The following is a 72,089-nucleotide window of genomic DNA, read 5'->3' on the forward strand; positions in this document are numbered from 1 at the left end:
CTATGTATCTACAAAAATTCTTGGCACAAGTTTATGCTGTCCATACTGTATAAATGGATGACTGACTGACTACCTAAAAAATAAACTAATGAGATTCTTCTCTAACAATTTGCATTGGGCTTATGCTCTTCCATTTATATTATTTATTCAGTTTTGGCATAAAATTTAATTTTAAATTCTTTAAACATATATGTCTGCTGAAAGCCATGATATAAAAATAAGTACTATATTATTTTTTCATTCTAAAAATGAACACATGTATTAATCATTCTGAATTTCATGAATGTTTAATAGATAATGTTTATTTGAATACTTGCACACTCCTGGAATATTTTTTCAAACAGGAAGATAAAAATTGCCAGATATAAAGCTTGAAAAAACTATCATAAAAATGTAACCTAGAATAAAAATATGTGAAGGTAAGAGAAAACCATTGTTGACTTCCAGAAACCATATAATCAATCATCCCTTTCCAGTATTCATTTATTTGTTCAACTGCATTGTCTTCCAGTGTTCTTTGGGGGGTAATTAGGTGAATACTTAGCAGTCTCATAATAATAATAATAAAGGTATTCTGCTCAGAGAAAATAAACAATCCAACAAAGGAGAGAATGGTAAAGAAAAGAATAGTCATTGCAGATCTAAGTGGAGAACAAGCCTAAAAAAGCAAATAACTAAGCAAATAACTAATAAACTAATATGTCAGAATGTAAATCAGTGGAAAATATAACTGTACTTTCTATAAATAAGACGATAGTCTAAGCTAATTTGTACTGTCTCTCCATGATCCCTGTTATTATTTGCACTGAAAATAATGCTATATGAAATATTGTTGTTTATATATGAGGACAGTGCTATGGCACATCAATAAAATCTAGAGAATTGCTTTGTTTCGGGAGTAGGAAAGGATTGTCAATAAATTCATTCACACTCTCTTCTCTGGTCCTCTGTGAGCAATGGTGTTCATTGGCAAGTTGAAGTTACAGCTGCAGCTGGAGAGTCTAGAACCAGTGAGTGAAAAATCAATCAGATTGTAATTAGTACATAAGGGAGATTGAATACCCTAACCTGACATACTAGGACCAAATTCTGACCGACTAAGCTTGAATATCCATATGCAGTCAAATAATACAGATACAGCTAGTCCAGTTTTAAAAATAAACTGATATTGGTATACCCTGATGCATTTCAAAAAGCATCCCCAGTTCCTTTTTATTGTATGGGCTTCAGCCTGTGCATTCAAAATAGAATGTCAGCAACAATCAACACCATAAGAAAGCAAAAAAGAAATGCTTTGTATGTCTCAACATTTTTGGTGGTGAAACAACCCAAGAAATATTTTGAGTGGTCGGTTCCTATAGGCTGGGCCAATCACTGACAGGTAAGTTTGATGTCCCCACAAAATAAATGAATAGGGATAATTACATTATTGGACTAACTATTTTCATTAAAATATTGTAAGAAGGTGTGTTTAAGTGATATAAGTATTATCCAGCACAGGTTTTATAGCTAAGCAAACAAAAAAATCTATCACTGACCCAGAAATTACCCTATGCCATGTGCTATACAGTTCCCTTGAATTGTACATGATCTTGAGACTAGACTTATGTGATAAGTATCAACTTCATTTTCTAAGCAAGAAACTAAATCTTAGAGTAAAAAACTTGTCCAGAGTCAAAGATAGTGAAAGTTTCAGAATTTGGCCACAAAAAACTTCAAAATACCATGATCATTTTATTTAAAATAAAAATAATATAAATATAACCATAAACTTGATAGAATTCAGATAATTTGTATTATTTACACTAACCAATGAATATGACTCTTTGACCTAAAAATCCAAGTGGAGAACATGGATTTTTAATAACTATAATTTGTGGCCAAGGGTTTTCTGGCTACAGGACATATTGAAAGAAATATCCTATTTTCTCAGTTATTCTAGCTTTATCTTAAAGACTTTGCTAGATTGGCAGAATTCCTGGGTAGTTTCAGCATTCCAGTGATTGTAATGTTTTAAGAGATGGTTATAAGCCAGAAACTAAACATCTGTTAGGCTAAAAATAAAAGCATTTCTTTTGTTAATTTATCCAAGACTTTTTAGAATGCTACTATCAGCATGGCTTATCAAGACCCCTATAAATATAGATAGCCCAATATTTATTGTATTAACCACATGTTCCAAGTCTAATCAAAGCAATTTTAATTTACCATTCTCTATGAAGTTTTTCTGTTTGAACATACTAGGATCATTATTTTATTTATAGGTTAGGTAGCAACTGAGGAAAAGTAAAGTTATATACTGTATATGTATACACATAATGTGCAAACTTTCAAATAATTGATATGCATGTATGTTAGTGAATCACAGCAAAACAATAATTTCAAAACTAATTAGAAGGTTGGCTTAAAATCTCTCCCTCTGCATTTCCAGGACTGCCTATGAATTCTGCTATATTACTGAACATGCTGTACTGTCCGTGCCATTCTTCATAACCAGAGTATGATCTTTGTAAGGTCAGAGACTGTGTCTTTTTTTCTAGGATCACAATGTTTAATGCAGTTCTGGTATTCAGTATTTACTTATTGAATAAATAAATGCATAATATAAAGTAAAACATCAAGTTACATAATGGCAGCATAGGTTAATCCATATTTGCATCTATGGAAAGATCTGATTTCTTCTTGAATGCTTGGGAATACGTCTCTAGTTCACCCAGGCACAAATTTTATAGAAGAAAGTTGTATTTAATCATGTATAGATGAAATAGAATTATTACTCAAAAGCAACAGAAGCCACCTATAGTGCCCGTGACAGAAACTGAAAGGAGTTGACTTTCCTTGAATTCTAAGCAATTGTTGCATGCTGGTCCCTGGACAATAGCATAAAGCTGGTAAAGTTTGTATCTGAGGTGACCTTCACCCTGCACTGTTTGAACTTCTTTGACCTTTTGCCCCTGTTCCCAAGCATCCAGAGTCTTGGGATGTGCTCTGACTGTCAAGACTCTGATGTTGGGGAAAGAACATAAGCTCTGCCTCGACTCAAACTAAGTAACCAGCTTGGGTGTGAGTTACTGTCTCTGACCCTTAGTCCCCTTAGTGTAAATTTAGAATAACAATGATGTTATCATGGAGAAAAGGTTTGGGCCTTATGAGAGGATGCAAGTGAGAATACTCTGTGAATTATTTGACATTGAGTAGACATTTAATATTATTTAAAATAAACTTAAAACAGGAGAATTTTTGATGTCCACTCTGCTCTGAAGTATCTATGACCTAAATAACTTCATTCTCTCCACTCTCCAAATTCTCATCTACCAGTGCAATTCCTGGGACAAAAGCAATCTGATTATTGTCTAAATTTATTCACTTTAACCTAGATACCTGATAAACCTAAAACCACCCCAGCTTGTTGATAGTATTAAATAGGAGACTGAATCCAGTTATTCTAGAGACTGCTGGGGACAAGTGCCACTTCGGTCTAATCTGATTGTTAATCCCTACCCTAAGACATACAGGGGTCAGAAAGGTGACATCCTAGAAAGAAAGGCTATTCATCTCAATTTAAGGCTCCAATACATAAAGGATGGTAATTTAATTTCCTGAAATGTACTTGTCTGAAAGTATAATTAAGACAAACCAAATCACTAAATAGTTTTTATCAAATATATAGGATAGTGGTATTAACTACTAGATGACTTATGTTTCTATAGTGATTGTTAAAATTATATTTGTAAAAGAAGCCAAGTGTAACCATTTTAACAATTCTAAAAAGGCATACTCTAAGAGGTAAAATTAAAATTAGGGAAAATGAGGCCATTTATAATGGGTCGTTATGACTCTGAATAACGATGATTATTGGTTCTGGTTAATAAAACTGTCATCTGACACAAAATAGATATTAAGCTAAATTACATTACATTATCATTCTATGATGCTACAAAATTCACTGCAAAGCTTTTTCAGAAAATAAATCCTCAAGAAAAAAGACTCAATATTAACCTTTTTTACCTATTTTCAAATGGTTTTAATTAATGAAGGAATCCATGTAAAGAATATTATTAAATGTATGCTGTAAAATGCCCACTCTTTACTAGAGCAAATGATCAAACATTTATTATTTATGTATTTTTTAATGGATGGAGCTTTGGTATAATATTTGATGAGAGTGGGATCAACCATTCTCAAATTTTTCTTCTGTTATTCGGCTTTATTGCAAAAGTCTTCTCTCCACCATCCTTTCTGCTAACTAATTCATGTACAGGAATCTTTGGTCTAGTCAAAGCTATGATTTTTCTAGTAGTCATGTATGGATGTGAGACTTGGACTATAAGAAAGCTGAACATCGAAGAATTGATGCTTTTGAAATGTGGTGTTGGAAAAGACTCTTGAGAGTCCCTTGGACTGCAAGGAGATCCAGCCAGTCCATCCTAAAGGAAATCAGTCCTGAATATTCACTAGAAGGACTGATACTGAAGCTGAAACTCCAATACTTTAGCCACCTGATGGGAAGAACTGACTCATTTGAAAAGACCCTGATGCTGGGAAAGATTGAAGGCAGGAGGAGAAAGGGATGAGGGTGAGATGGTTGGATGGCATTACCAACTCAATGGACATGAGTTTGGGTAAGTGAGCATTGGCAATGGACAGGGAGGCCTGGCATGCTGCAGTCCATGGGGTCGCAAAGATTTGGACACAAATGAGCGACTAAACTGAACTGATATGAACCTATAGCACCATATCTAAATCTAATTGCACTCAGGTAATATGTCTCTAAATACTTTCTGTATTCCCAGAATCAAAATTAAATATGTGAAAATACAGACTTTTAGATATTTTCCAAACTTACCGATTCAGAAACTCTGTTGAGAGGCCTGTAAATCTGCATTTTAACTTTCCCCAAGGTATTTAAATATACATATACGTATCTCTGGTTTGAGAATTGTACTTGAACCAGGTTTCCCAAGTGGTGCTAGTGGTAAAGATCCTGCCTGCCAGTGCAGGAGATGCAAGAGACTCAGTTTGGATCCCTCGATGGGGAAGATCCCCAGGAGAAGAGAATGGCTACCCAGTCCAGTATTCTTGCCCGGAGACTTCCATGGACAGAGGAGCCTAATGAGTTATGGTCCACAGGTTCACAGAGAGTTGGACATGCATGAAGCGACTTAACATGCATGCATGTACTTGAACAAGGGACAATTAGAAAAGAGAACCTATCAGTGCTAGAATACGTTATTGCTGAGTTTAACACTTCCATTCAGTTCAGTTCATTCGCTCAGTCGTGTCCGACTCTGCGACCCCATGAAGTGCAGCACCCCAGGGCTCCCTGTCCATCACCAACTCCCAGATTTACCCAAATTCATGTCCATCGAGTCGGTGATGCCATCCAACCATCTCATCCTCTGTTGTCCCCTTTTCCTCCTGCCACCAATGCCTTCCAGCATCAGGGTTTTTTCAAGTGAGTCAACTCTTTGCATGAGGTGGCCAAAGTATCAGAGTTTCAGCCTCAGCATCAGTCCTTTCAATGAACACCCAGGACTGATTTCCTTTAGGATGGACTGGTTGGATCTCCTTGCAGTCCAAGGGACTCTCAAGAGTCTTCTCCAACACCACAGTTCAAAAGCATCAATTCTTTGATGCTCAGCTTTCTTCACAGTCCAACTCTCACATCCATACATGACCACTGGAAAAACCATAGCCTTGACTAGATGGACCTTTGTTGGCAAAGTAATGTCTTTGCCTTTGAATATGCTATCTAGTTTGGTCATAACTTTTCTTCCAAGGAGTAAGCGTCTTTTAATTTCATGGCTGCAATCACCATCTGCAGTGATTTTGGAGCCCCCCAAAATAAAGTCTGACACTGTTTCCACAGTTTCCCCATCTATTTGCCATGAAGTGATGGGACCAGATGCCATGATCTTCGTTTTCTGAATGTTGAGCTTTAAGCCAACTTTTTCACTCTCCTCTCTCACTTTCATCAAGAGGCTTTCTAGTTCCTCTTCACTTTATGCCACAAGAGTGGTGTCATCTGCATCTGAGGTTATTGATATTTCTCCAGGCAGTCTTGATTCCAGCTTGTGCTTCTTCCAGCCTAGCGTTTCTCATGATGTACTCTGCATATAAGTTAAATAAGCAGTTTAACACTTAGCTACATTTAACCTACACTGTAAACATTTATCAATTGTATCCACTTTGTCAGGCTGTTTATTAGATACTAGGGCTACTAAAATAAAGATATATCCTTTCTCTCATGCATCTTGTAGCTTAATCATAAGATTTTCCTCTCTGGAATTACTATCTCAATATCTTGGCATTTATTTATTTGAGAAGTAAAGTTTAAAATTCAGAGTTCTCAGCTTCCACAAGTAGAAACCAAAAAACATTTCAATCAAATAAAACAAAGTCATTGGAATAAAAGAATAATAGAAAGTATGTAAAGTAGACTAGTCATAGATGGAGAGAAAATGAGTGAATAGGAAGACTGAAGTATGCAAAATGCAGCAGAGAGAGATAGAAAGAAAAAAAGACATTAAAGAGAATTGAAAGAAAAGGAGACAAAAAACAAGAAGCTCTGACATATGTCTAATAATAATTTAAGTAAGAAATAATAGTGTTCATAGGGATGGGGAAATAGTTGAAATGCTGGTTGAAAAAATACTTTGAATTCAAGACAGAGATGAGTCCTCATATCTAAAGGTAGATACAAATATACTTTCTTAGTTTGTAGGGGATTGTAGAACATCAGGGACAAAGAGAAAAATCTTGGAATCAAATAGAGATAAAGGAGAAATAAGTTCTTTATTTAGAAAGATATAATCAGACTGATAGCAGACTTCATCATCATTAGAGGCTAGAAGAGGATGGGGTAATATCTTCAAAGTGCTGAGGAAATAATATGCAAAGTATAGTTAACATTTTCAAGGCAGAGTAGAATGAAAAAGGTTAAAAGCATACAATGACACGCAAAGTGTGTCAATGCAAAGAAATACTAAATAAAGAATATATGTCATTAATAAACAAATCCATAAAGATTTAGGGAGCCACTGTGCAAATAAGTGGGTAAAGCATATTGTTAAGTCTACGTTTTAGGTAGAAATGACAATAAAATTACAAACACTAAATTTTATTCTTTAAATAAAAACTGAAACTAACTGATGGATAATGCAAATCTTTCTTAACAAGGGATTTATAAAAATAGATTTTCAATAGCAAGTATAGCTTAAGTAATAGCTTAAGTATAGCTTAAAGTGACATCATGAAGCACTTGAATTAACATTAAATGTGTAATCAAACATCAGTTTATTTTCCTTTAAAGCATCAATTCAAGAGCAACTTCAACTCTATGGATTTCAAAATAGATTTTGTTTCTACTAGTTAAACAAAAGGATTGTTTTGTTTTTACTAGTTAAACAAAAGGATTGTTTTGACTTAAGCAACAATCAGTTCTGTTACATAGTTTTAAACATGTAAAATATGTTACATATGTAATTGCTGAATGATTAGCTCCTTGCAAAGAATGAAGACTCTTGTCTTAAAAACTGTTCTACTTATCAGAGACAGTCTAGTTTTTAAGCTCATAGATATTATTAGCTAATATCTAATAACTTACTATTTAAAGTAAATTTTATCAACAAAAAGAGGGTTCCCTGGTGGCTCAGTGGTAAAGAATCTGCCTACAGTACAGAAGACACAGGAGACGTGGGTTCAATCCTTGAGTCAGGAAGATCCCTGAGAGGAGAGCATGGCAATGCACTCCAATATTCTTACCTGGCAAGTCTCATGGAAAGAGGAGCCTGGCAGGCTGCGGTTAAAGAATCGGGTACGAGTGAAGTGACTAAGAACAGCATAGCAGCACACCAACAAAAAGAAGTGGCCTATGTGGTGGGAAAAGAGCAACTTACATAATGCAGAAGATTTCTTATGGAGTTGGAATGTACTGCGTATCAATAACTCTCATTTATATAGTAGCTATATTTTTAAAAATCATTTGTTCTTTCATTTTTTCACTCTTAATATAGTGTTTTTATGAGAATTAACCACCACAACAACAAATTTTTAGTAACAGTTCTTGGTAAAGTCAAGGAGGTAAGTTTCTTTTTTTCTAAGAGATATCTGTAAGAGTTTTTTCAAGAGTACAAGAAGGAAATAATATGAACTTTCATATTTAATGAAAAATTCAAAAGAGAGTCTCAGTTCAGGATTTAATCACAAAAATTGTGGGCATGACTGACATCAATACACTGTCTACGTTCACTAAAAGTTATCAAACATTGTTTGGTTCACTCAATCAGGAAAATTAGTTATTCAATTCACTGAAAAAATTAACTGCATCATTTTGGTGTGGATAATGCTTTTTGAATTTTTTGTGTAGAGAGTGTGAAAATACATTGATTAAAGTTTTCTTTCCTCTACTAATTGTTACAGAAATACAGTTTTCAGTCTTTTTTTCTTAGGTTTTCTTCCTACTACATTTCCATGTAATTGAGAAAATGATCCGTTTATTTCTCTCTCCACAATTAATGGGTGCGTTCTTCTTTGAGACTTCTTAATCTTATGTCCCTGATAAGCAGCCCTCCAGTTGCGCCTCCACGACTTTCATTCCTGACTGCAGGTTGTAATTATGAAGCTCGAAGAGAGAAGTGTCCCTTTTATTTCTCATGCTGCAGCTCTGGGGGATTTTTTCTCTACAATTAAAAGGCTAGAAATACATGAAAAGCATGAACACAATTAGCAGAAAAACTACTATGGAAAATACAAACATTCTACACATAAAATTCTCCAAAGAATCCCAAAAAAGCTGCTATTAGTTGGGTTGCATAAAACGGAAGAAAACAGGTCAGTATAGCTTTGGGGGTCATATGCAGCCCTTCTTGCAGTAATCCAAACATGTTAAGTATTATAATGTATCTACAGTAATCTGTGATTTCAAGCATCTAAGGAAAGAAAGAAAAGAAATTGTGGGAAATTTGAACATGCTGTATCATTTTATGTGGAAGTAAGAAGCTGAATGGAAAAAGAATTGAGAAGTGCTGGGAAAAGTTAGAGAATGTGAGGAAATAAGAAAAAGAGAACAAGTAAAGGGACTCCACAGTGATGAAAAGGCATCGCTCAGTTTTGTTTATTTAGTTAGTTACACATTATCTCAATTTATCAAACCAGAGCACTCCCAATTTTTAAAAACCTGTGTTTGGTATAAATCTTAAAAAGCTATTTTCTTCAAATGTGAAATAATGTTTACACTGTTAGCATCTTCTGGTTAAATTTTATGTGAGCATATGTTCTAATATGAGCCTAAGATCACACACTGCCAAATCCATATTGTATAAAGAAAATTTCAGAAATATAATCAACTAGCTTGTTATTCGTTTATATTTGCTTACAGGAAGATAATATTGTAACTTGCCATAGTATAGGAAACCTGAATAGTGCATTAATAAGAAGGATTTTATTACCTACATAGTACCTACTATATCTAGGTAGTAACCATTTGTTGTATCGTTTATGTTCATATCTAGAGAACATGAGAAAAGAGATTAAATTTTAAGCACTATAGGGAAGTTTTCTCATAACATGTATTGTTAGTTGTTTATAAAATGATAGATATTTATTTTAGGTGGTTTAAGGATTTTTTTCTCCTGGAAACAGAATTTTAAACATGTGGACTTATTTAGGTTAATTTAAACCCAATAATTGTGCATTTGACAGATTTTCAACTGCTTTTTACTAAAAAAAAAGTTTTCTAAGTAATGATCAAAGTCAAAAATTCATCACCGTTTATAGTATGATTTCAGTTTCACAGTAAGCATAGCATTTTGTCAAATTGAAACCATATGTGAAACTCATTACATATCAAGATGATCTTTCATTGCAATAATTTTGTAATAAATTGTTGACATATAAAACTTCTGATTTAGTGTATTATTAAAGCATTTATTTTTTTCATCAAACATAAAATTCTTTTTTGAGGACAAGGATAGACTAAACTGGACCACAGTGAATGGCTGTGCAGGTTGCCCACTGTACAACCCTAAAGGAGCCATTCACATTGTACGCTTTGCAGGTTTAAGTGTTTATTGCAAAATTTTTCTGCAGATGGCAGTATGATGGCTTTTTAAAATGGACACAAAGTGTTTTGAGTAAGAATGTCTTTTTCAAACTGTACAATAATGCTGTATGAATTAGTGACTGTCAGCCCTGTTAGATTGCTTAATGCTCAGCACACAGGAAACACTGGAAAAGTACTCATATTACAAAGATAATTTGTTAATTTATTGAAGTATAGTTGACATGTTAGTTTCAGGAGTACAGCATAGTGATTTGATATTTTTGTGGATTACATTTCATTTAAAGTTATTATAAAGTATTTGTTATATTCCCCATGCTGTACATTGCATCCTTATATCTTATTTATTTTATACCTAGTAGTTTGTAGCTTGTGTCTCTTAATCCCATTCCCCTCCCTCACCTGTTCCCCTAGTAGTAACCACTAGTTTGTTCTCTTACGTTGGAGTCTGTTTCTGTTTTACAATGTTCAGTAGCTTGCTCTAGTTTTTAGATGCCACATATAACTGAAAACATGCAGTATTTATCTTTCTCTGTTTGATATATTTCACTAAGCATAATACCTCCAGGTCCATATATACTGTTGCAAATGGCAAAATTTCATCCCTTTTATTGCTAACATTCCCTTGTATATATATTTATACACAACCTCTTCTTTATCCATTCATCTGTTGATAGATACTTAGGTTGTTTCTGTATCTTGGCTATCAATAAAGATAATTTGCATACAAGGCTTTAACAATAATAAACTTGACTGAGTTCTTAATAGTATTTTATATAATATGTAGGTATGACATTGTGACTAATATTTATATAAATAAATAAATCCACTGAATGTAAACACATTTTAAGTGTAATCTGACTGCCATAATGATAAAATTAAAGCTTGAAGATATTTACACCCATTTATACTATTTGTATTAATGAACACATTGGATAAATGTAAACTATCCTTAACTCTCATTTTTCATTGTGGTAAATTTCTTAAGTCACCAAGTACAGTTTGCTATTAGCTGGGTAGAGCATTTGATAATCGGACGGATTATTATAAGAAAATGAAGTTTTTTATGTTGGCAAACTCCCCATCTATTGAGATGCCTCGCTCAATAATAAGTTGGGAGAAATACTACTATGCAAAATAAGTTACATTTGCTCTCACAGAGGAATGGCCAAGGAGAGGTAAAAGACTGAGGTTATAGTGAGGAGAGTGGGGCGAAGTGGACACTGTGGACCAAACTCACTTGGAAGGAAGCCACGGTCAGCCTCAAACTGAAGACAACACCTGAAGTGAGCCTTGAAAATAAGTTTTTTCAGTAAGATAAGACAAGAGGTGTCAGATAAAGCAGAGGCAGTGCTGTGAACAATCATTAAAGATCCTGACATTTCTAAAATGTCTTATTCTTATACTGCAGACCTCAATTATGCTTCCAGAAATCACTGTCTCCCTCTGTCTAAGCATTTGCTATTTTCATTGAAATAAATATTTATAGCTTCTTCCATGGAGTATGGTATTCTGCAGATCAGAAAAAATGCCCCCAATAGCTAGCACATCACCAGGTATCAGTGGCTGTTGAATGGGACTGACCTTTGCTATTGCCTCCTTCACCACACCCTCCATAGTCCCATTTCTGCCTTCCCTTAATATCTAACACATTCCTTGTAGAGCACCCACCACTTGGTGTTAAATTATTAATATGCTCTTTTCCTAATTAGACTGTGAGATCCTTGAGGGAAGAGATTATTCAATTTATGATTGTCATTGACTGCCTGGCATGTAGCAGGATTCCTGTTTGTTTGTTTAATAGTGAACTCTCCTTGGTGATGGACAGGGAGGCCTGGCGTGCTGTGATTCATGGGGTCACAAAGAGTCAGACACGACTGAGCGACTGAACTGAACTGAACTGATCCTTAAGTATTTCTTTTTTTTGCCCACACATGTGGCATGTGGCATTTTAGATCCAAAAACAGGGACTGAACTCATGGCCCCTGCGTTGGAAGTGTGGAGTTTAAACCGCTGGACTACCAGGGAAGTCCCTATCATTAAGTATTTCACTATTACTAGAAATGACACTCCTATAGGTAGGAGTCAGAGGAGGGAAGATGAAAAAACTTAAAGTCTGTCAAAATAGGGGGATATTAATTTTGGGGATTAACTGATTAATAACGAGAAACCCAGGATGATTCCTATATTTCACATGAAGATAACATTTGCTCAGATAAGCAACATTAGAATAACAAGTTGGGGAGATAATAACGAGCTGAGATATCTACAGAACATCCAGGCATCTACTAGATGTATCTAATAGATACATGTGTCAGTGCTCAAAATATTGGGAACAAAGACAGATTTAGGCATCATGAAGAGGCAATAAAGAGTAATAACAATCAGTTCAGTTCAGTCACTAATCATGCCCGACTCTTTTGCAACCTCATGGACTGCAGCACACCAGACCTCCTTGTCCATCACCAACCAGGAGTTTACTGAAACTGACGTCCACTGAATCGGTGATGCCATCCAACCATCTCATCCTCTGTCGTCCCTTTTTCCTCCTGCCTTCAATCTTTCCCAGCATCAGGGTCTTTTCCAAAGACTTAGTTCTACCCATCAGGTGGCCAAAGTATTGGAGTTTCAGCCTCAACATTAGTCCTTTCAATGAATATTCAGGACCGATTTCTTTAGGATGGACCGGTTGGATCTCCTTGCAGTCCAAGGGACTCTCAACAGTCTTCTCCAACACCACAGTTCAAAAGCATCAAATCTTCAATGCTCAGCTTTCTTTAGAGTCCAGCTCTCACATCCAGACATGACTCCTGGAAGAACCATAGCTTTGACTAGACAGACCTTTGTTGGTAAAGTAATGTCTCTGCTTTTTAACATGTTGTCTAGGTTGGGCATAACTTTTCTTCCAAGGAGCAAGTGTCTTTTAACTTCATGGCTGAAGTCACCATCTGCAGTGATTTGGGAGCCCCCAAAAATAAAGTCAGGCACTGTATCCACTGTTTCCCATCTATTTCCCATGAAGTGGTGGGACCAGATGCCATGATCTTAGTTTTCTGAATGTTGAGCTTTAAGCCAATTTTTTCACTCTCATCTTTCACTTTCATCAAGAGGCTCTTTAGTTCTTCTTTGCTTTCTGCCATAAGGGTGGTGTTATCTGCATATCTGAAGTGATTGATATTTCCCCCAGTAATCTTGATTCCAGCTTGTGTTTCACCCATCCTGGGCATTACTCATGATGTACTCTGCATATAAGTTAAATAAGCAGGGTGACAATAGACAGCCTTGATGTAATCCTTTCCTGATTTAGAACCAGTCTGTTGTTTCATTTCCAGTTCTAACTGTTGCTTCTTGGCCTGCATATAGATTTCTCAGGAGGCAGGTCAGGTGGTCTGGTATTCCCGTATTTTGAAGAATTTTCCACAGTTTGTTGTGATCCACACAGTCAAAGGCTTTGGTGTAGTCAATAAGGCAGAAGTAGATGTTTTTCTGGAACTTTCTTGCATTTTTGATGATCCAATGGATGTTGGCAATTTGATCTTTGGTTCCTCTGCCTTTTCTAAATCCATGCCTTTTCTTGAACATCTGGAAGTTCACAATTCACGTACTGTTGAAGCCTGGCATGGAGAATTTTGAGCATCACTTTGCTAGTGTGAAATGAGTACAATTGTGCAGTATTTGAGCATTTTTTGGCATTGCCTTTCTTTGGAAGTGGAATGAAAATGGACCTTTTCCAGTCCTGTGGCCTTTGCTGAGTTTTCCGAATTTGCTGACATATTGAATGCAGCACTTTCACAGCATCATCTTTTAGGATTTGAAATAGCTCAATTGGAATTCCATCACCTCCACTAGCTTTGTTCATAGTGATGCTTCCTAAGGCCCACTTGACTTCGCATTCCAGGATGTCTGGCTCTAGGTGAGTGATCACACCATCATGATTATCTGGGTCATGAAGATCTTTTTTATATAGTCCTGTGTATTTTTGCCACCTTTTCTTATCTTCTGCTTCTGTTAGGTCCCTACAATTTCTGTCCTTTATTGAGCTCATCTTTGCATGAAATGTTCCCCTGGTATCTCTAAGTTTCTTGAAGAGATCTCCAGTCTTTCCCATTCTATTGTTTCCCTCTATTTCTTTGCATTGATCACTGAGGAAGGCTTTCTTATCCTTCCTTGCTATTCTTTGGAACTCTGCATTCAGATGTCTATATCTTTCCTTTTCTCCTTTGCCTTTTGCTTCTCTTCTTCTCACCGCTATTTGTAAGCCCTCCTCAGACAACCATTTTGCCTTTTTACATTTATTTTTCTTGGGGATGGTCTTGATCACTGCCTCCTGTACAATGTCACGAACCTCCATCCATAGTTCTTCAGGCTCTCTGACCATCAGATCTAATCCCTTGAATCTATTTGTCACTTCTACTGTATAATCATAAGGAATTTGATTTAGGTTACATCTAAATGGTCTAGTGGTTTTCCCTAGTTTCTTCAATTTAAGTCTGAATTTGGCAATAAGGAGTTCATGATCTGAGCCACAGTCAGCTCCAGATCTTATTTTTGCTGACTGTATAGAGCTTCCCCATCTTTGGCACAAAAGAATACAATCAATCTGACTTTGGCGTTGACCATCTGGTGATGTCCAAGTGTAGAGTCTTCTCTTGTGTTGTTGGAAGAGGGTGTTTGATATGACCAGTTCGTTCCCTAAGCAAAAACTCTGTTAGCCTTTGCCCTGCTTCATTTTGTACTCCAAGGCCAAATCTGCCTGTTACTCCAGGTGTTTCTTGACCTCCTACTTTTGCATTCCAGTCCCCTATAATGAAAAGGACATCTTTTGGGGGTTTTAGTTCTAGAAGGTCTTGTAGGTCTTCATAGAACAATTCAGCTTCAGCTTCTTCAGTATTACTGGCTGGGGCATAGACTTGGATTACTGTGATACTGACTGGTTGGCCTTGGAAAGAAACAGAGATCATTCTATCGTTTTTGTGACTGCATCCAAGTACTGCATTTTGGACTCTTGTTGACTCTGATGGCTTCTCCATTCCTTCTAAGGGGTTCTTGCCCACAGTAGCAGATGTAATAATGGTTATCTGAGTTAAATTTACCCATTTCAGTCCATTTTAGTTCACTGATTCCTAAAATGTCAATGTTCACTCTTGCCATCTCTTGTTTGACCACTTCCAATTTGCCTTAAATCATGGACCTAACATTCCAGGCTCCTATGCAATATTGCTGTTTACAGCATTGGACTTCACCTCCATTACCAGTCACATCCAAAACTGGGTGTTGTTTTTGCTTTGGCTCCATCTCTTCAGTCTTTCTGGAGTTATTTCTCTACTGATCTACAGTAGCATATTGGGCATCTACTGACCTGGGGAGTTCATCTTTCAGTGTCCTATCTGTTTGCCTTTTCATACTGTTCATGGGGTTCTCAAGGCAAGAATGCTGAAGTGGTTTGCCATTCCCTTCTCCAGTGGACCACATTCTGTCAGACCTCTCCACCACGACCCCTCTGTCTTGGGTGGCCCTACATGGCATGGTTCATAGTTTCATTGTAGTAGACAAAGCTATGGTCCGTGTGATCAGATTGGTTCATCTTCTGTGATTGTGGTTTTCAGTCTTTCTGCCCTCCGATGGAGAAGGATAAGAGGCTTATGGAAGCTTCCTGATGGGAGAGACTGACTGAGGGGGAAACTGGGTCTTGATAGCTAGCTTGGTAATAACAATAAGTAACCATTAAAGCACTTAGAGCTGGTATTGTTCTAAATGCCTTACATATGTTATCCCACTTCAATATTCACATAAACCCTGGGAGACAGGCATATCTATCTCAGTTTTATAAATTGGAACCTGAGGCACAGACCTATTAAATGGTTTACCATGGGTCACACAACTCCCAGCCAAGTAGGATTCAACCCAGGTAGTCTGGTTCTAAAAACCACACTCAATACAAATCCGGGGTGGAGATTCAGATTTCCAGCTTTTCCTTTCCCACCTACTGGCTATGCAACCTTAATAATGCTGTCTACTCATTCTGTGCCTCAGTCTTTTTTTTTTTTTTTTTGCAAAATGAAGGTAAAACTTCCATCTCCAAACAGTGTCTGGCATAGTATGTGTGTGTGTGTATGTGTGTGTGTGTGTGTGTGTGTGTGGTGTGTACTCAGTCGCTCACTCTTTGTGACTCCATGGATTGTAGCCCGTCACAGCCCTTGTCCATGGAATTTCCAGGAAAGAATACTGGAGTGGGTTGCCATTTCCTCCTCCAGGAGATCTTCCCAATGCAGGGACCTGCGTCTCCTGCATCTCCTGCATTGGCAGGCAGATTCTTTACCACTGCGCCACATGGTCAGCCCATGTCTGGTAGCACTCAATTAAGTCATTATTTTCATTAGCCTGTCAATAGATGTTGGAATCACAGAAGAAAGAGAGACTGGGTTGATGTGGGGAATGAGCAAAGGAGAGGGTCCTTGATAGTTTAAGGTGTTGTTGGATAGATAGAAGTCTACTGTGAAAGCTGTGTGATCATTCCAAGAAGAAATATGAAGCTTCTGGACCAGGAGCCAGGGGAGAATCTCAGAAACCCGGTCCAGTGCGGCGGCAGTGTGCGCGCTCCACTCATTAGAAGCAGTTAGGTACTGAGAAGATGAAACAGGAGGATGCCAAATTAAAACCCTGCTATGCCATCCAAGAGTATGCTCCATGTAAAGGGATTGAGCAAAGAAAGCTAAAGAGATCAGGTTAGAAGGTAGGAGGTAAAGAAGTGTCTTAAGTAGGTGGCAGAATCTTTCTAGGAGGCCTGTGACCTGAAGTGTTGGTCAGAAGAGAGCTCTTAAACACAGTGGTGTCACATGAGCCGAGTTTTGAGAGAATAGTCAAGATGGTAGGAAGGAATGAGGATGAAGCAGCCTCACAGAGCCAAGGGAGGGAAAAGATGTGATGTAAACAGGTGGGGAGCTGGGAGGTTAGAGCAAGACCACAACCTCTCCAACTCAGTTAATTCCAGCCACATTTTTATGAGGTAGGTACTTTAATTAGGCAACACAATCATCAATATCTAGCCTGGGGTCACACAGTCAATGAGTGGAGCTGGGACTTGAGTACAGGCAGTCTGGCTCAAGTCCACGTTATTTCACACTCCTTATTCTTGTCTGCTGCACTGTTTCAGGCGGCCCACTGAATTTCATCTTTCCTAAATGTCTAATGAGAGAAAATCTCTTTATGTCATTTCTCCTCCCCTTCCTTCATGCCAAACAAGCCTGGAAGTGGGTAGGGGGCACAATTTTAGTTTTCAAGGAATTTCCCTTTCAAATATGTACCTATATTCTGAGTCCTCTCCATACCTCCTCCAAAGGCTTTGATTTCTTTGTAATCAATTTCAAAATAAAAGAAAACCAAACTAAATATTCGTATGCATTTACCTCTGTATTATTCTGAAATAGTAACAGTTTCAGAGCAGAGTTAGGGTAGAGAAGGGAGAAAAATGACACAGGAGAAAATTATTAAGGAAAAAATTGGTTAGCATTTTAGAACTAGTTAGTGAATTACTGAGTCATCAATGATGGTGTTAAAAACAACTAATTTCTAAAACAGTAAAGGTTAGATAAACAATACTGCTTAGCTGCTTGGTGGTATCTAAAATGTAAAACATAGTGCCAAATATGTGTTATATCTGTATTTAAAGAGAGCAAGGCAAAATAAGGGGATAATAACTCAGAAATGATTACATACTCTTGTCCTCTTTAAAGCTTAAAGGATTCAAAACACCCAATGAGCTTGAAGATCTTACCAGGGTCCCAGTAATTCCAAAGAGAATCAATACTGTTATTGATTACATATGATATTAGGCTTCCCTCATTGTTCAGGTGGTAAAGAATCTGCCAGCAATTCAGGAGACCCAGGTTCAACCCCTGGAATGGGACAACCCCCTGGAGGAGGGAATGATTACCCCCTCCAGTATTCTTGCCTGGAGAATTCCACGGACAGAGGAGCCTGGCAGGCTACAGTCCATGAGGTCTCAAATTGTCAGACATTAGTGAGCAACTAACATTTTCTCTCCTCTTTTAATGATGTATTAAGGATCAATAAACTCTAGAATTTAAAATAGTCTGATATGAAATTACTTCTGTACAAATGAAAATTGCAATTATAAACAACCAAAACAGCTGAATTTTAATGTTGGTTGAATAAACAGATCACTACATGAATAGAAGAAAAGGCCCAGGCATAAGTTATGACGGTTTACTTTCAGGTCTTGTAACATACTCTTTATGAATAGTTTAATCTCAGGTAATTACCTATAGATTTTAAAAGTCTAATTTTCTATTAAAATGAATTCCTTTTTCTATGTACATTTTCCATTAGCTGTAGATTTATTAAGTATAAAAGACAGTGAAAGGATTCATTTGGGTGGATTTTATTGTCGGGGTAAATATAGTATGTGAAAATTAACCTTAAACTAAATTCAAAATTCCAGTTTCCCCAGCCTACAGTTACTCTCAAACTCAACGGTTTTCATCTCTGAGCATACTTCAGATTGCCTGGGGAATGTTTAAAAAATACCATATTACTGAATCCCATCCAGGACGATTAAATGAGTGTCTGGAGGTAGAGCATTACTGTTTCTTACATCTTCCCAGTGATTACAGGGTATACCCAGGGCTGTGACCCCCCCACTCTGGCCTTTTTATTAGGTTTGATCTTAAGAGAATTCTATTGCTCATCTAGAATGTTAGAATTTCCATGATGAAGAGGTGGAGGGTAAAAGCTACTTCATTCATTTATTCATTCACAATGTATATTGAGATCCTAGAATACAATGTTGTTTGAAGGTTTAGGGGACATATAGTCAAATAACAAATAACCAAGCCCTAATTCTGAAGAAACAGTCTATTGCAATGGAAAAAAGACAAGGGAGAAGTATCATCTTAAAAGATACAGAATTTTCAAAAAAAAGCTAGGCAAGTATATTTGGCCAAATAGTCGAAGTTACTGAAATTTAAAAACAAGCAGTTTAGAACTCTCATAAAAATCATTGGAGGTTTCTGAACATGATCCGAGTTATGTTTTACAAGAAGGAAGTGAACATAGAAAGTCTAGTTGTATAATTAATATTTTAGATCAAAGTTAGATGAGAGACTAATAGCAAAAATGAAAGTCCCGAGGGGGAAGCAGATGTTAGGAATATTGTGAAGGCAAAATCTACACAATTTCTAAACTTAAGACATTTGGTGAGGGTAATGGGGTGGGGAGCCAGACCCGAGTGCAATATCCCCGTCTGGTTTTCTAAGGTTATGGTCCTGCTACCCAAGAAATAGGAAAGTGTGTGGAGAGAGGAGAGAGATGTTTTTGGGTTTGAGGTGCTGGTGGTACAAAAAGCCTCACAAAGATTAAAGTAAGGAGAGACAAGAGCTACAGTCCACAGAAGATTAGAAAAGTAAAGGGGAAAAAAGTCTATCTTTAGGAAAAACTTGCATTCCAGGACAAAAAAAAAAAAAACAGAAGAAGGTAAATTGCTAGCATTAAAAGAAGTCAAGGAAGCCAAGAGAAATACATTTTAAGATGAGAGTGATCAATAATATAAAAAAGCCAAAGGTGATTCATAATTAGTTCTGAGGAAAGGAGTCTTGCTGTCTTTAACAGAAAAGTTGGGATACAGGATGCCAGGCTGAAAAGTGTGATGCGAAATATGTAGTAAAAATCATAACAGTGAACACTGGGCATTCTCTGAATCATAATTTTTAAAGACAAAGGTAAATTTTTATATTATATGTTATATGAATATAATATTTTTAAATTATAAGAGTAAGTCTAATTGCTTCTTTGAAGAGAAGTTTATGGAAAGGAGAAATTAGAATAAATGGAAAGAAAATAAAAGACATTAGCTGACTGACTCAAAATCATTCGAAAACCATGATCTCACTACATCTTTTCCTTAGAAGAGGCCTCAGGTGAGGCTTAATTAATACTGAACTTCAATCGGGCTTCTCTGATGGCTCAGACGGTAAAGAATCTGCCTGCACTGCAGAAGACCTGGGTTCAGCTCCTGAATAAGGATGATCCCCTGGAGAAGAGAATGGCTACCCACTCCAGTCTTCTTCCCCGGAGAATCCCTTAGTCAGAGGAGCGGGGTGGGCTAAAGTCCATGCGGTCAAAAAGAGTCGGACACTGAGCAACTAACATTTTCACTTCAGTTGGGCAGGCAATTAATAGTAAGACAAAATGATGAGGCTGATGCTGGATAATTTATTTGAACATTGTTAAAAAGTAATAAAAAAGCGTAAGTAAGTAGTTCATGGTGGCTCAGAGGGTAAAGAGTCTGCCTACAATGCGGGAGACCTGGGTTCGATCCCTGGGACGGGAAGATCCTCTGGAGAAGGAAATCGCAACCTACTCCAGTATTCTTGCCTGGAAAATCCCCGGACGGAGGAGCCTGGTAGGCTACAGTCCATGGGGTCGCAAAGAGTCGGACACGACTGAGCAACTTCATTTTCACTTTAAAACGTAATAAAAAAGCGAAAGTAAGTAGTTCATACAATTCAAAGATAAACATTTACAAATACATTACAAGGCAAAATCAAGAAGAAAATATTGTTAATTTTTAACACATGGATATTAAACATAATTGTAATATAAATTTTTCAGTCACTTAGTAAAAACATTATTAAAACACTTAAAAATGAAGAAAATTTAAGACAAATTGAAAGCAAATAAAATTCTTTGGCTTTATAAATTAGTGATCTTCAGTGGCAAAACTTCATTCTACCCATTTTGTATTTTTCTAACTGATCAATAATCTCTTGCCTTATCTGTGGGGTCTGGGAAATGCTGCAGAAGAAGTTATAAGCTATTTCTGCATATTTTCCTCTAATTTTTCATTTTCAAATAATTCTACCTATTATTTGATAAGTTTAAGATCTTTTAAAATTGCCTTTCTTTCTTTCCAGGAACAGCAGTTTTAAAATAAAGATAGAACTGCAGTTTCATTTTCTTTTGTTTAAACATTTTCAGTTTGTCTTTACCATCTATAATTTTATTTTATGTACTCGGAAATTCCTACACAGAGTTTCTCTCTCACTTTCAATAGTGTCTTATATGCCACCAGAGCAGGATAATGCTTACAATACATGTTTGCAGCAGCTTGATGTTTTTGCTTATTGTATTATGCTGTGATCACTTTAGGACTGCAGATTACATTTCAGTTTGTCATTTTTGTATAAATTTAACAAACAAATTGTTCACTTTAATCTTATAATGTAAAAATTTCAGAGTAAAAATAAAACAATATTATACAAATGAAGTTACTGTTATCTTGGTACTTCAAATTGGTGTCATACAGTTGAATGTGAAATACCAAAAGCCTGTATTGGAATCACTACATTGCTAATAATACATTAGTTCTTATGTTTTCAAATGCTGATATTCATACTTGATGGATTTTGTAAGTGAGACAGTATATGTTCAGTGGTTCAAATTTACATGATGCTCTGTAATATTCTGTAACTTAATTATCATGACCCTATTGTAAAGTAATACAATTGCTAAGGTAATAAAGTTGCTTATTAGGGGAAGCAATTCTGCCATTCAGTTTTTTTGTTCTTTATTTTAGACTGATGCGAGATGTCCACAGGAAATTTTACTAATATTTTAATAATTTTTGTATTCTTTGTATGGTTATGGGTTTTAAAAAATTATTTAAAGTATTCTGTTTCACTTGAAGATTATTTGTTAAATTATTTTGCATTTTTAATGTTTGCATTTAACGTGTTATAAATGACATGAATGTAAAAGCAATTCTATTCAAGCATTCCCATTTTCATAATTTAATATCATGTTTCATGTGGGGAAAACTACAAAAAATTGATTGCCTTTGCAATTTAATGTTTAGAGTTTTGAGTTTTATTTATTTTCTGTTTCTAATTTCACTTATTTTCTGACATTTATCAATCTATTTACCCACTGGAACACCCATACATATTTACATACATATACATAAATGTTCTGGCTCTATAGTTATGTTTGAAAGTTTTGTTATATCTAGAATAATCTAGTTTGCCCTTCCCAGGTTTTCACATCTCATTATTCTTTAAGATACTGTACAAATCCTGTCTGCTCTATACATTTTCCTTAATCACAATAGCACAAAATCCTCTCTTCTCCCTTTGAATATTGTTAGTCTTTAATATTTATGCCACTAATTTGTTAAATATGTACCACTCTCTCATAGTTCTTAAAATGTTACACTGCTTAAATAGTTTTGCTTTATATTCATAATTCACTAAATTGTGCAATTATTGAGAACAGGATGTTTCCTGTAAATCTTTACCAATTTGATCTCTGATTGTTTTCTTCAAAAACTAGCAAATACAAGATAAACAAGCAATGAAATCTCCACTGTTTCCATATTTTATACTTATATGGGAAAGTTACTATATATATATATATATAGAGAGAGAGATGTATGTAGAAACTTTAATAACAATAAAGTATAATAACAATTCTGATTAATCTATTGGAACTTTTCAAATTTATTCTCACATATTACCTTAAATGTCTGGAAGGTCAGTTTCCTTACAGAGGAGGCTTATATTTGGATGACTATAATATGACTGCAAAGATTTGATCATCATTACTCAGTGAGGGGAAAGCCATATTTAGAACCTAGGAGTCTTCTAATCCAGTGCCTTTCAAAATATCTGCAGTGATACATGAATTTATCACCCACTCTCAATCTGTCACCATTATTTTTTAATAATATAAGTGAATTATTGGAAAAACAAACAAAATGTATACACAAATCTAAATTTTTTATTATTGGATTCAACAGCCATCAGACGACTTTGGGAAATAGCTATAAAAGTTCTAACATGGTTATCCTCAATGTGCTTGTCATTGGCGAAACAAATATCACAAGAACTAGCCCCGTCTCTGGACCACGCTTTGATTACTGTCTGTGTCAGTCATGATATATTCCTTCTAAGAGAATCATTTTCATCCAGAACATCTGCCACCTAAGTGAAGATGTTTACTCACAAGTGATCTCTGTTTCCCATCATTTACAGATGATTGACTTGGGATCAAAGGCTAGACTGGCCAGCAATCTATGAACAGTGGCCCGGCTTGAAAAGACGAGCTGGACCTTTTTTTTTTTTTTCCCCCTGGATTATATCTAATAAGTGAAAAAAGGATGTTCTATGATAGTCCGTGATTTTGTACATGCTTGTAAGAGAGGCAGGCTCAGTCCCTGGGTAGGGAAGATCCCCTAGAGGAGGCAATGGCAACCCATTCCAGTATGGTTGCCTGGAGAATTCCATGGACAGAGGAGCCTAGCAGGTTACAGTCCATAGGGTCGCACAGAGTCGAACATGACTGAAGCCACTTAGCATGCACACACAAACTATGAGCTACTAGAAACTCTTAGTAAACTGTAAAAGTTGAATTAGGGTAGAGAAGAAAGAGGAAGAAGTCAAATACAGCTGAGTCATATTAATAGCAGCTCACTAAACGTTCAAAAACCACTGATGTCAAGGTACAAAAAATTGCCATAACTCTAGAATTGCCTTTAACTCTAATATCCCTCAGCCCCAGGCATGAAACAGCATTTTCTCTTGAATGTCCTAAGATTCAGATCCCATACTTTTTGCGATTTACATGTATAATCTAGCTGGCATAAATGGGTCTAAATTATACAGGAAACTTAGCTTATCGAAGACAAGTCCAAGGTTGTTTCCTTTATTTCAAATAAGCTCATTTCAAAAACAATAGATGCCATATTTGGAAGACAGGTTGTTAGTGTACGTGTCTCTAACTGGCTTTCAGTCTGCAATGAGATTGTAAGCCAAACTGGATTGGTCTGATGAAGCTTTTATGTTTGCTCTCTAATATCTATCTCCTACCTACATACTTTTCAAATTCTTTGTTTCCAACATATTCCCTTCAAAAGATTGCTTACAACATTTTCCATAGTTAATTATAGTCTGATTTTTCTCAAGGAGGGAATCCTTTAAAGTTAATATTAAACTGTTTTAGTAATAGAAGAGCCTCCATAGCTTACTTGTCTTCTGTAGGCCCTCTGATTTGCAGAGCTCTCAGAACCAGACCTCTGTCTAACGGACCAGGCACGTGCTTTTAGTTTATATGAATCCAGACACATATCATTTGGAAAAGGAAATAGCAACCCACTCCAGTATTCTTGCCTGGAGAATCCCAGGGACAGAGGAGCCTGGTGGGCTGCCGTCTGTGGGGTCGCACAGAGCTGGACACAACTGAAGAGACGCAGCAGCAGCAGCAGCAGCCACTTATGTGCTATCGGTTTTTGGAATCATCCCAGAAATCAAAGCTGTGGGTTTGAGATTGAGTGCACAGTGATTCTCAAAACATGTTTTATTGCTGTGATGCTTGTTGCTGTTGTTTTTCAAATTAATGTGTTCAGATTATTTTTAACTCCTTAGGTACATTAAAACAGCATACTTGCTTTGTAGTAAAGAAGTACCTTTTAGCTTAAAAGTGGAAACATATCTTCTTTTATTATTCTCCAATAAATTCTAAATTTTAAATTGCTGCTAAACGTAATGCCTTATATCAGAAGGTAACTATGGGGTATTATATTAAAACAAACTCCATGTAATCTTATCGAGCCAGTAGGACACAGAAATAAGAGAAAATGTGTTTGAATCACAGGAGAGAAAGCATGTTGGATAGATCTGTAAAATGCTTTCTGTTGTGGTATCAGCTGATTGATAGCAGCGATTCTCAGAAGGGTTCCAATATTATGCCTTTTAAAAGCTGGAGATTAGTGCAACCATGGTGAATAGCACAGCGACACTCTGGCAAAGAAAAAGGGTCAGGGCTGGCAAAATGTGGCAGGTGTCAAAATAAAAGGTTAGGCTCTGTGCCTGGGGACCCATCTGTCAGAGAGAAGTATGATAAGGCAATTAATGTATTTATTTATATTGCTCATGACAAATCATGTACTCCATAAAAATGGTCAATTTTAACAATCTCTACTGTTCTCTAGAAGTTCAAATTAATTAAAAAAATAAAACATTCAAAACAAAAAGTGAAGTCAAATAAAAAAATGCCTTGTTTATATAAATAAAGGTTTGATGAATTATAGTAGTATACACTGAAGGATAAAAACCCGTACATATAACACCTCTTTTTAATACTTGGGTATAGTTGATTAATAATGTGTTAGTTTCAGATTGTCAACGAAGTGATTCCATTATACATATATATGAATCCATTCTTTTTCAAATTCTTTTCCCATTTAGGTTGTTACATAATATTGAGCAGAATTTCCTGTGCTATACAGTAGTAGGCTTTGTTGGTTATCCATTTCAAATATGGATGTATGTACAGCATGTTAGATATAACATCTTGACAATACAGTGTTTATATTTAGGATAATACAAGATCCATGTTTATGTTGCAAGATAATTTCAGTAGTATTCTTTGTAAATTCTGCATAGTTATTATTCCATTAGGCTAGATTTCATAATCTAATAGTAAAATGAAGCTCAGAAAAACCATGAGGAAATAGAAATTTAGAAATCCAAGATATATCTTGCATTTCCTTTAAATGTTTTGTTCACAACCTTGTCATTATTAGAGCTTTCGTTTTCACTTTGTGACTAATCCTGACTCCTCTTTAACTTATTATTTATTTAGCTTTCTCACTACTTCTGCTTTGCAATCTGTTTAAACAAGAATATGTTTAGATTCAATATTCATCAGTGATACACTTTTACATATAAAATAATTTATCATAAATATTTTAAATGTCATGCTATTTTACTAGTCAACAAGAATCTAACCCATGATTCTGAGAAAAATGAGACTTACTACAGTTCAAAGTATTATGCAAAAACTGACCCCCCAGATTTTCCTCTAAATAAATTTCTCAATTATCTTACTTAAATAAATGAAGCTCACACCTTATGGTAATATCAAAATTTGAAGAGAAATAACATGTAAGTCTATAGTATAATATGCTATACATAGAGGGAATATTCAAGTTATTTAACTGTAGAAGGAAAACATGCCAATATTACTATATTACTGCCAAGTTGCACATTATGTCTGCTAAGCGATGAAATTTAACAAGTAAAGCCATTGGAATAGCGAAGAGAATCATTTGGCTTTGGAAAGAACAGAGATATTGTATTCACTAGATTTATTTTCTTCATGTCGATGCAGCATTTTTGCCCTCATGAGTACTTTTCATTTATAAGAAGGATATTGGTTAAATTTTGAGTCAATGATTTTTCTCTCCAAAATTCTCTTCTAGCCCTTGACATTATTGCATTATTAAACTACTTTCTATGAAACTTGGCTTTCCATAGTATGACAGCAATGTTAGCGTAGGGGTTGAGGGAGGAAAAGTAAATTAAAAGATATAAACACAAACTTTTTTTATTTTCCACTTAACGTTCTAATACATGATTTATAAGTTATGTTTGAAGTTTAATTGTAGTTAACCAGTACTTGAAATTGAATTCACTCATGGCTTCATTTCCTGATTCAGTGTTGTTCCTATTGCCTGTTTTATTTTTATTTTTTTGAACCTCAGTCTTCTTAATAAGCTCTGTTTCCTATCCATTTTTTTCATTTGCCTGGATGTACTTGAAAATGCATCAGGTCAAAAAGTTCTTATTTACCATTCTGTACACCTCTTCAAAACTCTAGGGTATGCTACATGATAAAATAATAATTTCAACAGAAAATCGTGATATCACTGAATTTTGCTATGGAGTAGCAAGAAAAATACATCAAACAGAAGGTAAGATTTTTGTTTTACTACTAGACAGACAGTGAGAATTATCCATTTTAAGTTTGTTCTTTTGCAGCATATGTTCTATCTTTATAAAGAAAAAATATATAATGGAGGTCATTTTTTAAAAAGAAAAATCACCTTTATTTTTCTACAGAAGTATATGAAAAAAAATTTGCTGGGTGTCCATTCACTTCAATTCAGTTATTTGAATAAATTATGAAAATTCTGATGTTTTAAAATTCTCATTTTCTCCAGCATGGTATAAAGATTTATTTGCTCTATCATCACAGGTATGATTTCATAAATTTCCTCTTACCCATCAGATACAAATTAATACCAATTTGCAACATTGTTTTCTCCATTTTTCATAAAGCTTAACACATATAAGATTATTTGGGGAAAAATTCATATTTTTATCTGTCATTCTTTCAACCCATGGTAATAATAAATAGTATTCACGTGTGCCTTAATTATTTTAACAAGGATGTAATTTCTTAGTATAAAATCTGTTATGCAAAGAAAATACCCAAGTGCACTTTTGTTTTATATTATAAAAAAAATACTATTGCTTTCAAAAGGTTTTTTGTTTACAGTGTTTGAAATGTGTTCCCACTAAACATCAAACATCAGCATAAAATGATGTTGGATCTCATCCATTCTCAAAGCATCATCCTACCCCCCTCTCTACCCTCCGTTTTTGTATCTCCTATAGTTCCTTGTTGGTTTGTTTTTTAAATGATCAACCACTCATGCATCACGAGGTCTGTTATTATCCCCATTTACAGATGGGGATACTCTGGTATAAAAAAATTCTTTAAATGTGAATCCATCACATTTTAGTAATTAGATTTCTATCCATCTACTTATTCAAACAAGGAATGCCAGAATGTTGAAGAACTGAAGAACATAAGTGTGAAAGTTACACCATAAGGTAAGAAAAAATGTAATAAACTATGAAAATTTAAAAAAAAGCATCCAACAGTCTGAAACAGCAAAAGAACTTGGGGGCCAAGCATAGGGATATTAAGATGAAAAGTGGCAATGAAATATGGATAAGGAGCAACACTGGCAAAATGTGTAAAAACTAAGATAATGGAACGAGATGAATAATGGAAATGGTGACGGAGGAAGCATACAGTTTTTCTTTGCCTCTAACATGATTATTGGATAATTCTGATAGAATATTGCCTGTACTCATTTCAACAGAATAGAGAATAAAGAAGGATCTGTGTTTCTGGAATTTAAAATATTGTGGACCTTCATGATTTTTTTGTGATTTTTCAGGTGAATAGTTTATTCTGTCAGAAGGCATTATTGTATGATGGTTTAAAGAATGGACTTTGGAGACAGCCAAGAGCTCAAATCCTGGCTCTCCAACTTCCTATTATGCTTATGATCTTGGCAATGAAGTATTAGAGCCACCTCCTACTGGCTCATGATAGCTGATTATGTGCACCTCTTCCCAACATCATGTTCACTGACATCACACTGGTAATTTGAAATCAGCCAAGTTGAGATTAGTTACATTGCAAAAACTGGCAAACCATAAAAATCAGGGCTTTTCCCCTCAATGTTCCAGCTTATCAGCACACCCCTGGACCTTGGGCAATTCCCTAATCCTTCTGAGCTTTAGTTTTTTCATCTGAGAAGAAAAAATAAATATGGAAAGTCCTCACAATATTCTGCAGACCTTTCCATGGGTGATATATTTCACGTGATGCCTGGTAACTAGTATAAACATCAATAATGGTAGCACTCTAGTAATTTAATTCAGCCTATTACACAAAACACTGAGCCATTTTGCCTTTCTAACACACTGGAAAGCATTTCAATTAGTTCATCAAAATTCCAGGAGAGAAGTATTTATAAAAATTATTCTACTGACTTTACAGATGGAAGGATTTATCCTATATGTTTTTAGATTGTGTAAAGAAGACAATTGCTAATAGTTACTTAGTAAAATTTCTTCTGTATGATAAGTTTTAAAAAGTTACTTCTGTTTCCTACGGTGACTTATATCTGAAGGGCATCCTTTGGGGTTTTAGCCCACCATCCCCTAAATTAGATTAAATTCATGGCTTTAGCTCTTCAAAATTTGTTGATAAGGTAATATAAAGACTGATGTTGGTTGTATACCCCACTGTTTGGAAAGCTCAAACAGAAAATTCTGAGCCACAGGCCACTATGTCTATCAAGATGACAGGCAGTATGTATACCTTGAAACTTTGAAGGTAGGCACTGCAGGAATAAGGAATTTAAGAAAAGATTAAACAGCCTAGAGATAACCCTGCTTAGTTGCCTACTTAACAACTCTCTCATCTTGGTAGTCTTCAATATGGATTTATTCTTAAGATCTTTGTTTCATTTCTTTGGCCTTGGAATATAATTCTTCATAATGTTTTAAGATAAGTTATATCTACCCTGTTTCCACTATAGCCTACAAAGTATGAAGATCATTTTCCTGTTAAAGTTATTAAGTTGAATTGTAATGTCCTTTAGTATTTCAAAGACTTCATGGTAAATTGCTTACAAAGATGACTAAAATAATCTCTCCCATCCCTGTCTGCACACACATTTTGTGCTATGATTTTGCTGTTTCTTTCATCAAGAGCTAAAGTTTCTCTACCCCTTCAATCCAGGCTTTGTCAAGTGGCTTGCCTTGGCCAATAAGACGTTAGAAAACAAGATGAACATAGAAATTTGACAAGCGCTTGTACATCTAGGCTTACTGTTTTGCTGTCCTAAGACTGACACATGAAGAAGCTTGAGCTAGCATCCTGGAGGATGAGAGACCACAGGAGGATAGAGATGAGCCATGCCAGCTAAGGTTCTCTAGACTCACCAACTTCTAAAGAGCAGGAAAAATGTGCAAGGCCATTCTCTATTATGTAGCCTTAGATGACCTCTCTGCTAACTGGATAATCAACTTATCATTGCACAGAATCAGAAGCAAAATAGAATAGTTGTTGTATGAAGCCAGGGGTCAGTCAAAAAATGCATGCGTTTTTTTCAGGGTCAATAATCTCTTTTATGGCAAAAACAATACCATTTCAGTTTGTATTTCTAAAGTACAATTATGGGCACCGCTAGCTGTACATCAATATTTCTTTTTCCCTTTTTTCCCATAGTAATACATTTGGTGTCAGGCTTAAAGACACTCTGTCAGAGATTACATCCACGCGCCAGATTCTCAGTTGTGTGTGACCAGAGGATGACGTTTTCATTTCTGAACTATGAATGAAAATGATGTATGTATTTACTGAGCTTTCTCCATGCTCTTATTTTCCCTTCCTCTTCCATTTTCCCAACTAGATACTACAGAAATCTGATTTACCATGCAGACTAATGCAGCAGATTAATCTTAACTAATAGAATAGTTCTGTGCAATATATTTTGGTACCAAAAATGATTTAGTTGGTAGAACGTTGGATATTGGGTCAAAAAATCTAGGGGGCTTTGATAAACTTTGCCCCAATTTTTGGAATTGGCCAGAGGCTAGTCAGTCACTTATAGGAACTGTAATTTTGTCTCCGTAGATAAAAATGTATAATTCCAGATAGGCTAAGCAGGAATTTTGAAAACTGACCTTACTAATTCCTATTTCTACCAAGTAAGAGGGCCGCAGTAACTGGAGATTGCCCTCGGCATGTGTCATTTTAGTCCCAGGAAATGCTTATATACCAACAAAGTGCCTTAGGTAACATAATGGGAAATAATCAAGGTGAGCTTTTGGCACTTGGACAGCTAGGGATAGTTCTCCTTGAAAACACAAATATACTCCATTTCGAGGTATTGAAATTAGAAGAAAACTGGGAAAGAGGATTTTAGTTACCTTCTGAATATACATTCAATGATGGTAGCCCCAAAGTCTCAAACTTTGCTGTGTGTGAGGGGGATTGTTAAGCAAACATATTTTAATACTCTCTTCCTCTCCTCAATCTCCCAGAGGTTATATTTCAGTAGCACTAGGAAGCTTGCTTATAATCTCCATATTTAAATACTACCGTTAAGTGATTCTAAGATAGGAGGTCTGTGGCTCTTTAGGAAACTACAGCCATAGCAGAAATTAAATTCATGTGTTTATGTACTAAGATTCAGTTCCAGGAAGTGTAGAAATCTAGATGTGGCAAGTAAGTTCTAGAGAAGATGAGTTACAGTTTTCAAAAAAAGAAGATCTAGTTGTCAAATATTCTTTTATGAATGATTTTGTTAAAAAAAAAAAAACTAATGGGGAAGAATTACCAAACACAAGTATAAAAATGAAATTGCCTCACATTGCCTGCGAGTTTCCTACTCAATGTTCAATGTACGGTTTGAAAGTAACCACCTTTGGAAGTTACACTGGGCTTCCCTGATGGCTCACATCATAAAGAATCTCCCTGCATTGCAGAAGATCCAAGTTCGATCCCTGGGTCAGGAAGATCCCCTGGAGAAGGGAATGGCAACTGACTCCAGTATTCTTGCCTGGAGAATCCCATGGACAGAGGAGACTGATGGGCTACAGTCCATGGAGGTCACAAATAATTGGGCACAACTGAGTGACTAGCAAATGGAACTCATATTAGCTGTCTCTGTCACGTGCCTTCATCACACTCCATCATTTCTGGATCAGAGCAAGAATTGCATTGGGTTTAGTTGTCTAGTTTATGACTTCCCCAGTGGACTAAATGCTCTTTAAGGGAAAAAATTGTCTCTTCCTTGGTCACCAAAGTATCCCCAGACTTATCAGGATGCCAGAAATATTCCAAGCACCTAACCAATATGTATTAAAGGAATGAATCTCTGTATAGAAAATAGCTGGTTGATTTTACCAACATAGGAAATGGACATGAACTATAATGAGACAAGGTGGAAATTGCCTAAAGGGTATGCTTATATTAAATAGATACCTACTTAAGCAATATAGACACAGCAGAAGAATATTCGGAAGATAATGTTGAGCCATGTCATGTTGAGAACATTCTAGCTTGGAGAAGGGAATAGATTTTAGTGCAGGTTCAAGCACTGGAGATAAAAATCCTTATTCATAAGAGCAATCTCCCTGTAAAAATGACACATAGTTTTGGGGTATAGACTGAATCACTTTGATTTTCTATTCTCTTATTCAATAATTACTGTGGTTATTTTTCTATGTGATTAAATACCCTTTTGAGTCATGCTGAGGATGGTATGCTTGTAAGGAATGGAACTGTTGGTTAGACACCACAGCTAATCAGAGAAGTAATCATCTCAGATATTAGAATACAAACTTTAGCAAAGAAATGCACAACTGAAATGTGCATTCTGAAAAATTCAGACTCATAGAAACAGAGTGGAATGGTGGCTGTCAGAGGCTGGATGGTGGGGAAAATGAGTACTGTTGGCCAAAGGGTACAAACTGTAAGTTGAATAAATCTTGAGGTATCTGTTGTACAGCATGGTGACTATAGTTAATAATACTGCTCTTGTATACCTGAAGTCTGCTAATAGAGTAGATTTTAAGTGTTCTTACTACAAAAAAGCCAAAAACTATTTGAGACAATAGATGTGTTAATTAGCTTGATTGTGGTAGTCATTTTACAATATATATCAAATCAGTACATCTTACACCTTCAGTCAGTTAGTCAGCTCAGTCACTCAGTCATGTCCGACTCTTTGCGGCCCCATAGACTGCAGCACGCCGGGCTTCCCTGTCCATCATCAACTCCTGGAACTTATTCAAACTCATGTTCCTTGCTGTGGTGATGCCAGTCAACCATCTCATCCTCTATAGTCCCTTTCTCCTGCCTTCAATCTTTCCCAGGTTCAAGGTCTTTTCAAATGTCAGTTCCTCGCATCAGGTGGCCAAAGTATTGGAGTTTCAGCTTCAACATCAGTCCTTCCAATGAATATTCAGGACTGATCTCCTTTAAGATTGACTGGTTGGATCTCCTTGCAGTCCAACGGACTCTCAAGAGTCTTCTCCAACACCACAGTTCAAAAGCATCAATTCTTTGGCGCTCAACTTTCTTCACAGTCCAACTCTCACATCCATACATGACCACTGGAAAAACCATAGCTTTGACTACGCGGACCTTTGTTGGCAAAGTAATGTCTCTGCTTTTCAATATGTTATCTAAGTTGGTCATAGCTTTCCTGCCAAGGAGTGTCTTTTCATTTCATGGCTGCAGTCACCATCTGCAGTGATTTTGGAGCCCAAGAAAATACTCTCTCACTGTTTCCATTGTTTCCCCACCTTACACCTTAAATGTATATAATTTTGTTTTGTTATTTCTATCTCACTAAACCTAAATCTTATCCAAGGGGAAGGAACCACAACTGACTTAAAACATAATCCATCTCTCCAGATTACACTTTGACAGAATTATTTAAATTTAAGTAAAATATATTATTTGCCTGCTTTAAAATTCAAGTTTTCACTTTCTGTGTATTCCAAGCATGACAGAGAAAAAAAGAAGATACAAATACTTGAGAGAAGAAAAAGAAAGAGCTTGCCAAAAAGATACAATTGCAGTCTGAAAAGAGTGCAAGCCAATCTCAGCAAGAAGTTGGCCAGCTGTATGAAATGGAAATAGTCACTTAACCTCTTCTCTACCTGAATCTCATTAGTAAAATTAGGAGAAAGAATGAAATAATTTATAAGGTTGCTATTAGCTTTAAAATTTTTATGAGTTCAGAGCCTTTAAAAACTTGGTGCCCTCAGCAAAAATATAGCACTGAGAATTTTTTTTCAATATTCCTTTTATCTATAATGGAAACAAGTTAGAAATAATAGGCCTAATGTTCACAAATCATTAAATATTTACTGGTTACTCTCTTGATCACCATTTTGATTCAATATGTATGTATAAATCATCAATATTTTCAAAATTCAAAAACGTGCACAAAGGAACTTTCTAGTTTCTGTGATGACTTTCAACTAAAGTATGATGAACTTTCTTGTTTGTGTAAGTGTTTTTATGCTTATCATTTGTCAATAAGCCCTAGAATCTAAGCACAATATTATATATACATGTTAAGTGCTTTGTTTATCATTATAATTTTCCTCTTGAGTTACAAATTGCATAACTTTTCTAGAGTTTCCTCATTTATTTTTTAAAATGTTAGTGTCCAGGTACTAAAAAAAAATAAAAGGAACTTCTCCAAACCATGTGGTATGCTAAAACTGGAAATAAAATGAGTGTTTACTCTCTTGCCTGTGTGCTAAGTTACTTCAGTCATGCTTTGTGACCCTATGGACTGCAGCCTGCCAGGTTCCTCTGTCCATGGGTTTCTCCAGACAAAAATACCAGAGTGGGTTGCCATGTCCTCCTTCAGGGGATCTTCCCAACCCAGGGATCGAACCCATTACTCTTTACGTCTCCTGCATTGCAGGAAGGTTCTTCACCACTAGCTCCACCCAGTAAGCCCTGTTTCTCTTGAGGGAAGTATTACTAAGGATAAAAAAGAGATAGATAGATAAGGACATTTGTTTATACACAAATAGTGTGATAATTCTATTTTATAATTCTATACACTTTTCTTATTTTAATTGAATCTATGTCCTTAGTAGTACTTTTGCTTTTTTAAATAAAGAAGTATTACTTGTTTTTCTTCTTATGATATACTATCTTTTTTTAACTTTCCCCAAATATTTATAAAATAATCCTCTATACTAGATATTGTACAGTGAATATTTGTTGATTGATTAACCTTCTCAATGCTCCTTCCAACACCTCCTTTTCATCCTCAGTGTTACAAATACTCTCACTCTACCTTCACAGCTTGCTTCCCCACTTCTTCTAAGGATATGGGAGGCTGTTATGGCCAATGAGACACAAGACAACATCATCTTGGAACACTATTTTTAATACTTTTCACATAAATGAAATAGATGCCTTTTCATTCAATCTTTGAAAAGTATTTTGAGAAGCTATCAGAAGCTGCAGTTGCCTTCTTATAAGGCTGGAGAGAGTAAACCGACATACTTGAGGATGGCAGAAGAGAGAGATTCTAAAACAACCATATAGGACTTCCCTACATCTATAAAGAATTCTTGATAGGTGACATAATAAATTTTCCTTATTGTTTGAGTTACTTTTAGTTGGGTCTTCTGTATATTGTATCCAAAACTGATACACTCATTCCTTTATTTTCAATCTCCATAAGTATGAACATGATCTTACAGAACAAAGCTAGTGGAGGTGATGGAATTCCAGTTGAGCTCTTTCAAATCCTGAAAGATGATGCTGTGAAAGTGCTGCACTCAATATGCCAGCAAATTGGGAAAACTCAGCAGTGACCACAGGACTGGAAAAGGTCAGTTTTCATTCCAATCACAAAGAAAGGCAATACCAAGAATGCTCAAACTACCTCACAATTGCACTCATCTCACGCACTAGTAAAGTAATGCTCAAAATTCTCCAAGCCAGGCTTCAGCAGTACGTGGACCGTGAACTTCAAGCTGGTTTTAGAAAAGGCAGAGAAACCAGAGATCAAATTGCCAACATCCGCTGGATCATGGAAAAAAGCAAGAGAGTTCCAGAAAAACATCTATTTCTGCTTTATTGACTATGCCAAAGCCTTTGACTGTGTGGATCACAATACACTGTGGAAAAGTCTGAAAGAAATAGGAATAGTAGACCACCTGACCTGCCTCTTGAGAAATCTGTATGCAGGTCAGGAAGCAACAGTTAGAACTGGACATGGAACAACAGACTGGTTCCAAATAGGAAAAGGAGTATGTCAAGGCTGTATATTGTCACCCTGCTTATTTAATTTATATGCAGAGTACATCATGAGAAATGCTGGACTGGAAGAAAGACAAGCTGGAATCAAGATTGCCGGGAGAAATATCAATAACCTCAGATATGCAGATGACACCACCCTTATGGCAGAAAGTGAAGAGGAACTAAAAAGCCTCTTGATGAAAGTGAAAGAGGAGAGTGAAAAAGTTGGCCTAAAGCTCAACATTCAGAAAACAAAGATCATGGCATCTGGTCCCATCACTTAATGGGAAATAAATGGGGAAACACTGTCAGACTTTATTTTTGGGGCTCCAAATCACTGCAGATGGTAATTGCAGCCATGAAATTAAAAGACACTTATTCCTTGGAAAGAAAGTTATGACCAACCTAGATAGTATATTCAAAAGCAGAGATATTACTTTGCCAACAATGGTCCATCTAGTCAAGGCTATGGTTTTTCGAGTGGTTATGTATGGATGTGAGAGATGGACTGTGAAGAAAGCTGAGCGCCGAAGAATTGATGCTTTTGATCTGTGGTGTTGGGGAAGACTCTTGAGAGTCCCTTGGACTGTAAGGAGATCCAACCAGTCCATCCTAAAGGAAATCAGTCCTGGGTGTTCACTGGAAGGACTGATGCTGAAGCTGATACTCCAATACTTTGGCCACCTCATGGGAAGAGCTGACTCATTGGAAAAGACCCTGATGCTGGGAGGGATTGGTGGCAGGAGAAGGGGACAACAGAGAATGAGATGGGCTGAATGGCATCACCAACTCGATGGACATGAGTTTGAGTGACTTCCGGGAGTTGGAGATGGACAGGGAGGCCTGGTGTGCTGCGATTCATGGGGTCGCAAAGAGTCGGACACGACTGAGCAAGTGAACCGAACTGAACTATGTCCTTTGAGAAAGCAACTGGCCACAGGTGTAGCCATTATCTCGGCTATATAATAATTACAGTAGTTTATAATTATTGAGTACTTTCAATGAATAAAAAGGACATTGTTCTATGAACTTCACATATTTTATAATCACAATAAACCTTTAGATTGGGGGATAATATTATTCCTATTTTTTAAATGCAGCAAATGAGGCAGAGAGATAATAAATAACCAAGAGCTAAAAAGTGAATAAACTGAAGGTCTATTTGGAATTAGCTAGTTATAATTAGTGTCCCTTACTACATGTGTATATTTAATATAAGGGATACATATGGGCTTTTGGTAGCACATGGGAATAAAATGAAAAGACTAGTCCATCATCTTGGTGTTCTCTAAGCTTATCACTTATATCATGGCACTGTGTACAGACTGAGCTATTGATTTGCAGGTACGGGAGTGGGTATTTAGCACAGTATATATAGAAAATATGTAATTCAAGGAAGAATATTTAAATGACATTTAATATCACTGATGAGCTTCCCAGGTGGCTCAGTGGTAAAGAATCTGCCTGCCAGTGCAGGAGACACAACGTGGGTTCGATCCCTGGGTCGGGAAGATCCCCCAGAAAAGGATAAGGCAACCCACTCCTGTACTTTTGCTGGGATAATCCCATGGACAGAGGAGACTTGTGGGCTACAGTCCACGGGGTCGCAAAGAGTAGGACATGACTGAACAACTGAGCATGCAACGTGCACACAGCAACACTATTTCTCTATATTAAGAAAATTTTATATGTTCAGCGATAATTTCAAAGTTACACACCACTGAACAAAATTAGAAAAACATGCTGAATTTCCCTGGTCATCCTCTTATACCTCTTCTATACTGGAAAAATATCAGAGTGAATTGGAAAGCAGACCATTAAGTTGAATCAAAGTTTATCATTTTAACAATTACTCTTTTATTGACTTTGAGAATCTAGGAGACTCACAATATAAAATATGACTTTTTCCTGAATAGACCACAATTCAAGGTTTCCAGTGACTAAAATTTAGTAACTAAATTTTTAAAATTCATTTTCTTAAATAATTTTATCACTAAATAATGATACATTTTGCTCTACTCAATAGATGTGATCTTTAACTTTTAAATTTTATATATTATTTTATTATAGATTATGTGATATATAAAATTAACATTTATTGATAGAATATTTGAGATATAAAAATTACAACATATGAAAATAAAACAGTCATGAACCTTCCAGCCAGCTCTGGAAGTAGTATATTACCCATTTCATGCGGGCTCTGTGTGTACTTTCCTTCAAATTCTATCCCCCTCCCAATCCCCAAAGGTAACCAATATTGTGAATGTTGGTTTTATGCTTATTTTACTTTTCAAGTAGTTTCTGTCATAAATATATCTATTTCTAAATTTTGAAATGTATGTCCTGTGCTGTGGTGTGCTTAATTGCTTAATCATGTCTGACTCTTTGTGACCCCATGGACTGTAGCCCACCAGGCTCTTCTGTCCATGGGGATTCTCCAGGCAAGAATACTGGAGTGGGTTGCTATGCCCTCCTCCAGGGGATCTTCCTGACCCAGGGAACGAACTCAGGTCTCCTGCATTGCAGGTGGATTCTTTAACAGCTGAGCTACCAGGGAAGCTCTTTGAAGTGTGTAACATTTTATTATCTTCATGGTTTGCAACTTGCTTTTCTCATTCAAGGTTATGTTTCTTAGATTCATTGTGCTGCATGTAGCTGTAGTTTGTTCATCTTCAAGACTACATGATTTTTCACTAAGTGCCTATATAGCAGTTTTTTAAAAAAATCCAGTCACTTAAGAAGGCATATTTTGATTTTTTTCTAGTCTTTAAAATTGCTATTAAAAACATGTTGTGTGTTCAAACTTTTTCTATTTTTAAATTTCTTTCCTCTTACTGTATCAATAATTGAAAGGATGACTGCAAGTCTCTCTCTATGACTGAGGATTTATCACTTTGCTCTTGTTTCAACCATTTTTGTTGTAGACGTTTTAAAGATGCTTTACTATGTGTACACAATTTAATTATTTAATATTTCTGCTATTTTTTGTCATGTATTTGGGCCCTTTATTCCTAATTATGCTGTTTTATCCATTAAAGTATATTTTAAGTCTTTGATAAAACTACAGTACATTTTTAAAATTAATATTTGCCTGTTACATATTTTTCTATATTTTTTCAACTTTTTCATGTCCTTATGTTTTACTGGTGACCACTTAGAAGAGAGACTCTAAAAGTGCCTTGCTAGTTGATGTTTAGTTCATGTCTTAAATAAACTTCCCTAGAAAATGCACCTTAAGGTAAAAGCTTATGTGGTATGACTTTCCTTGGGATGCAAGTGAAGGAAAAGTTTAGTCTAATAAAGAGTGTGTTTCTGAGTTGGTCACAGCTTTTGCATCACAGTTGGTTGTTAATTGTTGCATTATATCCCAGAAGAGGTATATGTAACTACTGTAACTTGAAACAGTCCAGTGCAGAGAAGGCAAAACAAGCTGTTTATTTGTAGGATCCTTCTGTTTTCTGTATGCCCCATGCAGTAATAATGCCCTAGTTTCTGGGTCGTTGACCCAGGTATATGCTGAGGAAGCCAAAGCCTCCAGACATCCAATACAGCCCACGATGTAATGTCTTTGTCAGTTGGTGCAAAATGTAATTGTTTCTAAATTTGTGGCAATGAAGGTGGCAGTGGCAGTGTCCATGGCTTCATAGCCAAAAAAGGTGTGAGTGTTTGCTAGAACCTCTCTCTCTCTACCCCAAAACTAGAGAAGGAAGTAGCTGAGGTCTGGTGATGTGGATGGTTTCAAAAACTCTCAGGTACTGCAAAACCTGAGCTCCATACCATTCATCCATGGCATTGCTTGAATCAGCTTGCAGTCAATCTCATTTGAGTGTAAGTGCCCATACTTTCTCTGAAAGCTGACAAAGTGCAAGTCCAATCTGTTTAGGAGGTAGTAAATTGTAGAAAAATGAAAAAATTCTTACAGACTTTTAGCAAATCATAGTTATGGTCCTCACTGCTGCATCTGGTCCAGGGCTATAATTAGAGGATTTAACGAATTCCCTGGTGGCTCAGATGGTAAAGCGTCTGCCTACAATGCAGGAGACCTGGGTTCGATCCCTGGCTCGGGAAGATTCCCTGGAGAAGGAAATGGCAATCCACTCCAGTACTCTTGCCTGGAAAATCCCATGGATGGAGGAGCTTGGTGCAGGCTACTGTCCATGGGGTCATAAAGAGTTGGGCACAACTGAGCGACTTTACAAAGGAATAAAAAGTGCAGCGAGTAATAGAAATGTAGAGAGGCAGAAGATGGCATTATGCTAGGTTTAAAATATTCAAAACTTGTAAGGATTCAGAGTTTATATCATCTCTAGTTTTTCTTATTTTCATGCCCCTCCTACTTGCTAGATATAAAATATTTTTCTTGAAATTATTTGTTCTAGTTCTGTGAAAAATATCGCTGGTAGCTTGATAGGGATTGCATTGAATTTGTAAATTGCTTTGGGTAGTGTACTCATTTTCACTATATTGATTCTTCCGATCCATGAACATGGTATATTTCTCCATCTATTAGTGTCCTCTTTGATTTCTTTCATCAGTGTTTTATAGTTTTCTATATATAGGTCTTTAGTTTCTTTAGGTAGATATATTCCTAAGTATTTTATTCTTTTCGTTGCAATGGTGAATGGAATTGCTTCCTTAATTTCTTTTTCTACTTTCTCATTATTAGTGTATAGGAATGCAAGGGATTTCTGAGTGTTGATTTTATATCCTGCAACTTTACTATATTCATTGATTAGCTCTAGTAATTTTCTGGTGGACTCTTTAGGGTTTTCTATGTAGAGGATCATGACATCTGCAAACAGTGAGAGTTTTACTTCTTCTTTTCCAATTTGGATTCCTTTTATTTCTTTTTCTTCTCTGGTTGCTGTGGCCAAAACTTCCAGAACTATGTTGAATAGTAGCAGTGAAAGTGGGCACCCTTGTCTTGTTCCTGACTTTAGGGGAAATGCTTTCAATTTTCCACCATTGAGGATAATGTTTGCTGTGGGTTTGTCATATATAGCTTTTATTATTTTGAGATATGTTCCTTCTATTCCTGCTTTCTGGAGAATTTCTATCATAAATGGATGTTGAATTTTGTCAAAGGCCTTCTCTGCATCTATTGAGATAATCATATGGCTTTTTTCAATTTGTTAATGTGGTGAATTACATTGATTGATTTGCAGATATTGAAGAATCCTTGCATCCCTGGGATAAAGCCCACTTGGTCATGGTGTATGATCTTTTTAATGTGTTGTTGGATTCTGATTGCTAGAATTTTGTTGAGGATTTTTGCATCTATGTTCATCAGTGATATTGGCCTGTAGTTTTCTTTTTTTGTAGTATCTTTGTCAGGTTTTGGTATTAGGGTGATGGTGGCCTCATAGAATGAGTTTGGAAGTTTACCTTCCTCTGCAATTTTCTGGAAGAGTTTGAGTAGGATAGGTGTTAGCTCTTCTCGAAATTTTTGGTAGAATTCAGCTGTGAAGCCGTCTGGACCTGGGCTTTTGTTTGCTGGAAGATTTATGATTACAGTTTTAATTTCTGTGCTTGTGATGGGTCTGTTAAGATTTTCTATTTCTTCCTGGTTCAGTTTTGGAAAATTGTACTTTTCTAAGAATTTGTCCATTTCTTCCACGTTGTCCATTTTATTGGCATATAATTGCTGATAGTAGTCTCTTATGATCCAAAACATTTCTCCAAAGAAGACATATGGATGGCTAACAAACACATGAAAAGATGCTCAACATCGTTCATTATTAGAGAAATGCAAATAAAAATCACAATGAGGTACCACTTCACACCAGTCAGAATGTCTGCGATCCAAAAATCTGCAAGCAACAAATGCTGGAGAGGGTATGGAGAAAAGGGAACCCTCCTACACTGTTGGTGGGAATGCAAACTAGTACAGCCACTATGGAGAACAGTGTGGAGATTCCTTTAAAAATTGCAAATAGAACTGCCTTATGACCCAGCAATCCCACTGCTGGGCATACACACTGAGGAAACCAGAATTGAAAGAGACACATGTACCCCAATGTTCATTGCAGCACTGTTTATAATAGCCAGGACATGGAAACAACCTAGATGTCCATCAGCAGATGAATGGATAAGAAAGCTGTGGTACATGTACACAATGGAGTATTACTCAGCCGTTAAAAAGAATTCATTTGAATCAGTTCTGATGAGATGGATGAAACTGGAGCCAATTATACAGAGTGAAGTAAGCCAGAAAGAAAAACACCAATACAGTATACTAACACATATATATGGAATTTAGAAAGATGGCAATGACGACCCTGTATGCAAGACAGCAAAAAAGACACAGATGTGTATAACGGGCTTTTAGATCAGAAGGAGAGGGAGAGGGTGGGATGATTTGGGAGAATGGCATTGAAACATGTATACTATCATGTAAGAATCAAATCGCCAGTCTATGTCTAATGCAGGATACAGCATGCTTGGGGCTGGTGCACGGTGATGACCCAGAGAGATGTTATGGGGAGGGAGGTGAGAGGGGGGTTCATGTTTGGGAACACATGTACACCCGTGGTGGATTCATGTCAATGTATGGCAAAACCAATACAGTACTGTAAAGTAAAATAAAGTAAAAATAAAAATTAAAAAAAAGAACCAAAAAAATAAATAAATAAAAGATTTTTCACTTATTATGGAACTGATCTTAACATTTACCTTTTAGTGAATACTTCTAGAATAAAAAAAATGCATTTTGAACTTCTAAATGAAATGAGAATGGATTTGTTGTGTAATTTCTAAACTTGATTCTCTGAATAGGATTATGAAGTTAAACCACCATACAAAATGTAGAAACAGAACAGATTGTTCTATACCCGAGTATGTATTTAATGCAAAAATTTTTTGAAAGTTAACTAAAAAGTTTCCTGGGTATGACTTGATGTGATGCAACTCAATATTGGGATAGAGAGAAGGATAAATATATTTTTAAAAGTTTATTAGAAGGGATTCAGTTCAGTTCAGTCGCTCAGTTGTGTCCAACTCTTTGCGACCCTATGAATTGCAGCATACCACCAGGCCTCCCTGTCCATCACTAACTCCCAGAGTTCACTCAAACTCATGTCTTTTGAGTCGGTGATACCATCCAGCCATCTCATCCTCTGTCGTCCCCTTCTCCTCCTGCCACCAATCCCTCCCAGAATCAGAGTCTTCTCCAATGAGTCAACTCTTCGCATGAGGTGGACAAAGTATTGGCATTTCAGCTTTAGCATCAGTCCTTCCAAAGAATACCCAGGACTGATCTCCTTCAGAATGGACTGGTTGGATCTCCTTGCAGTCCAAGGGACTCTCAAGAGTCTTCTCCAATGCCACAGTTCAAAAGCATCAATTCTATAGTGCTCAGCTTTCTTCACAGTCCAACTCTCACATCCATACATGACCACTGGAAAAACCATAGCCTTGACTAAAGCCTGGACCTTTGTTGGCAAAGTATTGTCTCTGTTTTTTAATATGCTATCTAGGTTGGTCATAACTTTCCTTCCAAGGAGTAAGTGTCTTTTAATTTCATGGCTGCAATCAACATCTGCAGTGATTTTGAGAGGGTAGGGCATAGCATTTTATGACAAAAAGATACTCCATACATATGTGGATATCTCCAAATTTTGGAAAGAACAGAGGAATCAGGAAACAAGGGAAAGACACAAAAGAAATAAAACCTTTGGAGAATTTTGTAAAGAATTCTCCACCTGCGTATATATAAAAAACAGAACATGAATTTGACAAAATACATGCACCCCAGCCCAGATAGGGAAGCAACTTTTGTGACCATCGGCAGATAAATGGATAAAGAAGATGTGATACACACACACAGACACAAATACTACTTAGCCATAAAAGTGAATGAAATTTTGCCATTGGAAGCAACATGGAAAGACTTAGAGGGCATTATGCAAAGTGAAATAAGTCAGACAGAAAAAGACAAATACTGCATGATGTTACTTGTATGTGAAATTTGAAAAATACAACAAACCAGTGAATATAACAAAAAAGAGGCTGAATCGCAGATATAGAGAAAAAAACAGCAGTTACCAGTGGGGAGAGGAAAGGGAGAAGGGGCAATTCAGGGGTAAAGAAGTAAGTGGTATGAACTATTAGGTATAAAATAAGCAAGAAGAATATATTGTACAACATTGGGAGAATATAACGAATATCTTATAATAGCTACTGTTGTTGCTGTCGTGTAGTTGAGTCTGACTCTTTGTGACCTCATGGAATGCAGCAGGCCAGGCTTCCCTGCCCTTCAACATCTCCAAGGGTTTGTGCAGACTCATATCCATTGAGTCCATGATGCCATCCAACCATCTCATCCTCTGTCATCCCCTTCTACTCTTGCCTTCAGTCTTTTCTGGCATCTGTTTATTTTCCAATGAGTCAGCTCTTTGCAAAAGTATTGGAGCCTCAGCTTCAGCATTAGTCCTTCCAATGAATATTCTGGACTGACTTCCTTTAAGATTGACTGGTTTTATCTCCTTGCAGTCCAAGGGACTCTCAAGTCTTCTCCAACACCACTGTTCCAAAGCATCAGTTCTTCAGTGCTCAGCTCTCTTTATGGTCCAGCTCTCACATCCATGCGTGACCACCAGAAAAGCCACGGCTTTGGCTCTACTGAAATTCATCAGCAAAGTAACGTCTCTACTTTTTAATATGCTGTCTAGGTTTGTCATTGCTTTTCTTCCAAGAAGCAAACATCTTTTAATTTCATGGCTGCGGTCACTGTCTGCAGTGATTTTGTAGCCCCCAAAATAAAGTCTGTCACTGTTTCCTTTGTTCACCCATATATTTGCCATGGAATGATGGGACCAGATGCCAAAATTTTAGTTTTTTGAATGTTGAGTTTTAAACCAGCTTTTTCACTCCACTCTTTCAGCTTCAAGACCCTCTTTGCTTTTTGGCATGAGGGTGGTGTCCTCTGCATATCTGAGATTATTGATATTTCTCCTGACAATCTTGATTCCAGCTTGTGCTTCATCCAGCCTGGAATTTCATATGAGATACTCTGCATATAAGTTAAATAAGCAGGGTGACAATATACAACCTTGACTTACTCCTTTCCCAACTTTGAACCAGTCTGTTTTTCCATGCCTGGTTCTAACTGCTGCTTCTTTACCTGCATACAGATTTCTCAGGAGGCAGATAAGGTGGTCTGATATTCCCATTTCTTTAAGAATTTTCCACAGTTTGTTGTGATCCACACAGTCAAAGGCTTTAGTGTAGTCAGTGAAGCAGAAGTAGATAACTATATATAAATGGAGTATAAATTTTAAAATCATGAATCATTACATTGTACATCTGTAACTTATCTAGTGTTGTACAACTATACTTCAATTTAAAAAATAATTGAATAAAAAAAAAGATTTCCCTTGACACTCTCTTGATAAACATTACATGAAAGCAAGGCACAGGGTTTATTAAAGAAAAACTTCATCTAACTACCTGAAAAGTGAAAATGAAAGTCACTCCGTCATGTCTGACAGTATAGTCCATGGAATTCTCCAGGCCAGAATACTGGAGTGGATAGCTATTCTCTCCCCCAGGGGATCTTCCTGACCCAGGAATTGAACTGGGGTCTCCTTCTTTACAGGTGGATTCTTTACCAACTGAGCTAACTACCTGAACTCTCTCCCAAAGCAAAGTATCTGAAAACATGTTACTAATATTGATAATAAATGTATACCTAGAAGGATGCCAGGAAAGCAATGAATTAGAATTTCTGTTATTAATTTTCCTAAAACATAGAAAAACCAACTGGTGATACCAAAGTGATAGGACAGTTAGAAAAATCATGACCGTGTAATAAACATGATTCTTCTCTGTTTGCTAGTTTCTGCGTGTATCACTGACTGCTCATAGTTTCCTTTCCCAGCTAAAAACAAACTCTGAGGGCAATTCCTGTGTTCAAGTTGTGTGAGACAGGCCTGGTCCACAGGACTAGGGTGAAATTTCTTTATAGATTGTAGAATATGGAGTAGAGAAACATTGGAAAAGTCAAGATCCAAGGGCAAGCCTGGGATCAAGCAAAATACCATATTCTTCATCTGAGGAAGATGAACTGAGATGTCAAGACTGAGACAAAGTCTACGGACCAGGAAACTGTGTCCCAGCTAAAGAGATTTTTGAGAGCACTTCTAGAGTCACTGAGCTGGGAGAAGTTCACTTAGCTCTACAGATAGTAGCTGCTTCAAACATCAATCAATTCAAATTAGATTCATTTTTGGATTTTATTCTTTTTCTCTTCTCTTATTGCAAAATAAGTCATTCCAGTGATTTGGTGAATATATATACTCTGTTCTATTGTTTGTATGTCTAAAAGTAGAATTGCTGGTAGTACATATATGTAGCTTTAGTAGATATCTTCCAACCATTATTGAAAATAGTTGTATTAGTTTACATTCACACTAGCACTGTATGGAGTTTCCGTTGTATCATAATCTTACCAACACTAGCAGTATCTGTAGTTTTCATTTTACTTATTCTGATGGGTAAGTAATGGTGTCTCAGCCTGGTCTTAATTTGCACAAACTTGACAATCTATGAAATTAAGCATGTTTTATCATATTCGTTGGCCATTTGGATGTCCTCCTATGAGAATTGTCTATTCAAAACATTTGTCTGTGTTTCTCTTGGACTATATGCTTTTTTCTTATTGATTTGAAGATATTCTTAGTATATTCTAGGTAAAAGTCTTTTGTCAGATATCTATCTATCCATCACCTATCTATAACTTTTACCATTGTGTTTTGGTTTTGATTCTATTAGTAGTGTTTTTGATATGTGGACATTCTTAATTCTATGCAGAACATTACATACTTAAATATTATCCAATTAATCATTCTTCCCTTTGTGTAATCTTAATTCTATGTCTTGATGAAGAAATCTTTGCCTTTTCTAAAAACAACCAGAAGACTCCATTATACCTTCTCTTAATCTTTGTTGTTTTAACTTTAATAATTGGATCTACAATTCTTCTGAAATCTACTTTTCTATATGTCATGAGGTAGTCATTGCATTTATATATAGTAACAATGAAACATCTAAAAATGAAATAAATAAAAGTATTCCATTCACAGTAGCATCAAAAACAATAAAATACTTATGAATAAATTTAACCATGGAGGTGAAAGATCCAAACACTAAAACTACAAAACATGGTTGAAGGAAATTGAAAAAGAAGAAAAAACAGGAAGATACCTATATTCATGGATTACAAATTGATATCTTTAAATTATTTGTACTTCCCAAAACCATCTATAGATTCAATGCGGTTCCTATCAAACTTCCAGTGGCATTTTTGCAGTTATAGCTAGAAATTCTAAAATTTGTATGGGCCCACAAAAGATCCCAAATATCCAAAGCAGTCCTAAGAAAGAACAAAGGTAGAGGCATCATACTACCTGATATTAAACTATACTACAAAGCTATAATAATCAATACAGTATGGTACTGGCATCAAAAATAAACACATAGACCAATGGAACAAAATCAAGAGCCCAGAAATAAACATTTTCATGTTTGTTCAACTATATTTCATAAGGGAACAAGGAATACTCGGTGGGAAAGGATAGTCTCTTGAATAAATGGTTCTGGGAAAACTGGATAACATTATGCAAAAAAATGACATCAGACCCCTATCTTATACCACTCACAAAATTAATTTAAAATGGCCAAGATGGTCTTTATGTCTTTAAACATAAGACCTGAAAGTGTGAAGCTACTAGAAGAAAGCATACAGAAAAACTCCATGACATTAGTCTTAGTAATGATTTCACAGATATGACATCAAAAGCACATCAATGAAAGCAAAAAATAAATCAGACTACTGCAAACTAAACAGCTTCTGCACAACAAAAAAAAGTGATCAACAAAGTGAAGAGACCCGTGGAATGGGAGAAAATATTTGCAAATTATATACCCGATGAGTTATATTCAAACTATATAAAAAAACTCACACAATAGCAACAATATCAATTAAAAAATGGGTAGCGGAACTAAATATTCATTTTTCCAAAGAAGACATACAAATGACCAACAGGCATGTGAAAAAGTACTACAAATCATTAATCATCAGAGAAATGCAAGTCAAAACACAAGAGATATCACTACATACATGTTAGAATGGCTTTTATCAAGAAGACAAGCATTAACAAGTATTGTCAAGGATATGGAGAAATTGGAACTCTTGTACACTACTGATGGGAATGTCAGTTGGTATAGCCACTAGGGAAAAGCGTATGGATGTTCCTTAAAAAATTAAAAACAGAACCAGCATGTGATCCAGCAATCCCACTTCTGAGTATATATCTAAAGGATATGAAAATACAAAAACAGATTACTGATATCTGCACTCCCATGTTCATCACAGTATTATTCATAATAGCCAAGATATGGAAACAATAAATGCTAATGATAAATGAAGATATGTGTTATATAAGATATGTCATATATATAATGGAACATCATTCAGCCATGAGAAAAAAGATTATATTGCCATTTGTGACAACATGGATGGACCTTGAGGGCCCTATGATAAGTGAGATGAGTCATACAAGGAAGACACTGTATGTCATCAGTTATATGTGGACTCTTAAAAAGCTGACTTTTAAAATAAGATGAATAAGTTCTGGGGAGCCTACTGTGCAGCACTGCAATTATAGTTAATAATACTGTATTATACACTTGAAAGTTGCTGGGAGAGTAGATTGTAAATGTTCTCATCATAAAAAAGAAATGACATTTATGGTACATGATGGAAGTGTTAGCTAACACTATCATGGTAATCACTTTGCAATATATATCGAATCACCACACCGTACACGTTAAATTTGGAGAAGGAAATGGAAACCCACTCCAGTACTCTTGCCTGGAGAATTCCATGAATGGAGGAACCTGGTGGGCCACAGTCCATGGAGTCACAAAGAGTCAGACACAACTGTGTGACTAAACAAAAACAACAAATCACCATACTGTACACCTTAAATTTACACAGCGTTCTGTGTCAAGTATATCTTAATGAAGCTGGGGGGAAAAGCATCAGTTTTTCATATGGATATTCAATGGAAACTGTACCCCTTACACTCACTGCCCTGCAGTGTCATCTTTGTTATGCATAAGAGAATCATGTGAGTGTGGGTTTGTTTCCCAATCCATTTCTTTTTCCTTTATTTTGCCAGTACCATGTGGTCTTCATTACTGCAGCTTGACAATAAGACATGATAACTGGCACTAGAAGTAAGTTCTTCCACTTTATTCTTCTAAAAGAATCTTGGCTATTCTTGGGCCTTTATATTTTGATACAAATTTTAGAATAAGCTAATCAATTTTCAACAAGAAAAAAAAACTCTTCTGGGATTTTTAGTTGGAATACGTTGAATCTATAGATCACTTATAAGGAAGAGAATAGTTAGCTTATACATGATTGTATCTTCCAATTCATGAGTATACTGTATCCTTTCATTTAAGTCTTTAATTTCAACAATGTTTTGTCATTTCCAGGATACAGAATTTTCACATATGGCAATCTATTCTAGAAATAGATTTATTTCGAGATACTTTATGTTTTGAAGTGAAGTGTTGGTCACTAAGTTGTGTCTGACTCTGATATGGATTGTAGCTCAGCAGTCTCCTCTGTCCATGGAATTCTCCAGACAAGAATTCTGGAATGGATTGCCATTCCCTTCTCCAGGGTATCTTCCTGACCTAGGGGTTGAATCTCTTATGTCTCCTGCATTTTCAGGCATGTTCTTACCACTCACTTGGGCTTCCCTTGTGGCTCAGCTGGTAAAGAATCCACCTGCAATGCAGGAGACCTAGGTTTGATCCCTGGGTTAGGAAGATCCCCTGGAAAAGGGAAAGGCATTTCTGCTTTATTGACTATGCCAAAGCCTTCGATTGTGTGGATCACAATAAACTGTGGAAAATTCTGAAAGAGATGGGAATACCAGACCACCTGACCTGCCTCTTGAGAAATCTGTATGCAAGCCAGGAAGCAACAGTAAGAACTGGACATGGAACAACAGACTGGTTCCAAATAGGAAAAGGAGTACATCAAGGCTGTATATTGTCACCCTGCTTATTTAACTTATATGCAGAGTACATCACGAGAAACGCTGGGCTGGAAGAAACACAAGCTGGAATCAAGATTGCCAGGAGAAATATCAATAAGCTCATATATGCAGATGACACCACCCTTATGGCAGAAAGTGAAGAGGAACTAATAAACCTCTTGATGAAAGTGAAAGAGAAGAGTGAAAAATTTGGCTTAAAGCTCAACATTCAGAAAATGAAGATCATGGCATCTGGTCCCATCACTTTATGGCAAATAGATGGGGAAACAGTGGAAACACTGCCAGACTTTATTTTGGGGGGCTCCAAAATCACTGCAGATGGTGATTGCAGCCATGAAATTAAAAGACGTTTACTCCTTAGAAGAAAAGTTATGAGCAACCTAGATAGCATATTCAAAAGCAGAGACATAACTGTGCCGACTAAGGTCCGTCTAGTCAAGGCTATGGTTTTTCCAGTAGTCATGTATGGATGTGAGAATTGGACTGTGAAGAAGGCTGAGCGCTGAAGAATTGATGCTTTTGAACTGTGGTGTTGGAGAAGACTCTTGAGAGTCCCTTGGACTGCAAGGAGATCCAACCAGTCCATTCTGAAGGAGATCAGTCCTGGGTGTTCTTTCGAAGGAATGATGCTAAAGCTGAAACTCCAGTACTTTGGCCACCTCATGTGACAAGCTGACTCACTGGAAAAGACTCTGATACTGGGAGGGATTGGTGGTAGGAGGAGAAGGGGACGACCGAGGATGAGATGGCTGGATGGCATCACTGACTCGATGGACGTGAGTTGAGTGAACTCTGGGAGTTGGTGGTGGACAGGGAGGCCTGGCGTGCTGTGATTCATGGGGTCGTAAAGAGTTGGACTTGACTGAGCAAATGAACTGAACTGAACCCACTCCTGTATTCTGGCCCGGAGAATTCCATGGACTCTGCACAGTGCATGGAGTCACAAAGAGTTGGACACGACCCAACAACTTTCACTCACTCACTCTTTACTGCTAGTGCCACCTGGGAAACCCCACTGTAAAAGTTATCTTTAACATTTTTTATTTTATATTTTCTGTAGTTGGTCGTTGGTATATTGACCTTGTTTTTAGTGATCTAGCTGAATTCACTTATAAATTTTAGTAACTTTTCCACATTTTTTTATTTACAATATATGTAATTATATTGTTTATAATGAAGGACAGTTTTATTTCTTCCTGTAACATCTTGATGACTTTCATTTCTTTTTTCAGATATTTTTTCAGACTGAAACTTCCAAACAATCTTCTCCCCTTCCCAAACTCTGAAAAATGTTTTCAATAAAACAGAAGATCCCATCTGTTTCCAACTTAAAAAAAATTTCTTTTCATGAATTATATTTTATTTTTCTTTAGCTACTGATAAGATTGTATGTGCTTTCTCCTTTTCTTCCATTAATGCCAATTACATTGACTTATTTTTGATTGCTAAAACACCATTACAATTCATTGAATAAAACTGACTCATCTTAACATTCTGTACTGTTTGGTGTAGGATTTTTGACATCTGTGTTCATGTAAAAAATTTTATCTCATTTAAATTTTTTATAATATTTCCACATTTTCTGGAATTATGCAGGCCTCATAAAAAGAATGAGAAGTGTTTCTTGTGCTTTTTTAAGTCTTTGGAAGTGTTTGTATAGAATTCTTGTTGTTTCTTCATAAACATTTTGAGGCATTCACTAGTGAAATTAACTTGACAAAATTTTTTTTTGGGGGGGGAGTTTTGAATGGGTTCAATTATTAAAATAGACACAGAATTAATTCTCTATTTCTCTTCCTAACATCTTTAGCTGGAGAAGGCAATGGCACCCCACTCCAGTACTCTTGCCTGGAAAATCCCACGGATGGAGGAGCCTGGTGGGCTGCAGTCCATGGGGTCGCGAAGAGTCGGACACGACTGAGTGACTTCACTTTCACTTTCCACTTTCATGCCTTGGAGAAGGAAATGGCAACCCACTCCAGTGTTCTTGCCTGGAGAATCCCAGGGACGGCAGAGCCTGGTGGGCTGCAGTCTATGGGGTCCCACAGAGTTGGTCACAACTGAAGCGATTTACCAGCAGCAACATCTTTAGCAAATTTTGTTTTTAAAGGTGTCTATTCCTTTCATCTAAACTGTCAAACATATTTGTGTCAAGGCATTATCTTTCTGATATTGATACAACCTACAACAGTGTTGTGTTTGTTCCTAATTTTGACAAGTTGGTTATCTCGGTCTCCATCTCTGTGTGTCCCTCTCTTTCTCTCTTTTTTTCAACTTGATCAGGCCCATTTGTGGTTATCAATTTTATTACTTAAGACAACTTTGCACTTTTTTTTTTCCATTCTGCATTTGCTTTCTACTTCACATATTTCTACTTTTATTTTTATTATTTCATTCAAATTATTTTTCTGTTTTTAATATGTTGTTCCTTTTTCTACCTTCTTGAGATGGAAACTTTGATACTGATTATTAGCCCTTTCTTATAAGAGGTTAGAGCTATAAATTGTCTCTAGAGAATATCATTGTAACTAAGTTTTCATGTGCTTTATTTACTTCCTAAGGCTTTCTGATTGCTGTTGTGGTTTTTGTCTTTCAATCATGCATACAATATTCTTTAACTTCCAAATGTTGGAGATTTTCTAGTTATTGGTTATTATTTTACTGCTTAATTTAGCAGTGACCAGAAGCCTATATTTTGTATTATTCAAGTTTTTGAAACATTTTAAAATTATTTTTATGGAATTTGCTAAATTTAGGTTTTGGAATATATTCAATATGCATTTAAAGATAATGTACATTCTATCATTATAGTATGCACTGTTCAATTTATGCCGATAAGTCATTTGTTGTGCTGTCCAAATCTATATTCTTAAAATTTTTTGTCTGTTTTTCTATCAGCTATGAATAGTAGTGAGTTAAACTCATATACTTTGTATTTGTTTAATTATCTCTTTACTGTATCAACTTTCACTTCTATCTATCTGTCTGTCTGGGCTTTCCCGTTGGCTCAAAGATAAAGAATCTGCCTGCAATACAGAAGACTCAGACCATCCGGGGTTCAACCCTTGGGTTGGGAATCTCCTGGAGGAGGAAATGGCAACCCACTCCAGTATTCTTGCCTGGGAAATCCCAAGGACAGAGGAGCCTGGCAGGATCACAAGGAGTCTAACATGACTGGGTGACTGATCATCTGTCTAGTTCAACAGCAATGAGTTTGCCTGCAGCGCCGGAGAATTAGTTTTGATCCCTGGGTTGGGAAGACCCTCCCCCCACCAACCCAGCCCCTGGAGAGGGAAATGGCAACTCACTCCAGTATTCTTCCTGGGAAACGGGCAGAGAAGCTGGTGGGTTGCATGGGCTCACAAAAGAGTCAGACATGACTGAGCGACTAAACACAACAAATATCTTCTATCATAACCTATATATGCTATGTTATTTGGGGTATACAAATTTACAGTTGTACACACCGTAGTTAATTCGACCTATAAGTATGAAATATTTTCTTTTTCTGTATGAATTCTTCTAGCCTTAAATTTTAGTCTATCATATTAATATAATACTCAGCTTCCTTTTGAGTATATCCTTATGATACATCTTTTCATATCCTTTTATAGTCACGCTTTTTGTGTCTTTATATTTAAGATGAACCTCTAATAAGTAATATAGTTGTTTTACTTTTTCAATCTTTTAGTCAATATTTAATCCCTTTATATTTAATATTGTTATGGATAGAGGGTTGATAGGTATTATATTATTTCTTTCTTATATAACCCACATGTTTTATATTTTATATTATTTCTTAACTTCTTTAGGATTAGTTATATTTTACTATTCTAGTCCCCACTATTTGTTAGTTCGCTATTTTTTTCTTCTGTGATTGCCATAGTTAACTAAAATATGATCCTTGAGGATAAATGATTGCTTTTTCACTGCCGAGATGATTCAAGGATCTTGAAATGATTTTCCTCAATTTATTCCACTTTACCTTTTTAGGCAAAATTGTGGTATAAATAAAATTATAAGGTATTTAAAGTGTGTAGTGTTATGATTTATGTATGTATTATGAAGAGATTATCCCCATTGAGCTAATTTTTATGTTACTGTTATGAGGCACTTATATATACATTGTAAAGCCCTCAAGACAGTACTATGATTACTTAATATTCATTTATATTTACTCATATACTTACTTTTTCTTAATTATTCTTTCCTTATGAGATTATTTTCCTTCTGTCTGTCGACTTCTATTTCATTTTTTTTTCCTTTTGTTTTTATGAGTTTAACTCTGCTAGGAACAAATTCTATCAGTACTGATTTGTCTGAAAAACTTTATTTCATCTTAGTTTTAGAAGAATTTTCTCTGGAAATAAGATTCCCTTCCAATACTTGGGAAACCATTTTGTTGTCTTCTGGTTTTGTTCTTTAAAGAATCTGCTGTCAATCTTGTTGCTCTTTGAAGGCTTTGTGTTTATTATCTTGATTGTTTTCATAATTTTATTTCTGTCTGTAGATTTAAGCAGTTTTACTGTGGTGTCCTTATGTGTGTTTTTGGCATATAGCTTCCCCAGATTTGGAAAAACTTCTGAACTGTAAGGCAGATAGGATATTGCCCATTATTTTTAGAAAAGGTTGCTCAGAGGTTAAAGCATCTGCCTCCAATGCGGGAGACCCGGGTTCGATCCCTGGGTCGGGAAGATCCCCTGGAGAAGGAAATGGCAATCCATTCCAGTATTCTTGCCTGGAGAATCCCATGGACGGAGAAGCCTAGTAGGTTACAGTCCACGGGGTCGCAAAGAGTCGGACACGACTGAGCGACTTCACCTTCACCTTCATGTGATCATTTTGGAGAAGGTAATGGCACCCCACTCCAGTACTCTTGCCTGGAAAATCCCGTGGATGGAGGAGTCTGGTAGGCTGCAGTCCATGGGGTCGCTGAGGGTCAGACACGACTAAGCGACTTCACTTTCACTTTTCACTTTCATGCATTGGAGAAGGAAATAGCAACCCACTCCAGTGTTCTTGCCTGGAGAATCCCAGGGACGGGGGAGCCTGGTGGGCTGCCGTCTACAGGGTCACACAGAGTCGGACACGACTGAAGCGACTTAGCAGCAGCAGTAGCAGCAGCAGCAGCAGCAGCAGCAGTGACCATTTTGGATTCAATTATTTCTGCTTCCCTCTTCTCTCTCTCCTCTCCTTATGAGAACAAACATCTATATTAGACATTTCTATTATATCATCCTTTCCCTTATGTTTTTCTGGGTTTTCATTTTTTCTGAGCTTCAGTATGCATGATTTCATGAACTCACTTTGCAGTTCATTATCCTCTCTGGTTCTGTGTCTAATCTATCATTGAGCCCTCTTTAAAGTTCTTGATTCATTATTTTATCTTTAGTTCTAAAATTTCTATTTATTTTTACATGTTATAATTCATTAAAATTCTTACTATTTTCTCCACATTTTCTTCCATTTAGTCTGAATCATATTTATACTTAAACATTCTAGCCTGGTAATTTCTAATATATTTGTTTTTTTTTAGTTTTTATTCCTGTGTTCTTTGTCTTCTTGTATGTATAGTAATTTATAATTGAATGTCATTCCTACATTTTTGATACTGTAGCATCACCATATGATATTATCTTCCTGCAGAGAGTGTTCATATTTTCTTTTGCCAGGCAGGAAAAAAAAAAAAAATGAACATTTAATTTAATCGGGGACTGGGCTAAGTCAATATTAGTTGTAACTTTAGTATTATTTTTTCCTACTTCTGGTTTGTTTATCTTCTGTATTATCTATCTACTATTTCTAAACTAGAAGTTAGTTTATTCATTTGGATTGCTTTTCCTGGTAGATCCTGAAATATTATATTCATCTACTCATTTTGACAAGTGTGCCAAAACCACCAGTCGGTTTTTTAGAAACTACTTATCTTCCCAGTTCACACCGGTGTAGCTTCAGAAATAGGCAAATATCCTGCAGGGAAAACTTGCCATGTAATGTGCAAGTTTTCTACCCCTCCTTTCTCACTAGGCTCCTAGCGCCATAAGTCCCAAGTTTCATCTTTTAACCAGCTTGCTAATCTTAACTTTCCCTCTGTCCAAAACCTTGTGTCTCCCTAGTCCTGTTTACACCTGCAGTTCACCAGTACTTCTAAACACAAATATATATATTTAAAGTAACAGACTTTATTTTTAGGAAACTTTTAGGTTTACAGGAAACTTGAATAGAAAATATGCAGAAGTCATATGCATTTTTCTCAACAGGAATGCTGGCCCACTGCAAGATACTCTATCATACCAACAAGTGCATGTACCTCGAAACCAACCCTTCTTGAAGGGATCAATATGTTCAAAAAGAAGCATTAACTTAATATCCATGTTGTACAAGTTCTCCATGTTGTAAATAATATACTTATATATTTAAATAAAATACTGGGAAAATATTTTCAGCAAATATAAAAAGGCTGACTACATTTTACAAAAGCTCATAGTTGGTAACTGGAATAATACCTCAGTAACTAGCTAGATAAAATTTATAAAAGTTTTAATGAGAAGCTAGATTTAACAGATTAATGCTTAATTTCATATACCTGTGGTGGATTCATGTCAATGTATGGCAAAACCAATACAGTATTGTAAAGTAAAATTAAAAGAAAAAAATTTAAAAAAAGAGAATATTTAAGTCTTAGAACATTGCCTAGTTTTGATGTGTGAATTTTCAAGTTAATCAAAAAATAAAAATAAAACCTATAAAGAATAAAAATATAAACTGATTAATTTATCAAAATTAAAATAAATATTTTTTGTCCATTAAATCAGTTTTGGGGGCTTTTCTGGCAGTTCAGTGAGTAAGATTTTGCCTTCCAATGTAGAGGGTGTGGGTTTGATCCCTGATTGGGGAGCTAAGATCCTACATGACTTGTGTCAGAAAAAAAACAAAACATAAAACAAAAGTAATAGTCTAACAGATTCAATAAAGGCCTGAAAAAATGGTCAACATCAGAAAACATTTTTAAAAAATCTATCTTAATAACTGGTACATATGACTTTGCAGGAATTGGATCCTGACCCTTAATGCTAGATGTTAGGTGGTTTTTCCTTTAAACTGGAAAATGCTGTCTTCAAATCCTGGTGCTTCCATGGACCTGACTACAGGAATACCACCATCCTGAAATCCCTGCTGCTCTGCTCCAATCTACCAGCTTATATTTAGATATTATTATCAGAACAAATCAAGTGAGCCTGACATGACATATCCTCTTCAACTATGATTTGGTTTCCTCACTACTCTCCTTAGGGCCCACCCAGTAATCAAATGAATTCCCTTATGCTCTTCTTCCCCATTCATGACTTTCTTCCCTTTCTATACCAAAGTCCTATTATTCCTATGATTAAAGTACATATAGGTTACAACAATACCCACCATTTAAGAGGAGGAGGTAAAAATCCCAATTTCAAACATCATTAGTGTCAAGCAAGCTATTAGGCTATACTGAAAGTGAAAGTGAAAGTTACTCAGTCATGTCTGACTCTTTGCAACTGCATGGACTATACAGTCCATGGAATTCTCCAGGCCAGAATACTGGGGTGGGTAGCCATTCCCTTCTCCAGGGGATCTTCCCAACCCAGGGATCAAACCCAGGTCTCCCACAGTGCAGGTGGATTCTTTACAGTCTGAGCCACCAGGGAAGGCTTATAATGAAAGCTACTAAATGTTAAAAAATAAGAGAATAGTTAGAGAAATTATCACCTTATATATTTTTATACAATCAACACATTAGTACATATACTATTCTAAATGGCTTACAAAAATTTGAAACATCAGGGGTTTAATAAACATTAAATCAAACAAAAACTACCTATGGAACGAAGGGGAAAGAGTGGAGGGGAAGGGATAGTTAGGGAGTTAGGGATGTACACACTACTAGATTTAAGATGGATAACCTACAAGGACCTATTGAAAAGCACAGGGAACTCCCCTCAATAATATATAACAAGCTTAAATGGGAAAATAATTTGAAAAAGAATAGATACATATATGTATAACTGAATCACTTTGCTGAAACTAACGCAATATTGTTAGTCAACTATTCTCCATTATAAAATAAACAGAAAAGTCAAGCAAAAACATTTAGAAAAAATAAAATCAGAGATAAATTTACTACCAAAAAAAAGCCTGAATTTTACAGGGTTTTAGAAAAAAACTGGACTCTGCTTTTTGAGTTTCCTATAAAGCCAAAACTTTGGCTGCCTGATGTGATGAGCAAACTCATTGGAAAAAAATCCTGATACTGGGGAAGAGTTAAGGCAAAAAGAGAAGGGGGCAGCAGAGGGTGAGATGGTTGGGAAGGATCACAGACACAAATTTGAGCAAACTCTGGGAGATAGCGGAGAAGAGAGGAGCCTGGTGTGCTACAGTCATGGGGTCACAAGAGTCATCACTTAGCGACTGAACAACAGGCCAAAAAGAAGAGAACTGTCAATTCCGAGACCAGTGTCTGAAAGATAAAAAGCAAACCAGTTGATTGGAAACAATATGATTTGTTCTGAGATCTGAAAGAAGCTTCTGCCTTAGGTACCTTCCCTCTTACCTAGATGCAATAAAAAAAAAAAAAAAACTTTTATATCAGTAAACTGCTTTTTCAAAAGAAGTTTTATACAAATCCCTGCTATTTGAAATAATAAACTAGATTAAATGGGACTGATTAGATATAAGGAACTTGGTGAGATTTTCTTGGCAAAGAGAAGTCTTAGAATCAACAAAGGTGCAAAGCAGTGGAAGGAATAGAATTTTTCAGGTTAAGTAGACTAACCTGTACAGATACCATCTCAGTCATTTAGGTTGTGTGACTGAACAAACTCCTATTGTTGGTGTTTATTTGCTCAGTCGTGTCCGAGTCTTTTCAACTCTAGGGACGGCAGCTCACCAAGGTCCTTTGGCCATGGGATTTCCCAGGCAAGCATACCAGAATGTGTTACCATTTCTTTCCCCAGGGGATCTTCCCAACCCAGGGTTCAAACCCACATCTCTTGCATTGTAGGTGAATTCTTTACCAGTGAGCCACCTGGGAAGCCCAAATAATTCAGGCTTGATATAATTTCATGGCATGCATACTCTCACTTTACCCCTCTAAAACCAACCACAGACATCACTAACAATCATGGCTCCTTTCTACTGGCTCCCTACATGTCCTACTCAGCAGTCATCTAGAGTCACCAACAAGCAGCATGTTTCTTGCCTATATAGTTCCTGGCCCAACAGCTGTAGTATATCATTCATAAGTGGGTTGCTATAATAGTAATCCTTCCTTGAAGGGTGAAAGTGTCATATCCAACTCTGACCCAGTGGACAGTAGCCTACCAGGTTCCTCTTTCCATAGGATTTTCCAGGCAAGAGTCCTGGAGTGGGTTGCCATTTCCTTCTCTAGGAGATCTTCCCAACCAGGGATAGAACCCAGGTCTCCCACACTGTAGACAGATGCTTTACCATCTGAGCCACCAGGGAAGAACCCATAGGTTGCTCAGTCATATCCAACTCTGTGACCGCATGGACTGTAGCCTGCCAGGCTTCTCTGTCCATGGAGTTCTTCAGGCCAGAATACTGGAGTGGATAGCCATTCCCTTCTCCAGGGAATCTTCCTAACCCAAAGATTGAACCGAGGTCTCCCACACTGCAGGCAGATTCTTTACCAGGGAAGCCAAAGAATATTGGAGTAGGTAGCCTTCCTTATAAAGTAGTGAAGCTTAACTAAATGAGAAAAACAATGTAAAGTATCTGGATTATGGATTGTGCTATGAAAATATCGATTTCCTTCTTCTCTACTTCATATTTCTAACATCTTAATTTTATTATTATAATAGATTGATATGTTAATTACTTTACAGAGAAGAGCTTTTTGTATGCTGCTGCTGCTGCTAAGTCACTTCAGTCGTGTCCGGCTCTGTGTGACCCCATAGATGGCAGCCCACGAGGCTCCCCGATCCCTGGGATTCTCCAGGCAAGAACACTGGAGTGGGTTGCCATTTCCTTCTCCAATGCATGAAAGTGAAAAGTGAGAGTGAATTCGCTCAGTCGTGTCTGACTCTTCGAGACCCCATGGACTGCAGCCCACCAGGCTCCTCCACCCATGGGATTCTCCAGGCAAGAGTGCTGGAGTGGGGTGCCATCACCTTCTCCGACTAGGGCCTATTAACTAAGGAAAACTAAGGTCCTGATACCTGTGTCAGGTGCTTTGCTAGGCCCTGTGCTAGGTGATGATACACGCTTATAATTATAAATCTTCCTTCTATCTGTGATTATACTCTCTCTTTCATACATAATGTAAAGGGCTTGCATCTTCCTTTTTTATTGACTTGCATTTTCTGCAATTTGTCACTTTTAATGGTCTTTTGCAGTGCCAGCATTTACATTTATTTATCATTCTACTGTTTTTTCTCATTTATGAATTATTAACCTACAATTTTTGTCTTTATTATTTTTCCCTGCTTTACTTATACTCATTTTAAAGAATTATTTCTAGCTTCTTCACTTGAATGATTAATTCATTATTTTCATTTTCCTTGTTTAATACAAGATCATTTAAGCATTAAATTTTCCTTTGAGCATAGGTTTAGCAGCATCCCATCAGTTTTAAACATACTATAATTATAGTTTTGATTTCATCTTTCATCTGAGTAAAGAAAATATTTTCTTTTAGATTGACCAAAGCTATTGATTGCCTGAATATTCTAATGGGCTTCTCTGATGGCTCAGCAGTAAAGAATCTGTCTGCAATGCAGGTGACCTGTGCAGGAGACATGGTTCAATCCCTATGTTGGGAAGATCTCCTGGAGGAGGATAATGGCAACTCACTCAAGTATTCTTACCTGAAATATCATGGACAGAGGAGCCCAGAGGCCTACAGTCCATGGGGTTGCAAAAGAGTTAGACACAACCTAGTGACTAAACAACAAATAAACAAACAAGCAAAATCCTAATAGCACTTCCTGAAAAGTGAAAAAGTTAGTCGCTCAGTTATATCAGACTCTTTGCAGGTCCATGTTATGTAGACCGCCAGGCTCCTCTGTCCATGGGGTTCTCCAGGTAAGAATACTGGAGTTCATTGCCATTGCCTTCTCCAGGGGATCTTCCCAAGCCATGGATCAGACCTGGGTCTCCTGCACTGCAGGTAGATTCTTTCCTATCTGAGCCACCAGTGAAGACTACTATTTCCTAATTGCTATTGAAGTTAAGTGTCACCATGTAGCAGTGCCACACAGAGATGTGAGTGAATGTGATGGAATGATGAAGTGATTTAAACTCTCCCTCTGAAAATGAAAGTGTGTGCCTTCATTTTCTCAATGCCTGAAATCTACACATGAAGGAGAGAGGAGCTGGAGCAGTCAACTTGGACCACGTTGTGGAAGCGAAAGGTCAAGGTGTATAGAATAAGCAGGTAGAAGATGCCCGGGTCCCTGAAAACATGAACTGCCTATCTACCTTGCTGGGTGATTCTGGTAAACAGAATTGTTTACGGGACAAAAATAAACTTATAATTCATTTAAGAGCTGTTGTTTTGAGGCTCTGCATCAGCAGCTATAGTTATATCATAACCAATACAATTAATAATTTTTAGTTTCTTTGCATTGGTAATAAGAAATGTAGAAAGTATAATTTCTGCCCAGAATATGTTGAAATATTTTTGGTTGCCTAATAAATAAATGATCAAGTTTTGTAAACATTTTCTGTATTTTTTTAGTCTTCAAAGCTATGTAACTGTATGTGTATAAGTTTTGCTTTATATTGATGTATCAATCAACTACTTAATCATATTACCGCTTTCCACATTATGCTCTATAGAATACCACCTCTGTGGAATATTAATGGGTTCATCTTAAAATAAAATGTTTAATGGCCCCTATATGCCATGTTTCCTGTCTTTATTGTAGCGGTTAATAATATAGACTCTGAACTAGATTGTTTGAATCCTAAGTCCCCTAGGCTGTGTGAATTTACTCGTTATTTAATCTCACCTTTCCTCCCTTTCCATGTTAGTAAAACAGGAAAAATAACAGTACAGTACTTATTGGATTGCTACGAGGATTGTAAGATGAATATATTGAATATTTAGGACAGTGTCTGGCAGAGTAAGCATTTTTAAAAATAGTTCGATATTGAAACATTGGGCTTCCCTGGGAGTTCAGTGGTAAAGAAGCTCCTTGCAATGTAAGAGACGCAAGTTGTATCCTTGAATAGGGAAGATCCCCTGGAGAAGACAATGGCAACCTATTCCAGTATTCTTTTTTTTTTAAATTTAAATTTATTTATTTTAATTGGAGGCTAATTACTTTACAATATTGTATTGGTTTCGCCATACATCAACATGAATCCGCCACCGGTTTTTGGACTCTGTGGGAGAGGGAGAAGGTGGGATGATTTAGGAGAATGGTATTCCAGTATTCTTGCCTGGAGAATTCCATGGACAGAGGAGCCTGGTGCACTACAGTCCCTGGGGTCACAAAGAGTCAGACAGGACTGAGCAACTAACACTTTCACGAACTAGATTATTCAGATGCACTGCCTAAGGGGAAATCTTCACCTTAATGTAAGGTATGTGAATGCAGTTTGGGAGGTCTTTAAATTGATGAGTTTTAGGGGTATATGAATGTGTACATGTTTCTGGGGGAGGAAAATCCATGGAATTTATCTTTTTCTCAAATTTCTCCACATGCATATTGTTCAATTAAAACACTAGACACTAAAGTAGCAAGTAATTTTCTACTGTTTTATTCTTCTTCTATTTCTTGTTTGACTCAAGTTTATCATCATTAAGTTTTTTGAGATATCAATGGATTTTTATTCTTTTAATATAATTTAAAATTTTTAATTTCTTTGCAATTCTTTCTTAAGTTATTCCTTTACCATTTCACCTGAACATTGTTGCGTTCTAAATGACTTCTATTGTTTTGTAAGAGACAATGATTTCCTGCACACTTTTCAAATGCTGATTGTCTTCTAATATTTCATTCTGGTTCCTGAACAAAGCATATTCAGAAACAAGGCCCTTTCACCATGTCATCCAGATGATACTTCTTCTCCATTGTCTTATATTGTTATTTCATATGTTCAGCTTTGGCTTTTATTTTCCATATTATTAAACAGATAATATCTAATCTCACTTCAAATGCATCAGTTTAGATAGTAAACTTTCTTATTCCAGCACATTTTCCAACAGTGATTTTGAATAATCTTTTAAGATGTAAAGCTAATGGGGAGTTATATATGTAATTTATATAAAACTATATATAGAAAGAATATATATATAAAGAGTAGATATTCTTTACTCACTGACCCACCTGGGAAAGCCCATGACTGAGCACAGCATATATAGATATATAGATAGATAGATACTGTGTGTGTGTACCTTAGCTGCTCAGTCATGTCTGAGTTTGTGACCCCATGGACTGTAGCCTGCCAGGCTCCTATGTCCATGGAACTCTTCAAACAAGAATACTGGTGTGGTAGCCATTCCCTTCTCCAAGGGACCTTCCTGATCCAGGGATCAAACTCAGGTCTCCTGCACTGCAGCCATATTCTTTACCATCTGAGCCACCAGGGAAGCCCATACATCTCATACATTTCATAATTTCTATTAGATTTTGTCTATTATTCCTCCTTCATTTGAGATAACTTTTCTATACACACAATTAATAGTCTGATACTTTAAAATAATGCAAATATCTTTACATAAAGTATTATTGAAGTAACTCAGTTTATTAGGTTGGCATTGCTCTGCCACACATAGCAAACAATAACGTCGTAAGAATTTAGACATAGACCTCATAAATATGAATCTAAAAATGTGTAACAAACATTAATTACTAACATCTTTATTTCTTTTTTCTGTCCTAATATTTATTTGATTACACAGCACATATTTCAAGCCCTGCAACATGACCTACCATTCATTCTATTATTGTCCTAGCTCAGATCCTTAAGATGTATCACCTGGTTTATAAGAGTAACTTTCTTACCTGTCTCTACACTTTCACTTTATTCTTTTCATTACTCTCTATCAGAATTTTCTTCCTAAACACCATCTTATCATGTTACATCAGGATTTGAGGATTGAAAGAGTTAAAATAGTTTTACAGATTTATTTAATACATTTAATACCTCTTATCTCAACATTTGAAATTCTCCATTACTACAGTCAACTAATTTTTTAAGACTTTTATACCACTATCTACATGGCTTCCCTGGTGGTTCAATGTAAAAAAATCTGCCTGCAGTGCAGGAGACCTGGGTTGGATCCGTGGGTGAGGAAAATCCCTTGAAGAAGGGAATGGCTACCCACTCCAGTATTCTTGCCTGGGAAATCCCATGGACAGAGGAGTCTGGTGGGCTAAAGTCCATGGGTTTGCAAGAGTCAGACATAACTTAGCAACTAAACCACCACGACCACCATCACTACCATTATACAGGCGGTACGATCAGTTAGTCAGCTCCACAATCTTCCTCATCTTTCTTACGTTAGTACCTTTGCTATACTGTTCTCTCTACTTGGAAGCTTAGTCTATTAAAATCCTATTTCCTTTTCTCCAGTTTTAATCTCTTCACCTATCATGCTCCCATGATACTTGGTTTTAACACTCAGCAGATTCCTCCTTCTATCATACCTGAATATAGCACTTTTTGTTTGTTACACATATCTGGAACACAGCAGATGATCAGTTCAATTCATTTGCTCAGTCGTGTCTGACTCTTTGTGACCCTATGGACTGCAGCACACAAGACTTCCCTGTCTATCACCAACTCCCAGAGCTTACTCAAACTCAAGTCCATGGAGTCAATGATACCATCCAACCATCTCATCCCCTATTGTCCCCTTCTCCTGCCTTCAATCTTTCTCAGCATCAGGGTCTTTTCCAATAAGTCAGTTCTTCCCATCAGGTGGCCAACGTATTGGAGTTTCAGCTTCAGCATCAGTCCTTCCAATGAATACTCAGCATTGATTTCCTTTAGGGTAGACTGGTTGGATCTGCTTGCAGCCCAAGGAACTCTCAAGAGTCTTCTCCAGCACAGCAGATGATATCAGATCTTATTTTCATCCTATAGGTATTTCCTGGATTTCTAATAAGATTGGAAAACTTAAGGTTCTTAACTTATGTCTAATGATTCTCTGTCTTCTCATCATCTAACCTAATATTGTACACACATAACTATTAGATTATTAGTATGTACTTAATGATGGTATCAGACACATTTCGTGGCATTTTACAGAGTAAAGCCTGAAATGCCTGCCCCTTCTTCCAGATGCAAGCCTTGTTTGGAAATATTTGAATTTGTTTCTTTTCTGTTTAGCAGCATCTTTTAAACTAAAACTAAATCACACATGTCAAAATGTGTGGATTTTCTGCTTCTTGATTCTGTAATTTTCTTGTCCAATGAATAATAAAAGTATTCTCACACTTTCGGTTAGCTCCTAGCTATTCTTACTTCTATCCTTGTTCATCTTTGACCATTTTTTTTCCTCACTCAACTCCAAGCTTGCTGGGGGCATTGCTTCTCCTATTTAGTGAAAGAACTTCTTTAATGTATATAATCATACTATTGATTTGGAGTATTTAAGGACATTTTTCCCATCTAATTCAAATACAACTTGGGACACTAAAAATTCTCTTTCAGCCACAAGAATTATAATTTATTTTTCAATTTATTGTAAAATATACAGAAAACTAACACATATACATACCTACTCATATACACAGGAGCAACTCATTTTAGCATAATCTTTATGCTGCCTAGAAAATTCTTAACTTTAGTTTGAGTAGATATATGGCACCTCACTCCAGTACTCTTGCCTGGAAAATCCCATGGACTGAGGAGCCTGGAAGGCTGCAGTCCATGGGGATCACTAGGAGTTGGACACGACTGAGCGACTTCACTTTCACTTTTCACTTTCATGCATTGGAGAAGGAAATGGCAACCCACTCCAGTGTTCTTGCCTGGAAAATCCCAGGGACAGGGGAGCCTGGTAGGCTGCCGTCTATGGGGTCGCACAGAGTCAGACACAGCTGAAGCGACTTAGCAGCAGCAGCAGCTTAAGAGATACTCCTCTAAATATTTTATTTAATATTTAGACATTTGTACTTTTCCTTTTATTGCTCAGTTGTACATTTTATTTTATTTATTTATTTTTTCAGTTGTGTATTTTAAAAACACATGTTCAAGAGGCTCTACTGAAGAGATCAATTTGATATGCACACAAAAATGCCTTTAATACTTTCTAGGAATCAGATATTTGTATACTGGAAATATAAATATTGACTCAGAATGCTTCCAAGACACAAATTTGCTTCATAAAATCACCAAAAAAGGCATCAACATTTATATCTGTTTATTGTGTCTAATCTATAAAACAGAAAAATGAACCGAAGTTTTAATTAAATTCTAATAACATCATGCTCAAAAGATTCATAATTAGTGGACATATTTGCATTTAGCATTAATTTAAAAAATATTTATTGACACATGTAAGAATTAAAGATTAAAAAAAAAATATTTATTGAGTACCTACCATTTGCCAGGCATTTTGAAGTAGAGGATGAGTGTTTTCTTAGCAAAAGATACCAACAATTTCAGGGTAATTTTAAAGAGAATACTTTAGTGGGAAAATGTAATCAATAGTTTGTCTCAACCTCAGAACAATTAAGTTGTCCCTGTTTCCAAATACCCAATTGGAGGGTTTCCAACTTTCCTACGTCTCTATTGTACAATGAATAATGTTTCTAACTCACTAATTTTACTGCTAATCAAACACTAAAAAGAGATTCTTTATACTTTCAGATATGCTTTGAAAAAAAGCCTCCCAATGTATGCACAAGGGAATTATAAGTTCATTAGTATACAGCTTTTCAAATCTTAGATTCATGGTTCATTATGTTACCTTAGAGATAAAAATACAATTTTACACTTATATGACAGTAAAAAGAATTAGAATTAACAACTGATTATGAGTTTTAATCTTTGAAGTTAATATACAGGCATCTCTAATTTAAATATCTCAAATCAAAAGCTACCTTTAATATTTTATCACAAACAATATTAAAACCTAAATTAGATCTACTTAGAGTAATACTTTCCAAAAGCATGCAGTATTTCTAGATTTTAAAAGAATTTCCATATTTTACAGTATACGTTCTAATATAGACAACTCTAAAAATATATGCGGGCTCAACAACAAAAATATGTAGCTAAAAATATATGCATTTTAGCAGCATTTGCTATGCTTCTTATTCAACTCATTCTTCAATCAGTTATAGTTTGTGGCTACACATTTCAATGGGAAATGGATTATCTGGAATCCAGTGATACAAAATAACAGTTTAAATCAAAGAAGTACATATCACATCATTTATGGCCAAGGAAATGTCTCAAGTTTCTTATTACATGTCACTAAAGCTTAAATTGGCTCTGAGACCAATCCAGGAAATTTAACTAAATATTTAATACTAAGCCCTCTAAAAAGCTTTACATACTTTGGAAAGGCTTCCATCAAATTCTACGAAGTTGTACAGAATAGAACATTTAGGTTGTGTGTTAGAAAAAACTCTAACATAGCTTATCCTTTTAGGAATATAAATTGGACAGACCTTACAGACCTGCCTTTCTAGCACGAGATCTAGCCCTAACTGAATATTAAGCACAAAGCGTGTCCTTTAAAAAGTGTTTGCGTGCGTGCTCAGTCATACCTGACTCTTGTGACCCCACGGAGTGTAGACTGCCAGGCTGCTCTGCTCAAGGAATTTTTCCATGCAGGAATACTGGAGTGGGGTGCCATTTCCTCCTCCAAGGGAATCTCCTGCACCCAGGGATTGAACTCATGTCTCCTGTGTCTCCTGGCAGGCAGATTCTTTTACCACTGAGCCACCTGGAAAGCCCCCTTTGAAGATTATTTTTGCATAAATAAATTATTTGGTTACAAATTTTATAAGGGTAATAAATTCCAACAAGATGTCTGTCTCAGTTCTTGTGATACTCCCTATACAATCAGAAATAATAATGTGAAATACAGTTATATATTGGATAGGATATTCTAAGATATTCTAAGAGATATTTTGGACTAAATTGAGAGCTAAGGAGAACAATTTTTCATTTTATTTTTCATCCTGCCTCAATTACTCCTTCAGAACCCAGCTGAATTTCTTTGTCTTGAACATCTTTCCTCATTACAAGAAGACACATTCACACTTATTTAGTGACATTTAAATGTGTAAGAAAATGTTCTGCTATTTAATGTTCTGTCAAAATATGAAAAATCATGTCCAGAAAAAGAGACCAAAAGAAAAATATGTATGAAGTTTCTAAGGGAAGTCAATATAAACAAAGTTGCACCAGGATGACAATGTTCATGGTTGCAAAAACTATTGTTGCCATTGTTGTTTAGTCACTAAGTTACGTCTGACTCTTTTGTGACCCTGTGGACTGTAGCCCATAAGGCTCCTCTGTCTGTGGGGTGATCCAGACAAGAATATTAGAGTGGGTTGCCATTTCCTTCTTCAGGGGATCTTCTTGGATTAGGGGTTGAACCCTTGTCTCCTGCATTTCAATTAGATTCTTCACCACTGAGCCACCTGGAAAGCCCTGCAAAAAACTATACATCTCTTTATTTATAGTATTATGGGACAGCCCAGGGTGATCATTAATTCGTATGACCAAAGAATTAACTCTTTGATCAAGAATATATGACTGTCTTTCTAATTTGTTGTTACTCTGACATTGTATGAAAGTATTTTGAGTAAAGTGAAAAAGTACTTATTACTATTTCTTGCAATTATTTTATATTTCTGTTAAAAAAAAACTTGAATACTAGAGAAAGTTTCTGAAAATACTAGATGTCAGTAAGAATTTTCATGATTTTGTCAGATACCTCCCTCTAGTACTCTTCAGAATTGCTGCCAAATTCCTAAGTCTAAAACATGGCATCATCATGTAATTTCCTTGCTATGTTACCTTTGAGTAACTTCTTAGAAATTCTCTTAACCCATCCGGTATGATTCTAAACCAAGTCCTTATGTACCTTCTGAGACACATCTTCGCCCATACTACTGTGTCTCTGAGCACGTCAGACCTCAGTTAGAATGTCTGTCTTGTTCTCCTACACCTGCCTCACTCCAACTGTTTCCTTCCTATCAGTTCTGGGCACCTAAGTGGCTTGCATCTTTCTTGAACTGCTCAGGCAGATCCAAATTTCTCTCTTTCCTGCATTACTGCAATAGCTGAAAATTTTACCTAGAAGTACTGTATGTGATAATACGGATGCTGCTAAGTTGCTTCAGTCGTGTCCAACTCTGTGCAACCCCATAGACGGCAGCCCACCAGGCTCCCCCGTCTCTGGGATAATACCTAGTAAATTAATGCATTCCAAAACTTCATTTATAAGCTACTTATTAGAAGATGAAGACTTATTCACCCACAAAAATCCTAAATATAATTGATATTCTGTGCTCTACGTTGGAAAACCTAAAATGTAGCTCAAATACATTACCGACAAAAAGTGTAATTTCTAAAAATTTCAGTGAAAAGATGGATACTATACTCAAGTCTAGGGCTTCCCAGGTGGCACTAATGGTAAAGAACCCACCTGCCAGCGCAGCAGAAATAAGAGACGTGGGTTTGATCCCTGGGTTGGGAAGATCCCTGGAGGAGGGCATGGCAACCCATTCCAGTATTCTTGCCTGGAGAAACCCAGGGGAGCCTGGTGGGCTACAGTCCATAGTGTTGCAAAGAGTCAGACATGAGTGAGAAACTTAGCATGCACACACATACACACACACACACACACACACACACACACACTCAGGAGTTACTAATCAGTAGACATAGTTAGGCAATATGAACAAGTTCCAGAGATCTGCTATAGAACACTGTACCTTTAGTCAACAATGCCATATTCTACACTTAAAAACTGTTAAGAGAGTACATCTCAGGTTAAGTGTTCTTACTTCAATAAAATAAAATTTAAATAAAATAAAATAAACCTGGAAGCCAAACTTGCATCACTCCATGATCTATTCGTGTACATCCTCAGCAAGCTATGCAGTGTCATATATTTAGTAGATGTTTTTCTGGTTATTCGTTGCTTCAAAACTAAGCATCTCAAAACTTACTGGCTTGAAACAACTATTTCGTTTGTTTTCAAGTGTGTGGTCTGGGCTGGGCTCAACTTCCAATTCTTCCGATAGTTCTATTGCTGGTACTTTAGTGGATGAATTCAGCAGGCAAGTCAGCTGTGGGCAGTAGAAAGGTTGAGAAGGCTAGGCATCTCTCTCTCCCATCTAGCCTCAGGGCCTCTCACTTTCCCTGATGCTTCTTCTCATGGCCTTTCTAAAAGCATAGCTGAATTTCTTGTCCAGAGGCTCAAAGTTCCCTTGACTGCAAAAGTGGAAGCTGCCCGACTTTTTAAGGCATAAATTGGAACTGGCACAGTCAATTCAGACCTATTCTTTTAGTTAAGCATATTATTTTTTTGTTGTGTAGTCTCTAAGTCATGACCTACTCTTTGTGATCCCATGGTCTGTAGCCCACCAGGCTCCTCTGTCCATGAGATTTTCCAGGCAAGAATATTGAAGTGGGTTGCTATTTCCTTCTCCAGAGGATCTTCCTGACCCAAGGATCAAACACATATCTTCTGCATTGGCAAGTAGATTCTTTACCACTGAGCCACCTGGGAAGCCAAGCACATTATTAGTCCAGCCCATATTCACAGGGAGAGAATTGTATAAGGGGACAATACCAGCAGACTGATTATCAGGGGCCACCAACAGGATAGACTACCACATGGCTTAATCACTACTTATTGCATTGGCTGCTAGTAATATAAAACAATGTATTCCAAGCTCTAATCACTAGGAGGAAAATGACTTCCCCATTTGGTAATATGCGAAATTTAAATATGTGGAAATTAAATTCTTTAGTGTGTACAGAATTATTCTTCTGACAAAGTTCTACTTTAACCACAACTTAAGCTATAATTTCAAAAAAAAAAAAAATGAAAAGTGAAGTCGCTCAGTCATGTCCAACTCTGTGACTCCATGGACTGTAACCTACCAGGCTCCTCTGTCCATGGGATTCTCCAGGCAAGAGTACTGGAGTGGGTTGCCAATTCCTTCTCCATAATTCCTACCAATGGCAATTAAATAGGGTTTTCACTTTTTTCTATGTTGACTCATGATTTATAATGTTGAATACATTACTGAAATATTAAGCTTTCTAAAATAACATGCCACACAGTGTGAGTAAGCTTGCAGAGTACTGGCTTTTTTTCTCCTTCCCAAATATTTGATGAGACTGGCTTCCATTTCATAATTTTGAGTATTCTCAGAAACCAATTTAGTAGAATCACATAGAAAAAAATATAAGTAATCAAAGTAACCCAAATAATGAATTTGCCATATTAATATTTAAAGATATCACAATTACTTGTAATGTTTTAACCACATGCAAATATTAGTCCTAACAGCTTGTAATGGATAACTTCAGAGTAAAGTGGACCTCATTCTTCAAATTCCAACCCTTTTTCACATCTTTATGGAGAAGAAAAAATGGTATGTTAATTAGCAACTCCTGATTGCAAAACCAGACACACACTTATGTAATCTACATAATCTTAGGTGGTCAAGATGAAGACATAAAATATAAATTAAAAAAAACCCCAAGAATCTCAAAGTGTCCTTGGGGTCATCAAATGGGGACTATTTGTCCTCAGAGATGACATGACTCAAGGCATCTCTACAAAGAAGATCATATCACCTCTCAGTCCCAGAAAGTTGTCTTTAATCACTATTTTCTTTCCATCAGTTGCAAATTTTGAGCTCTACTTCTCACTTTTCTCAGCCATCTGGTTTCTGCTGACTCATATGGCTGGCTGTGTTTTCATTTGAGATGTTCAGTGATATCTGAGATGGGGTATTTCTTAACTGTGTAATACTCTTTCACACACTGCACTACATTGATTGAGCCTCAGACAAATGCCCGCAGCACATACTGGTCATCGTTAAACCAAAGTACCCCAACAGTCTGCCAAGCTCTGCAGCAGGTGAAATATCTCCTTCCCACACTCAGGAAAGAACAACACAGGGTAATAGGTATTTTTTCTCTCCCCTCTAGCTAACAAATGGCTAGCTGCCATAGTCTATAACAGGTAGGAGTTTTTCCACAAATATCCATTGCAATTCATATCTATTTGGTTGAATAAAAATAAATACGCTGTAGTCTTAACACAAAATCCAGCAATAATGCCTCTAGGTGTCTGCCAAATTAATTTGAAAACTATGCTTATACAAAAATATGCACAATGAAGCACAGTAAAATATGCTCAACATCATCAGTCATTAGAGAAAGGGAAATCAAAACTCCAGTAAGATGCTACCCCATACCCCTTGCTGCTGCTGATACTAAGTCATTTCAGTTGTGTCCGACGCTGTGCGACCCCATAGACGGCAGCCCACCAGGCTCCCCTGTCCCTG

General features: G+C 36.5%; 1 non-coding gene across 1 annotated transcript; it reads left to right on the top strand.

Annotated features, from left to right (window-relative positions):
* The first annotated feature begins 39,505 nt into the window (after positions 1-39,505).
* TRNAC-ACA (transfer RNA cysteine (anticodon ACA)) lies at positions 39,506-39,577 on the top strand. Its single transcript has one exon. It is a non-coding gene; the product is annotated as a tRNA-Cys (tRNA).
* The last annotated feature ends 32,512 nt before the right edge of the window (positions 39,578-72,089 follow it).

Source organism: Capricornis sumatraensis, chromosome 2, assembly GCF_032405125.1.
Source record: "Capricornis sumatraensis isolate serow.1 chromosome 2, serow.2, whole genome shotgun sequence".
Taxonomy (NCBI): domain Eukaryota; kingdom Metazoa; phylum Chordata; class Mammalia; order Artiodactyla; family Bovidae; genus Capricornis; species Capricornis sumatraensis.